Below are 71,320 nucleotides of genomic sequence, written 5' to 3'. Positions count from 1 at the left end.
GCACAGTCTCTAATGACTGCTGGCTCAGTGGGCACTGCTCCTGTGTGTATGCAGAGTCTCTAATGACTGCTGGCTCAGTGGGCACTGCTCTTCTGTGTATGCATAGTCTCTAATGACTGCATGCTCAGTGGGCACTGCTCCCATGTATGAGCAGTCTCTAATGATTGATGGCTCAGTGGACACTGATCCCTTGTGTATGCAGAGTCTCTAATGACTGCTGGCTCAGTGGGCACTGCTCCCCTGTGTATGCACAGTCTCTAATGACTGCTGGCTCAGTGGGCACTGCTCCTCTGTGTATGAACAGTCTCTAATGACTGCTCGCTCAGTGGGCACTGCTCCCCTGGTTATGCAGAGTCTCTCATGACTGCTGGCTCAGTGGGCACTGCTCCCCTGTGTATGCAGAGTCTCTAATGACTGCTGGCTCAGTGGGCACTGCTCCCCTGTGTATGCAGAGTCACCAATGACTGCTGGCTCAGTGGGCACTGCTCCCCTGTGTATGCAGTCTCTAATGACTGCTGGCTCAGTGGGTACTGCTCCCCTGTGTATGCACAGTCTCTAATGACTGCTGGCTCAGTGGGCACTGCTCCCCTGTGTATGCACAGTCTCTAATGACTGCGAGCTCAGTGGGCACTGCTCCCCTGTGTATGCAGAGTCGCTAATGACTGCTGAATCAGTGGACACTGCTCCCATGAGTATACACGGTCTCTAATGACTGCTGGCTCAGTGGACACTGCTCTTGTGTGTATGCAGAGTCTCTAATGACTGCTCGCTCAGTGGGCACTGCTCCTCTGTGTATGCACAGTCTCTAATGACTGCTGGCTCAGTGGGCACTGCTCCCATGTGTATGCAGAGAGTCTCTAATGACTGCTGGCTCAGTGGGCACTGCTCCTGTGTCTATGCACAGTCTCTAATGACTGCTGGCTCAGTGGGCACTGCTCCTGTGTGTATTCAGAGTCTCTAATGACTGTTGGCTCAGTGGGCACTGCTCCCATGTGCATGCACAGTCTCTAATGACTGCTGGCTCAGTGGGCACTGCTCCTCTGTGTATGCACAGTCTCTAATGACTGCTGGCTCAGTGGGCACTGCTCCCCTGTGTATGCAGAGTCGCTAATGACTGCTGGCTCAGTGGGCACTGCTCCCATGTGCATGCACAGTCTCTAATGACTGCTGGCTCAGTGGGCACTGCTCTTCTGTGTATGCACAGTCTCTAATGACTGCTGGCTCAGTGGGCACTGCTCCCATGTGTATGCAGAGAGTATCTAATGACTGCTGGCTCAGTGGGCACTGCTCCTGTGTGTATGCACAGTCTCTAATGACTGCTCGATAAGTGGGCACTGCTCCCCTGCACATTATCGAATGACTGCTGGCTCAGTGGGCACTGCTCCTGTGTGTATGCACAGAGTCTCTTATGACTGCTGGATCAGTTGACACTGCTCCCATATGTATGCAGAGAGTCTCTAATGACTACTGGCTCAGTGGGCACTGCTCCCCTGTGTATGCACAGTTTCTACTTACTGCTGGCTCAGTGGGCACTGCTCCTCTGTGTATGCACAGTCTCTAATTACTGCTGGCTCAGTGGGCACTTTCCCCCTGGGCATGCACAGTCTCTAATGACTGCTGGCTCAATGGGCACTGCTCTTCTGTGTATGCACAGTCTCTAATGACTGCTGGCTCAGTGGGCACTGCTCCCATGTGTATGCAGAGAATCTCTAATGACTGCTGGCTCAGTGGGCACTGCTCCTGTGTGTATTCACAGAGTCTCTTATGACTGCTGGATCAGTGGACACTGCTCCCATATGTATGCAGAGAGTCTCTAATGACTACTGGCTCAGTGGGCACTTCTCCCCTGTGTATGCACAGTCTCTAATTACTGCTGGCTCAGTGGGCACTGCTCCTCTGTGTATGCACAGTCTCTAATTACTGCTGGCTCAGTGGGCACTTTCCCCCTGTGTATGCACAGTCTGTGATGACTGCTGGTTCAGTGGACACTGCTCCCCTGTGTATGCAGAGTCTCTAATGACTGCTGGCTCAGTGGGCACTGCTCCCCAGTGTATGCAGAGTTTTTAATGACTGCTGGCTCAGTGGGCACTGCTCCCCTGTGTATGCAGAGTCACCAATGACTGCTGGCTCAGTGGGCACTGCTCCCCTGTGTATGCAGTCTCTAATGACTGCTGGCTCAGTGGGCACTGCTCCCCTGTGTATGCAGAGTCGCTAATGACTGCTGGATCAGTGGACACTGCTCCCATGAGTATACATGGTCTCTAATGACTGCTGGCTCAGTGGGCACTGCTCCTCTGTGTATGCACAGTCTCTAATGACTGCTGGCTCAGTGGGCACTGCTCCCATGTGTATGCAGAGATTCTCTAATGACTGCTGGCTCAGTGGGCACTGCTCCTGTGTCTATGCACAGTCTCTAATGACTGCTGGCTCAGTGGGCACTGCTCCTGTGTGTATTCAGAGTCTCTAATGACTGTTGGCTCAGTGGGCACTGCTCCCATGTGCATGCACAGTCTCTAATGACTGCTGGCTCAGTGGGCACTGCTCCTCTGTGTATGCACAGTCTCTAATGACTGCTGGCTCAGTGGGCACTGCTCCCATGTGCATGCACAGTCTCTAATGACTGCTGGCTCAGTGGGCACTGCTCCCATGTGTATGCAGAGAGTCTCTAATGACTGCTGGCTCAGTGGGCACTGCTCCTGTGTGTATGCACAGTCTCTAATGACTGCTGGATAAGTGGGCACTGCTCCCCTGCACATTATCTAATGACTGCTGGCTCAGTGGGCACTGCTCCTGTGTGTATGCACAGAGTCTCTTATGACTGCTGGATCAGTTGACACTGCTCTCATATGTATGCAGAGAGTCTCTAATGACTACTGGCTCAGTGGGCACTGCTCCCCTGTGTATGCACAGTCTCTAATTACTGCTGGCTCAGTGGGCACTTTCCCCCTGTGCATGCACAGTCTCTAATGACTGCTGGCTCAGTGGGCACTGCTCTTCTGTGTATGCACAGTCTCTAATGACTGCTGGCTCAGTGGGCACTGCTCCCATGTGTATGCAGAGAATCTCTAATGACTGCTGGCTCAGTGGGCACTGCTCCTGTGTGTATGCACAGAGTCTCTTATGACTGCTGGATCAGTGGACACTGCTCCCATATGTATGCAGAGAGTCTCTAATGACTACTGGCTCAGTGGGCACTGCTCCCCTGTGTATGCACAGTCTCTAATTACTGCTGGCTCAGTGGGCACTGCTCCTCTGTGTATGCACAGTCTCTAATTACTGCTGGCTCAGTGGGCACTTTCCCCCTGTGTATGCACAGTCTGTGATGACTGCTGGCTCAGTGGGCACTGCTCCCGTGTGTTTGCAGAGTCTCTAATGACTGCTGGCTAAATGGGCACTGCTGTGTATGCAGAGTCTCTAATGATTGCTGGCTCAGTGAGGCACTGCTCCCCTGTGTATGCAGAGCCTCTAATGACTGCTGGCTCAGTGGGCACTGCTCCCCTGTGTATGCAGAGCCTCTAATGACTGCTGGCTCAGTGGGCACTGCTCCCATGTGTATGCACAGTCTCTAATGACTGCTGGCTCAGTGGGCACTGCTCCCCTGTGTATGCACAGTCTCTAATGACTGCTGGCTCAGTGGGCACTGCTCCCCTGTTTATGCAGAGTCTCTAATGACTGCTGGCTCAGTGGGCACTGCTCCCTTGTGTATGCACAGTCTCTAATGACTGCTGGCTCAGTGGGCACTGCTCCCTTGTGTATGCACAGTCTCTAATGACTGCTGGTTCAGTGGGCACTGCTCCCTTGTGTATGCACAGTCTCTAATGACTGCTGGTTCAGTGGGCACTGCTCCCTTGTGTATGCACAGTCTCTAATGACTGCTGGCTCAGTGGGCACTGCTCCCTTGTGTATGCACAGTCTCTAATGACTGCTGGCTCAGTGGGCACTGCTCCCCTGTTTATGCAGAGTCTCTAATGACTGCTGGCTCAGTGGGTACTGCTCCCCTGTTTATGCAGCGTCTCTAATAACTGCTGGCTCGGTGAGGCAGTGTTCTCTTTATTACATGTATAGAACACTTCTTCCCATGGACATCTGGCCCTGTTAATGATTATCTGGGTCTTTTCTCCCCGCTATTAGTGGGGGGGGGGATATTTCAGGCAGTGACCTCAGACTAGGCTGGTGGACTGGTTATACTGGTCTGGCACCTGGAGTTTTCCCTGGGTGATAATAATAGGAGAATCCGACTAGTGACCAGTTTGGGATAATGAATAGGTCTCATCACTCCCGTACACTATGCAGGTTTCCCCGTCCCCCGGAGTCCTCCATGTGCTGGGGATCTATCGGCCCGTTTCCTCAGCTGGGCCCAGTGTATTAGCCCACTAGGCCTCTCTCCCTGTGTCGTGATCATTAAACCAATGTAATCCCAGGGCTACCGTCATCTACCTCCACAGTCTGCCCATGTGCCCCCGATAACATGTATGCGTAACTCATAGCAACGCAGAGGATGTGCAGCTGTGTGTATGACGGGTGGCTATCTCAGTCCCCTGTGCCGCAGTGCCGTTTGGGAGCAGGGAATCCAGGAGCCATGTGAATGAGGCCCATGATGTGACACGTGGCAGATCCTCAAGTGGTTCTGGTTTTCTTTACAAATGCTATGGCGACTGTAGATTATGCCAAACGCCCATCGGAGCCATCGCACCGCGCAGCAGCTGCGTCACATTCCCAGCATGCACACATGATCGTCAGACTGGACGGAGATACCGGAGTCACCATGTAGGAGTATGGCATTGCCACAACACACCCCAAACAGGACCGCGACACACCTGCGCTTCTGCAGCCACTCCTCCATCATATGGCACCACAGAGAGGGTACAGACAGGTGCTGCGTGCGACATCGCTATTAGACTTCGGTCCTCACACCGTGGGAACCATATTATTGCTTAAATTACCAATAATCATTCAAGATATCGGCATAGCACCCGGTCTCCCTACTGTTATAGGGAACATAATGTTAGGTTAGGCAAGAATGTGTTCTAGAGATGAAGACACCAGGCCCGTACACCCTGGGTGACTTTGAGCTGAAAGCAGCCCAGTGTGCATACCTCCCAACAGTCCCGATTTTATCGGGACAGTCCCGATTGTCAGGGCCTGTCCCGATGTCCCACCCACGGGCGGCAGTGTCCCGCGGTGTGGGGGGGCTGTTGGGAGTCCCCCCTGTCTGCTGCTAAGCAGCGGGGAATAAACGCTGTGCGCATGCGCACAGCGTCTATTCCCGCAGCCAGGGGGCTGGGGGCATGGCTAGAGGCTCACAGAGCCTCTGGGTCATGCCCCCATAGCGGCAAAATGGGGGCGTGGAAGAGTCGCGAGTATAGGCCACGCCCCAAATTAGGCCACGCCCCGGCGCGCAGGAGCATCGTCCCGACTTCAGATCTTGAAAAGTTGGGAGGTATGCGTGTGTACGCCCCGCATCATCTCCAGGAAAGCCGCTATACAAAGCCATCCTCCCCCCTCCATAGTCGCCCAGTGTGTATGGACCTTTAGTGTAATGTAGGCGGTCTCTCGGTTGATTGACAGACTGACTTGCACTGAGCCTTAAAGATAGCATCAATGGCTTTCAGATGTTCGAAGTTGTTCATTCGAAACTTGTCCAAATATCAGAATAAAACTACAAAATTGATCTGTAAAAAATGGATCTGTGATCCTAGATACACATGGATGCCGGGGAGGGGGGAGGGGGGAAGGGGGGGGGGGGAGGTATATAATCAACAGAGCTGGCACCACAACATGTAGTGTAAGGGACAGAGCAAACATCGCAATGGACCAGAGAGCAGCTGTCAGGAGGAAGAGACAAGAGCATTACCATGAAGTGGGAGATTGTGTGCTTAGAAAGGGCAGCACTGGTTCTACTATGTTTGTGTATTTATTTATTATATGTTTAAACTTTTCCTGACCATTTATCTTATTTAAGTGTTTGAAACAGCCATTACTAGAGACCAGCTCTAGTGTTACATATTAATATCCAGGGGGAAATTTACTATGGCAAATACGCCTCAAAAATTCGTATTTTCATAGTAAAGAACGAATTTTTTAGGCGTATCCGTATGTTTGGCATTTACTATGCCAAAAATACGCATATCCGTATTTGTATTTATGGCACATTCGTATTTGTATTTACAAATACGAATGTATACGCCATCGGAAAATACGAATAGGAATCGCAATTCAAAGGAATGGTGATTCCTAAGTTACGAAGCGGCAGTATCGAAAATACGGCCACTAATTAGCGTAAATCGGCCGTAATGGCGCGCCAAATATGCCAGGAAAAGACACTTCATATTCCTTGCTTATTTGGCTTTAGCCTGCACGGATCAGGCAGATCCATGCAGGCTTTAGCGTAAAAAATATAGAAAAATAAATAAGTACATTTGAAAAAAAATGCGTCCCCCCACACACACACACACGGCCGTAACCATCACCAGGCTCAAAGAACCAGGGCTGATTTTAAAAAAATCAGGAAACCATCGACATAGGGCTTCACTGAATTTTTAAAACCAGCCCCAGGCTCCAGGGCCGGTTCACAAAATACGTGGAACCAAATGACTAGGGGTTCCCCCGTATTTTAAGAACCAGCTCCAGGCCCAACCAGCCAGCAGGGTAATGCCACAGCTGGGGGGAGACTTTTTATACAAGTCCCTCCGGCCAAAGCATTCACCCTACTGACCAATCAGCCTGGCCAGGGGTCCTGGGAGAGTGGGGACTGATTAAGGGGCCCATTTATCAAACCATATTTGTGGCTAAATCCCCGAAAACACCTGTTTTCGGGGTTTAGCCGCAAAAATTAAGTATCCCCTAAATGTATGATAGGGGGACCGCAGCAGGAATCTCTGATTCCTGCTGCGATTCTCCCTGCAGCGCCGCCGGCCGCATCCCCCATAGGTTTATATGGGGGATGCGAAGCTGCTCGATGTATCAACATCGGGCAGCCCGGCATCGCACCCCTGGGTTATCGCCATTCTGATATGACGATAGCCCATTGTAGCCTATGGCTACACATCGCACGGTAAGAGGGGTCGGCGGGGGTCAGCGCATAACCGCGCATGCGCTGACTCCCCGGCTTCCGGGTTAGGGCTTCGCAGGGACGGGCTCCTACCGGAGCCCTGTCCCTGCGCCCTTAAAATTGATACATTCGCCCGATATGATCGCATTTTACAATGCGATCCTGGGCGGTAATATTCCGCCCAGATCGCATTGTAAATGCGATCATAATAAATGTGCCCCAAATAGGTGTAAAAAAATAGAATGATAAACCATTGTCTAATACTGTGGAACTATGAGTCCCAGCAAGCCTCCCCGCATACTGGGACTTGGAGAACCACAAGTCCCAGTATGTGGGGCATTAAAGGGTCCGCTGGCACTTGTAGTTCCACAGTAGTAGAAATAGTAAAAAAAAAAACACACTGACACACATTAAAAATAAAACGTTATTACATCTAAAGCCCACACATACTGATACTTACCTATCTTGAGCCCGTAGGTAGGTCCCTGGGTCCGGTATTCTGGGGCTCCGGATCCGGTGTCTGACAAAATCCATAGGGGATCTGTGGAAGCAAATGATACTTACAAGTCTCCTCCGGCGAAGATCACGTCCTCTTCAATCCATGCAGGCTCCCCGGGGGTCTTGGCAAAAAATAAAACGAGTACGCGAACCAAGCCGGACTGAGCAGGAGCCGCACAATGTCTTTGTTTACACCGGAGCCCCAGGACACCGACCCGGACCCAGGATCAGCAGACCCCCGGACCCAGGGACTTACCTACGGGCTCAAGATAGTCAAGTATCAGTATGTATGGGCTATGTATGTAATAAGGTTTTATTTTTAATGTGTCAGTGCGTTTTTTTTTTTTACTATTTCTATTACTGTAGAACTACAAGTGCCAGCGGGCCCTTTAATGCCCCGCATGCTGGGATTTGTGGTTCTCCAAGTCCCTGCATGTGCTGCCCCACGCCATTTTTTAAATTTATTTATTTTTTCTATTTATTTTATTTACACACTGCAGTCTGCACGGATCTGACTGATCCGAGCAGACGCCTGTACGAATTCGTATTCGCGGCTGTATATACGGCCGCTAATACGAATTCATAGGACTAAATACGACATCGGGGAATACAGAGCAGTCGTATTTTACTGCTTTGTAAATTCCTTTCTGGAACATGAATTTGCATATGGCTAAAAGAGCCATATGCAGTCGTATTTATTCGTATTAAGAATACAAAAAATGGTATTCGTATTCTTAGTAAATTTCCCCCCAGTGTATAAAAAGACCAATTTTCAGGGCTGTTCCCGCTCCCCCAGACTCCCGTACTTACTCCAGTGCAATGCAGAGCGGGAGATTTTGGATTACAAATGGAAACCCCCCCCTATAAAATTCCTGCGTTTACCTCTACTGCCAGCGACATCCCAGATGGGCAATGTGACCAGGCAGACACCTGGGAATGGCCACCTTACCATCCATGGGCAGGTAACTCGCCTTCTCCCTTCCACTTATGGCTCTCGCACGTTACCTTCTGTGTGTCTTCCAGTTGGAGTTAGCTCCGCAGGTAGTGCTGCAGGCGATGCTGTGTGCATGACCCAAACTCTGCGCTGACTCATCCCGGTAATGTACAGACACGTAACCACTTCTACCCTGCCGGCGTCTTTCTCCCCCGCATCTGTCCTGCCCATGTCTGTACTCCCCACATCTGTCCTGCCCATGTCTGTACTCCCCACATCTGTCCTGCCCATCTCTGTCCCCACATCTGTCTTGCCCATGTCTGTCCCCAGCATCTGTCCTGCCCATGTCTGTACTCCCCACATCTGTCCTGCCCATGTCTGTCCTGCCCATGTCTGTACTCCCCCGCATCTGTCCTGCCCATGTCTGTACTCCCCCGCATCTGTCCTGCCCATGTCTGTACTCCCCACATCTGTCCTGCCCATGTCTGTACTCCCCACATCTGTCCTGCCCATGTCTGTACTCCCCACATCTGTCCTGCCCATGTCTGTCCCCAGCATCTGTCCTTCCGGTGTCTGTCTCCCACGCATCTGTTCTACCTGTGTGTCTCCCCCATTTGTCCTGCCCATGTCTGTCCCCAGCATCTGTCCTTCCGGTGTCGGTCTCCCACGCATCTGTTCTACCTGTGTCTCCCCCATTTGTCCTGCCCATGTCTGTCCCACACACATCTGTCCTGCCCGCAACTTTCCCCCACATCTGTCATGCCGGGTCGGTCTTCTGCATCTGTCCTGCCTGTGTCTCTCTTCCCCAAATCTGTCCTGCCCGCATCGGTCCCCTGCATCCGTCCTGCCTGTGTGCCTCTCTCCCACCATCTGTCTTCCCTGCATCTGTCCTGCCCATGTCTGTACTCCCCACATCTGTCCTGCCCATGTCTGTCCCCAGCATCTGTCCTTCCGGCGTCTGTCTCCCACGCATCTGTTCTACCTGTGTCTCCCCCATTTGTCCTGCCCGCATCTCTCCCCCACATCTGTCATGCCGGGTCGGTCTTCTGCATCTGTCCTTCCAGCATCTGTCCTGCCTGTGTCTCTCTTCCCCAAATCTGTCCTGCCCGCATCGGTCCCCTGCATCCGTCCTGCCTGTGTGCCTCTCTCCCACCATCTGTCTCCCCTGCATCTGTCCTGCCCATGTCTGTCTACCCTGCCTGTGGCCCATAGAGATGCCTGGGGAAGGGGTGTAACTACAGCAGGGACAGGACAGAAGACACCTGGGGAACTATAGTGAGGAGGGTGGTGATTTATTGTAGCTGTAAATGCATGTGGGTTTGTAACGCTTATTGTGTACTTCTGTTCACCGGAGTTACAGAATTCTCTATGGAGCTGTGCAGGTATGTTTGTTATCAGAGGGAAGCTAGGGGGAGATGTACCAAGCAGATGGGGATATATATATATATATATATATATATATATATATCACTACTGTTACTGGCTACCTAGCTGGCTGTGCAATCACCATGTGGTGCTGCTGAATGGCTACCTGGGTGCTGCACAGCTCAGTAATTATATGTTCCCCATGTCCGTGTCCCTCACATTAATTTATTGGTAGGTACACATACCCCCTTATTTGATTGGGTTGATATTATTTTGGGAAGAGGGAAGAAGGAAAAAAACCATACTTTGAATATTACACCATTTGAGATGTTCTATATTGTTATCTCATTAAGGTTATCCCTCTCTAGCTGGGAGTTTCAAAGTCCAAGTGATCACCCACTTGAGCGATTCGTCCTATTTTCCTTACCTGGTATGTTCAAACCCCTCTGTGACAAATCTTTGTACTATATCATATCATATATCATTATTCTCCAGAAAAGAATGGATCTCATAATTGTTATACATCTAGGAACCTACAGGTGATACCATTTATTCAATTAAAGTAACGTACCAAATTGAGCGGTTCAACAACCGCAATGTAACAGCATAAATCTCTGTGTCTCACACACAGGTTCAGTTGGAGCGGTTACACTCACATTCGGCAAACAGACAACGACCGCCACCCCAGGCCACGCCCCAACGCGTTTCGTATCCACGTACTTCGTCAGAGGGCCCTCGCGTGGCGGTCGTTGTCTGTTTGCCGAATGTGAGTGTAACCGCTCCAACTGAACCTGTGTGTGAGACACAGAGATTTATGCTGTTACCTTGCGGTTGTTGAACCGCTCAATTTGGTACGTTACCCTGCATCTGTCTGCAACTGAAAGCTTTTTTAAATAAAATTATTTTTACCTGTTTGATATTGCCCTTTGGAGCGCTCTTATTTATTCTTCTAGAAAATAAATATATATATATACATATATATATACACATACATACACACTGACCGGTAAAGGAATGGTGGCACTCGCAGGCTGAATAAAACAGTGTTCTTTATATAAACATTTTAAAAGTGCATACAAGCTCCGACGTTTCGGGGATAAAACCCAGTATTCAAGGTGCAGAATAGTGACTACAGTGAATACAGATATATATATCTATATATATATATATATATATATATATATCTGTACTGTTACTGGCTACCTATCTGGCTGTGCAATCACCACGTGGCGCCACTGAATGGCTGCCTGGGTGCTGCACAGCTCAGTAATTATATGTTCCCCATGTCCATGTCCCTTATTACAATGCATCTAGTGCATACTTGCCTACCGTCCCGCAATGGCCGGGAGGGTCCCGCAAATCAGGCCCCCCCCCCCCCCCCCCCGGGAAGGTGAGCAAGTCTCCTGCATTGTAGCAACAGCCCCTGCTCCCCCCTTCCCAGCGGTAAAAATTTTGCGAGTCCGTGGGGAGGGGGCAGGGCTAAAATGACGCAAATCGCGTAATTTCGCATCATTTTAACCCCTCTCCCATCCACGGACCCGATATTTCATGCGGCAGCCGGTCATGGGGGCGGGGCTTGGTAATGTCAGTCTCGCCCCGCCCCCAAAAGAAAAGCCTCGTCCAGCCCTACTTTCACTCCTCTCCGGGCTTCTCCTGGAGAGGAGTTTAAAAAAGTCGGCCTGTATGATCTAATGATGTATACACGCATGTGATGTATATCTGTACATGTGATGTATATATGTGATGTATATCTGTACTGCCATTGTTATTTGTTCCTTGTACTGATAACCCTTTGTATTACAGTATGTGCATTGTTATTTTAAAACGCCTTGAGACCTGTTGGAGAAAGTGCACTATATAAATAAAACTTACTATCAGGAAACGCCCAGGCACTGGAAGGGAGTGAGAGTTGGGCAGGTCTGGACAAAGGCCACCTGACCACAGGTCAGTCCATAGAGAGGAGCAGGTAAACCCCAAACATGTTCATTCACGTCAATGATATGGCAGCGTGCAGAGAGAAACGTCAGAGAATGCAGGTCAGCCATATTTCTTTATCTGCCATCAAGCATCATGAAGAATGAATTTCCAAGCACAAAGTTCTCTGTGACAGTCTGACACATGCTGACACCTGCTGGACACTCATAGGAACTGCTGAGAACGCCACTCTCATCCCCAGGCTGCTGGGGGGCAGGAGTCTTTGCCCCTCCATTCTGCACACGGTGCTATTGTTATATCCCCCAGAGAGACCCCCCTCTCTTACTGCACTTTAGTAAGTAACCCCTCCCTCACACGACCATAAAACACACATATGCATGAACCAGCTATATACAGTATAAAAAAGACCAAAACAAGAGGGGCCCCACAAGTCCAGCTGGGGGTGCAGGGAACAGTCCCCACATACTATCCAATCCCCACGGAGTCGGAGGTCACTATACACATCTCTTCTCTTCCTGCATCACAGGGCCAGTGTCTGGGTACCAGCCCTCAATTGAAGTTGCCTCTGTACAGTCTCCATGCTTCTTCTACAGCCGGGGGGTCCTTCCTTTGTAGGGCGGAGGGGGGGCATGCCTGGAGGCCATGACAGAAGACCGTTACAAAACAATATAAGCAAGATTACTATTTCATGCTAAAGTTATTCTCTTCAATGTCATGTATAAATGTATCCGTCACTCACACATATAAAGAGAGTGCGGCCTATCAAGTCACTAGTAGCAGTGACATCAGTGAGAGCGCAGCCCATCCAGTCACTAGAAGCCAGTGACATCACTGAGCGTGCAGCCTATCCAGTCACTAGGAGCTAGTGACATCACTGAGAGTGCAGCCTATCCAGTCACTAGGAGCCAGTGACATCACTGAGAGTGCAGCCCATCCAGTCACTAGGAGCCAGTGACATTACTAAGAGCGCAGCCCATCCAGTCACTAGGAGCCAGTGACATCACTGAGTGCGCAGCCCATCCAGTCACTAGCAGTCAGTGACATCACAGAGTGCGACCTATCCAGTCACTAGGAGCCAGTGACATTACTGAGGGTGCAGCCTATCCAGTCACTAGGAGCAGTGACATCACTGAGATTGCAGCCCATCCAGTCACTAGGAGCCAGTGACATCACTGAGGGTGCAGCCTATCCAGTCACTAGCAGCCAGTAACATAAGTGAAAGTGCAGCCTACCCAATTATTAGGACCCAGTGACATCACTGAGAGTGCAGCTCATCCAGTCACTAGGAGCCAGTGACATCACTGAGAGTGCAGCTCATCGAGTCACTAGAAACCAGTGATATCACTGAGAGTGCAGGTCATCGAGTCACTAGGAGTCAGTGACATCACAGAGTGCGACCTATCCAGTCACTAGGAGCCAGTGACATCACTGAGGGTGCAGCCTATCCAGACACTAGGAGCAGTGACATCACTGAGATTTCAGCCTATCCAGTCACTAAGAGCCAGTGACATCACTGAGGGTGCAGCCTATCCAGTAACTAGCAGCCAGTGACATCACTGAGACGGCAGCCTACCCGGTTATTATGAGCCAGTGACATCACTGAGAGTGCAGCCCAACCAGTCACTAGGAGCCAGTGACATCACTGAGGGTGCAGCTTATCCAGTCAATAGCAGCCAGTGACATCACTGAGAGTGCAGCCTACCCAATTATTAGGAGCCAGTGACATCACTGAGAGTGCAGCCCATCCAGTCACTAGGAGCCAGTGACATCACTGAGGGTGCAGCCCATCCAGTCACTAGCAGCCAGTGACATCACTGAGAGGGCAGCCTACCCAATTATTAGGAGCCAGTGACATCACTGAGAGTGCAGCCCATCCAGTCACTAGGAGCCAGTGACATCACTGAGAGTGCAGCCCATCCAGTCACTAGGAGCCAGTGTCATCACTGAGGGTGCAGCCTATCCAGTCACTAGCAGCCAGTAACATCAGTGAGAGGGCAGCCTACCCAATTATTAGGAGCCAGTGACATCAGCGAGAGTGCAGCCCCTCCAGTCACTAGCAGCCAGTGACATTACTGAGAGAGCAGCCTATCCAGTCACTAGGAGCCAGTGACATAACTGAGTACAGCCTATCCGGTCACTAGGAGCCAGTGACCACACTGAGTGTGCAGCCTATCCGGTCACTAGGAGCAAGTGACAACACTAAGGGCCAGATGTATCCAGCTTCAAAAGTGATAAAATGGAGAGTGATAAACAGCCAGCAAATCAGCTCCTACCTGCCATGTCACAGGCTGGGTTTGAAAAATAACAGGTAGGAGCTGATTGGCTGGCTGTTTATCACTATCCATTTTATCACTTTTGAAGCTTGATACATCTGGAGTGCAGCCTATCCGGTCATTAGGAGCCAGTGACATCACTGAGTAAGCAGCCTATGTAGTCACTAGTAGCCAATGACAACACTGAGGGGGAAATTTACTAAGAATACCAATACAATTTATTGTATTGGTATTCTTAATAGGAATGCATACGGCTGTTATATTCCGGAGGGGAATTTACAAAGCACTCAAATACGACGGCTTTGTAATCCCCAATGGCATATTAATTCGTATTTAGCGGCCGCTAATACGAATTCGCGTAGACAGCCAGTCAGATCCGTGCAGGCTGCAGTGTGTAAAAAATAAAAAGAATTTTAATAACCGGCGTGGGGTCCCCCTCCATGGCCGTAACCAGCCCCAGGCTCAAACAGCCGGACCTGGTTGTAAAAATATCAGGGAACAATTGACATAGGGGTCCCCTTATTTTTTTTAAACCAGCACCAGGCCCAAGGGCCGGTCCTGGTTCCCAAAATACGGGGGACAAAATGACTAGGGGTCCCCCGTATGTTAAGAACTAGCACCAGGCCCAACCAGCTAGCAGGGTAATGCCATAGCCGGGGGGAGACTTTTTATACAAGTCCCCCGGCCAAAGCATTCCCCCCGGCTGTGGCATTACCCTGCTGGCTGGTTGGGCCCGGTGCTGGTTCTTAAAAGATGGGGGACCCCTAGTCATTTTGTCCACCGTATTTTGGGAACCAGGACCGCCCCTTTGGCCTGGTTGTAAAAAATAAGGTGACCCCTATGCAATTGTTCGGGCTGGGGGGGGTACCCCAAGCTGTTTTTTAAAATGTATTTATTCTTTTTTTACACCCTGAAGCCTGCACGGATCTGACTGATCTGAAACTTTCAAATATATTAAGGGCTTTAACAAGATACAGGAGGGAGACATTCTTTACAGGAAGAGGAGCAGCAGAACACGAGGACATGCACTGACACTAGATTGAGGAAGATTCAGGGGAAAACTGAGGAAGAATTACTTCACAGAAAGAGTAGTAGATAAGTGGAATAGCCTCCCATCAGAGGTGGTAGACGCAAATACAGTAGTACAATGTAAACATGCTGGGGATAGGCATATTACAAAGAAATAAGGATCAAATATGGTTTGAGGTAACACGCTTAAAAAAGGGGCAGACTAGATGGGCCAAGTGGTTCTCATCTGCGGTCACGTTCTATGTTTCTAGGTTAAATAGCTGCAGATACAGAGTGTGTCCAGTAATGCTGCTTTCAGACCGCATAACTGGCTTTGACCCTGTATTTGAAAACGTTTCCAAAAACGGGGCTGCCACATAAAACCCCTTTCACACCGCAGCTCTTAAACGGTATATTACCGTTTAAGTGCCGATTTTTTGACACTGGCAGACCCGTTTTTGGAAACTTTCCAAATACAGGGTCAAAGCCAGTGCAGCCTTCAGCCCTCCCCTCCGTGCAGCTCCCCCCTCCCCCCCCGCGCGCGTGTCGACGACCCCCCCCGCGCGCGTCGACACCCCCCCAGCGCGTGTCGACCTACCCCCGTGCAGCCGGTACCTCCGTTGTGGATCCCGGCACTGCAGTTCTGTATGGTCGGAAGCACTTATGAAAAAAAGTGTCTTTCAGAAAATTGCTGCCCCATAGGAAAACCTGTTTAAAAAAACTGTCTTTCGTATGGGGGCAGCCATTTTCCAAAAGTCACTTTTCTTATAAGAAAAGTGACTTTTGGAAAATGGCTGCCCCCATACGAAAGACAGTTTTTTTAAACAGGTTTTCCTATGGTGCAGCCATTTTCTGAAAGACACTTTTTTTTTTTCATAGGTGCTTCCGACCATACAGAACTGCAGTGCCGGGATCCACAACGGAGGTACCGGCTGCACGGGGGTAGGTCGACACGGGGGGGGGGGGGGGGGGGGGGGGCGCGGCTCCAGTGATTTGAATATTTAATGAGCGTCATTAAATATTCACTGTGCTGAATTTAGGACCCAGCTCATTGGCTGGGTCCTAAATGCCGTTTCAGAACCCAATTTTGAGCCTAAAATACCGGTTCTGAAACGGGTAGGACCCTGCATTTTAACCGGTTAGAAAAAACTGTATTTTCTAACCGGTTAAGTGGTCCCGCACCTTTCAGACCGCACAGATTACCGTTTTAAAACGGTAAAAAAACGGCAATATACCGTTTACAAAGTGCGGTCTGAAAGGGGCATAAGAAGCCATCTTCATCTTTCCGTCTGCCCTGCCCACCATCTCGAGGCTGAATCGCTGCAGAGCCTAGTAGCTGGTTCTTGTGAGCATACGCACGTCATGAGCAAAGGACATGGCAGGTGGCCCAGCACTGGCAATCCCAGACATGGAATGCCAGCATCTTACTACAGTGGGCAGCGCCCTCCACAGGAGGGGTAGTATCTGCCCCTGGGTAAAACCCATTATAGTACATTATGTCAGGATTAAGGTTCCTCCTACAATAAAGCTTGTGTGTTACATACATGTTTCATACGTTTATCTTACCGTGTTGGCAATGCAATAATGTGGTCAGGATATGCTGGCACACCAAGCAGGGGGTCCTGGCAGGGCAATACAGGACTGGGGGGTGTAGGTTTCCTAGGGAGAGGTGGTTTCATGGAGGTAGAGACCTGCGAAGGCAGAGAATCACATGGCAGGAGTTAGCTTCCCTCTCATGGGGCACTGCGTATCTACTCCTTGGCCAGGATGGCACTCATCAGTGGTGTCAGGTGAAGTGGTGTCACCCGCAGCAAGGGGTAGATTACCATTGCAACTATAACTCACTGTATGCAGATTAGATGAGGTCAGTGCACAGTGAGCTCATGTTCTCCAGCTCCCACTGTGCCTACAAGCAGAGACTTTATGTTGATTATGTGGGCATCATGTGTAATGGGCACTACAATGGTGTGGGCATCATATGTAAGGGGCACTACAACGGCGTGGGTATCATATGTAAAGGGCACTTCAACTGTGTGGGCATCATGTGTAAGGGGCACTACAATGGTGTGGGCATCATGTGTAAGGGGCACTACAACTGTGTGGGCATCATGTGTAAGGGGCACTACAACGGTGTGGGCATCATATGTAAGGGCACTACAAAGGTGTGGGCATCATATGTAATGGGCACTACAACGGCGGGGGTATCATGTGTAAAGGGCACTTCAACTGTGTGGGCATCATGTGTAAGGGGCACTACAATGGTGTGGGCATCATGTGTAAGGGGCACTACAACGGTGTGGGCATCATATGTAAGGGGCACTACAACGGTGTGGGCATCATATGTAAGGGGCACTACAAAGGCGTGGGCATCATGTGTATGGGGCACTACTACTGTGTGGAAATCATGTGTAAGGGGCACTACAACTGTGTGTGCATCATTTGTGAGGGGCAATACTACTGTGGGGAGCATAATGTGTGAGGGGCACTACAACTGTGGTATAATTTGTAAGGGCACTACAACTGTGTGGGCATAATGTGTAAAGGGCATTACAACTGTGTGGGCACCATGTGTAAGGGGCACTACAACTGTGTGGGCATAATGTGTAAGGGGCACTACTACTGTGCAGGCATAATGTGCAAGGGGCACTACTACTGTGCAATTGGCACTACTATTACTACTATGTGGATATGGGTAGGGCCCCAGTCCTTTACTTTACCTGGGTGTCTGGACTGCTACATAAATCATTGGAGGGAGCAGTGTTGTTATAAGTCTGCCAGGCTGACGCTGGGCTCACTCTTGTGTACACATAAGAAATAAAGGTCACTTTTACTCCCATGGTGTCTTATCCCCTCCCCCTCACCCCACATCAACATCACCTCTGGTCTCTCCTCAGTGGTAGCCTGCAGTCTCCATTACTGGGGAAAAGGCGCCACCTAGTGTCCAACATCAATCTCTGCACACAATAATCCTTATGCCTTCACTACTGTTCTACCATCATGGTATGAGCTGTCATTTGAGGCACCGATCCCCCAGCTTGCACCTGGTACGGGCTGTCATATGATCCACTAGCCCCAGCAGGTACCTGGTATGGGCAGTCGTATGAGGCACTAGCCCCCGCATGCACCTGGTATGGGCAGTCATATGAGGCACCTGGTATGGGCAGACATATGAGGCACTAGCCCCCGCAGGCACCTGGTATGGGCAGTCATATGAGGCACCTGGTATGGGCAGACATATGAGGCACTAGCCCCCGCAGGCACCTGGTATGGGCAGACATATGAGGCAATAGCCCCCGCAGGCACCTGGTATGGGCAGACATATGAGGCACTAGCCCCCGCATGCACCTGGTATGGGCAGTCATATGAGGCACCTGGTATGGGCAGACATATAAGGCACTAGCCCCCGCAGGCACATGAGGCACTAGCCCCCGCAGGCACCTGGTATGGGCAGACATATGAGGCAATAGCCCCCGCAGGCACCTGGTATGGGCAGACATATGAGGCACTAGCCCCCGCAGGCACCTGGTATGGGCAGACATATGAGGCACTAGCCCCCGCAGGCACATGAGGCACTAGCCCCCGCAGGCACCTGGTATGGGCAGACATATGAGGCACTATCCCCCGCAGGCACCTGGTATGGGCAGCGTACCCCCCATCTCTCCCATGGATGCTCTCCTGGTCACATACACAGATTTTCCATGAGCGGCAGTAACACAGGAGAGCCAGGGGGTATCCGGACTCTAGGCCGACAGGCGGCATGGTCATCCCCTACCATCCACTGCGGTGTGGAGGGAGAATATAACAGTGTGCCAAGGGCAGCGAACCATGCTGGGGGACACGGTGTCACGAAAACCTTTGGACCCTGTTGATCTAGTCATTATAGATCTAAAATACCATGACTGAGAGCCAGGCCGCTGAGTACGGGCCCTCGGGAGCCAATCATGACAGCTATGCACACATATGCAGCGTAATAGACATGTTTGTCCTCTTTACCAATCACAGCTGATATACGTGCCATGGGGTAAGCCCCTCCTGTGTCGCACACACTAAACCAGGGCACCTGGCACAATCCTGTGACCCCCAAATGTACATATCCTCCAATCCAGATGTTACACCCCCTGGACCCCCGTATCAGCGAGCTCCCCCATACAATGAGCGCTGCCGGTTACCTGGCCCTGGCGCGGGAGGGGGTCTGCAGGTAGAGGCCGTGTTGGGGCAGGTGGCCTGTCCTGGTCAGCAGCCTGGATGAAGAGAGCTGTGAGAATGAATGGCAGCCATGCCGGAGGGTGTGTGCCAGGCAGCAGAGGGCACAGACCCAGAACAGATGCAGAGATGGGGTGAGGGAACTAATGTAAGATGGTGATTAGACGCACAAAGCAGAGCGACATGCAAATCACACAGGGGCCACACCTCTGCAACCATGGAAACTACCACACATGGGCCACACCTCAGCACCTACTGTAATTACACCACACAGGGGCCACACCTCTGCACCTACTGTAATTACACCACACAGGGGCCACAGCTCAGAACCTACTGTAATTACACCACACATGGGCCGCACCTCAGCACCTACTGTAAATAAACTAAACAGGGGCTACACCTCTGTGCCTATTGTAACGGTACCACACAACAGGGACCACACCTCTGCACCTACTGTAACTAACCACACAGGGGCCACACCTCTGCACCTACTATAATTACACCATACTGGGGCCACACCTCTGCAACCACTAACTACCACACAGTGGCCACACCTCTGCACCTACTGTAATTACACACACCTCTGCAACCTGGGTAACAACTACACATATGCCACATCTCAACACCTACTGTAATTACACCACACATGGGCCGCACCTCAGCACCTACTGTAAATAAACTAAACAGGGGCTACACCTCTGTGCCTATTGTAACGGCACCACACAACAGGGACCACACCTCTGCACCTACTGTAACTAACCACACAGGGGCCACACCTCTGCACCTACTATAATTACACCATACTGGGGCCACACCTCTGCAACCACTAACTACCACACAGTGGCCACACCTCTGCACCTACTGTAATTACACACACCTCTGCAACCTGGGTAACAACTACACATATGCCACATCTCAACACCTACTGTAATTACACCACACATGGGCCGCACCTCAGCACCTACTGTAAATAAACTAAACAGGGGCTACACCTCTGTGCCTATTGTAACGGCACCACACAACAGGGACCACACCTCTGCACCTACTGTAACTAACCACACAGGGGCCACACCTCTGCACCTACTATAATTACACCATACTGGGGCCACACCTCTGCAACCACTAACTACCACACAGTGGCCACACCTCTGCACCTACTGTAATTACACACACCTCTGCAACCTGGGTAACAACTACACATATGCCACATCTCAACACCTACTGTAATTACACCACACAGGGGCCACACCTCTGCAACCAGGGTAACTACCACACATGGGCCAAACCTCAGCACCCACTATAACTACACTACACAGGGGCCACACCTCTGCACCTACACCACAAAGGAGCCTCACCTCTGCACCTACTGTAATTACAACACACAGGGGCCACACCAGTGCGCCTACTATAACTACACCACACAGGGCTCACACCTCTGCACCTACTGTAATTGCACCACACATCTGCACCTACTGTAATTGCCCCACACCTCTGCACCTACTGTAATTGCACCACACAAGGGCCACACCTCAGAACCTACTGTAGTTACACCATACAGAGGTCACACCTCTGCACCTACTGTAATTGCAGCACATAGGGGCCACACCACTGCACCTATTGTAATTGCAAGACCCAAGGGCCACACCTCTGCACCTACTGACATGCACCACACCTCTGCACCTACTGTAACGACACCACACAAGGGCCACATCTCTGCACCTACAGGGGATGTAATACACCACACAGGGGCCACACATACACTACAACCGGTTACCTGGCAGCGCCTCAGCACTGGGTCAGGTGGAAGAGGCTTGGACGGTGGATCTGGACGGTCATTGCCCTGATAATCGGGCTGGGCAGGAAAAGCAAATAAACATGGCAAAAGGCACACAGGTTAGGTGTCAGGGAGAAAGTAGCAGAGGTCACAGATTGGGCATCCGGAAGTGAGCATGAGGGGTCACAGATCCAGGGGTCAGGGAGAGCAGAGAGGTCACAGATCGGGGGTCAGGGAGAGCAGAGATGTCAGATTGGGGGTCAGGGAGAGCAGCGGGAGAACGGTGGGGTCACAGATCAGGGGTCAGGGAGAGCAGCGGGAGAACGTTGGGGTCACAGATCGGGGGTCAGCCAGAGCAGCGGGAGAATGGTGGGGTCACAAATCGGGGGTCAGGGAGAGCAGCGGGAGAACGGTGGGGTCACAGATCGGGGGTCAGGGAGAGCAGCGGGAGAACGGAGGGGTCACAGATCGGGGGTCAGGGAGAGCATCGGGAGAACAGAGGGGTCACAGATCGGGGGTCAGGGAGAGCAGTGGGAGAACGTTGGGATCACAGATCGGGGGTCAGGGAGAGCAGTGGGAGAACGTTGGGGTCACAGATCGGGGGTCAGCCAGAGCAGCGGGAGAACGTTGGGGTCACAGATCAGGGGTCAGGGAGAGCAGTGGGAGAACGTTGGGGTCACAGATCGGGGGTCAGCCAGAGCAGCGGGAGAACGTTGGGGTCACAGATTGGGGGTCAGGGAGAGCAGCAGGAGAACGGAGGGGTCACAGATCGGGGGTCAGGGAGAGCAGTGGGAGAACGTTGGGGTCACAGATCGGGGGTCAGGGAGAGCATCAGGAGAACGGTGGGGTCACAGATCGGGGGTCAGGGAGAGCATCGGGAGAACGGAGGGGTCACAGATCGGGGGTCAGGAAGAGCGGAGGGGTCACAGATCAGGGGTCAGGGAGAGCAGCGGGAGAGCGGAGGGGTCACAGATCAGGGGTCAGGGAGAGCAGTGGGAGAACGGTGGGGTCACAGATCGGGGGTCAGGGAGAGCATCGGGAGAACGGTGGGGTCATACATCGGGGGTCAGGGAGCGCATCGGGAGAACGGTGGGGTCACAGATCGGGGGTCAGGGAGAGCATCGGGAGAACGGTGGGGTCACAGATCGGGAGTCAGGGAGAGCATCGGGAGAACGGTGGGGTCACAGATCGGGGGTCAGGGAGAGCAGCGGGAGAACGGAGGGGTCACATATCGGGGGTCAGGGAGAGCAGTGGGAGAACGTTGGGGTCACAGATTGGGGGTCAGCCAGAGCAGCGGGAGAACGGTGGGGTCACAGATCGGGGGTCAACCAGAGCAGTGGGAGAATGGTGGGGTCACAGATCGGGGGTCAGGGAGAGCAGCGGGAGAACGGAGGGGTCACAGATTGGGGGTCAGGGAGAGCAGCGGGAGAATAGAGGGGTCACAGACAGAACAAGGATATGGAGAAAAGAGAAAAAAAATGAGATTTGTTAATATAAGAGGTTAGTCTGGAAGCCAGAGATTACACACATGAAACATGCCAAAGTACATGCAGGGGGCAGCCAAGCTCTTAATATGAGTGACCAGCGGCTGACCCTCCACCTGGAGAGGATACCCATTAATGTACCGATAACAATGACACCATACCTCATCCCTCTCCTTCCATCCTCTGCCTCCATACCTCATCCCTCTCCTTCCATCCCCTGCCTCCATACCTCATCCCTCTCCTTCCATCCCCTGCCTCCATACCTCATCCCTCTCCTTCCATCCTCTGCCTCCATACCTCATCCCTCTCCTTCCATCCCCTGCCTCCATACCTCATCCCTCTCCTTCCATCCCCAGCCTCCATACCTCATCCCTCTCCTTCCATCCCCTGCCTCCATACCTCATCCCTCTCCTTCCATCCCCTGCCTCCACACCTCATCCCTCTCCTTCCATCCCCTGCCTCCATACCTCATCCCTCTCCTCACATCCTCTGCCTCCACACCTCATCCCTCTCCTTCCATCCCCTACCTCCACACCTCATCCCTCTCCTTCCATCCTGTGCCTCCACACCTCATTCCTCTCCTCCCATCCTCTGCCTCCACACCTCATCCCTCTCCTTCCATCCCCTACCTCCACACCTCATCCCTCTCCTTCCATCCTCTGCCTCCACACCTCATACCTCTCCTTCCATCCTCTGCCTCCACACCTCATTCCTCTCCTCACATCCTCTGCCTCAACACCTCATTCCTCTCCTCACATCCTCTGCCTCCACACCTCATTCCTCTCCTCCCATCCTCTGCCTCCACACCTCATTCCTCTCCTCCCATCCTCTGCCTCCACACCTCATCCCTCTCCTTCCATCCCCTGCCTCCATACCTCATCCCTCTCCTTCCAACCCCTGCCTCCACACCTCATCCCTCTCCTTCCATCCCCTGCCTCCATACCTCATCCCTCTCCTTCCATCCCCTGCCTCCAGACCTCATCCCTCTCCTGCCATCCTCTGCCTCCATACATCATCCCTCTCCTGCCATACCCTGCCTCCACACCTCATCCCTCTCTTCTCCCATCCTCTACCTCCATACCTTATGCCTATATCCTCCCAACCAAGAGGTTAGTCTGAAAGTCAGAGATTACACACATGAAACATGCAGGGGGCAGCCAAGCACTTAATATGAGTGACCAGCGGCTGACCCTCCACCTGGAGAGGATACCCATCCATGTACCGATAACAATGACACCATACCTCATCCCTCTCCTCCCATCCTCTGCCTCCACACCTCATCCCTCTCCTTCCATCCCCTACCTCCACACCTCATCCCTCTCCTTCCATCCTGTGCCTCCACACCTCATTCCTCTCCTCCCATCCTCTGCCTCCACACCTCATCCCTCTCCTTCCATCCCCTACCTCCACACCTCATCCCTCTCCTTCCATCCTCTGCCTCCACACCTCATTCCTCTCCTCCCATCCTCTGCCTCCACACCTCATCCCTCTCCTTCCATCCCCTGCCTCCATACCTCATCCCTCTCCTTCCATCCCCTGCCTCCACACCTCATCCCTCTCCTCCGATCCTCTGCCTCCATACCTCATCCCTCTCCTTCCATCCTCTGCCTCCACATCTCATCCCTCTCCTTCCATACTCTGCCTCCATACCTCATTCCTCTCCTTCCATCCTCTGCCTCCACACCTCATCCCTCTCCTTCCATACTCTGCCTCCATACCTCATCCCTCTCTCCTTCCATCCTCTGCCTCCACACCTCATCCCTCTCTCCTCCCATCCTCTGCCTCCACACCTCATACCTCTCCTCCCATCCTCTGCCTCCATACCACCCCCCCTCTCCTCCCATCCTCTGCCTCCATACCTCATTCCTCCAATCCCCTATTTCCGTACCTCATCCCCCTCTCCTCCTGCCCTCCATTTCTGTTACTCGGGTATGTGCCTCACCCTTCTCTTCCCTGTACTTTGTAGAATCCCCCCCCCCCCCCCCCCCCGTGCCTCACATTCCTCTTTCCCTCCATCCCCTCCTCAATTCTTCTGGGAAGCAGATGTAGGTCATATGCTCCATTACACAGGCCTCACTAGGCCTGCCTGTTATCTCACCTGATGAGTGGTCGACATCACCTGCAGCTCCGTACTCTGTGCCCAGTGAGGTGGCGGTGGGCGCTGTGGGCGGGGCTGGCTGCTGTTCTGGGTCACTCTGTAGGAGGGCAGGTCAGAGAACTGGATGAGTACAGAATACAGAGCTGTGGCACGCGTATAGACACTCAGCGGCCCAGACGGACACTCACCGGCCCCCACAGACACTCACTGACCTGTACTGACATTTACTGCTTTTGTTGAAGATGCTGCCGAGGTTGCGCTGGATACAGGCCCGTTTCCGGTAACAGATGATGAGCAGACAGAGGAGGAGGAGAACCAGGAGGACTGGGAGCACCGTGCTGCTGACTTTGCTGCGGTCTGCATGAGACAGGAGGGTATAGTTCATGCCTATACTGTATATGTATGGTGAGAGTATAGTCTGATGTTATGCTTACCATGCTCCAGGGCCGCCGGCCCACTGTCAGTACTGCCACCATGACCGGACCTGTCACATCCCGGGGGCGCCCAGCCTGGGTCACAGTGACAGTTGTTGTTACTGTTACAGATCTGAGAATCAGAATTACACAAAGAGACTGTGTGAGAACTGGGACTCTGTATCCTGTATGAGAGGAGGCATACAGAAGGAGGGAGAAGGACAGGGAGGGAGGTGGGGATTACATAGGGAGGGGAGGGAGGGAGGTGGGGATTACATAGGGAGAAGGACAGGGAGAGAAGTGGGGAGTACATAGGGAGAAAGACAGGGAGGGAGTGTAGGGAGAACATAGGGAGAAGGATAGGGAGGGAGGTGGGGAGAAGGATAGGGAGGGAGTGTAGGGAGAACATAGGGAGAAGGATAGGGAGGGAGGTGGGGAGTACATAGGGAGAAGGATAGGGAGGGAGGTGGGGAGTACATAGGGAGAAGGACAGGGAGGGAGGTGGGAAGCAGATAGAGAGGACAGACAGGAAGGGTACAGTGCACAGATCATGGGAAGCATATGGATAAGAAGGGGAGGGGGGGGGGGAAGACCCCTCTCACCCCATGTCCTCCACACTTGTTCCTGCAGGATTGCACTTTCAGCGTTGCTACGTCCTGGCATTGCTGAGCGACACACACCTAGAATAATGACAGGGTCAATGCTTGTGAGATAGTCAGATAGAGTATACTAGCAGACGTAACGTATACAGGACGGGCTAGGACTGGGTGTATATAGCAGTACAGGGTACAGGATTGGGGATGTCTGTATACACATGACAGTAGTTCGGGGTATATGGGGTGCAGTGGGCATAGCCTGGCAGCTGTGTGACCTGTGTAACGCACCTTTCCCGCTCCACAGACCGTCCCAGTCTTCACCATAACCAGGTCCAAAACGTCATCTCCCAAGTGGAAGGATGTGCCCCGGCAGGAGGTCTGGGATCCATTGACAATGACATCAATGGCGATGATTTCTGCGCTGGAGCCAAGGAGAGGGCGATCACTGCCCCCCTGGCACTGGATGGTACCGCAGAGGACGTTCCTGCAAGAGAAGGGGCAGTATAGGGTAGGGTGGCTTCATGACGTAGGAAGACTAAGATTGGCGATTACGGGCGATCAGCGGAATGAACGTGTACGTCAGGGATCAACCGTCACCGGCCAAATGTACGACCAGAGAATACAGCAGATTTACTAAGCTGCCGTATTCTGCGGAGTATTATTTTCCATTGGTGAAGCCATTCATATGTGGTCCCCAAATTGACGGCAGCCAAATATGTCCGACCCGCCAGCATTGTACCGATCAGTCAGATCCGTGTGATGCTTCTCAGTGGAGCCGCAGCACAGCCAATCAGCCGTGGAGCTCCCACGGAGCCCGCTTCTGATTGGCTGAGGGAGGAACCGGCGAATCCCTCTGTCTCGGGGAGGTGCTGCAAGTGTAAACACACGTGGGGCTCCTGAGGTCCGTTTGGTGTTGGGTCAGTGGTTTGTTAGTGTTACATCCGTGGATGCTACATGGAATGAAGAGGACGCGATCTTCAAGTAGGGCATGGTGAGTATAATTATATTTCACAGGTACCCTATGGATTCTACTGGAGAAGAGGACAGGCCTACGTTGTATTGATCTGTGTCATGTGTATTAAAGAATTTTTTTCTAGGTGTCAGTGTGATTTCTTGGGCTATTGGTTCTGCTGTAGAACTACAAGACCCAGCGGGCTCATCAATGTTTGGAATTCCACAACAGAACCCAATAGTTTAGTCCAGGGGCAGCCAACTCCAGTCCTCGAGAGCTACCAACAGTTAACGTTTTCCAGTCTCCTCACAGAATCACCAGTGAAGTAATGAGCTCCACCTGTGGATCTTTTATAATGTGTCAGTGAGTGATGAATACACCTGTGCTTCAGCTAGGTGATCTAGAAAACGTGACCTGCTGGTAGCTCTCGAGGACTGGAGTTGGCTACCACTGGTTTAGTCCATCTCTTACACTTCAGCCATCAGCCCAGTGCCCACAGCCCAAAGGCACCAGGGACAGCCCCAGGCTTCCCCTGGAGGGTGGACCCGTTTATTGTTGGGGTCCCAACTCCCCTAGCCCATGACCCCAGGCTGGCCAGCCAGGATGGTCATGCATGCCGCGGGAGATTATGTAAGTGTTCCCCGACTGTGACATGACACCGCTGGCTGTTTGAGAAGCATCGCACGGATCCAGCCGTGTTTTCAGCTGAATTACCGTCCAAACGAATGATAGTCAATGAGCCGAGCACCATAGAAATCATGGTCATATACAGACAAATTCTATCGATGGTATATCCTTCTGTAAAGCCGGATGATTTACCTGCCATATGTCTCATGGAATGGGTACGCATTGGCAGCCATTCGGTCTCAGTAAGGTGATACCCTATGACTGTACATACCCTGCAGGAAAACATTGCCCAGGCAGTGCGGTCATTGCCTTCCCTATGCTACAAGACCAGAAATTTGTTGTATATAGGACACAGGGGGGGGGGGATGGGTAGGTACCTTTGTGCGCAGGGCAGGTAAGTGCCGTTCGCTCTCCACCCACAGTTTCCGTATTTATCTCCTCTCATGTTCACTTTCACAAAGCAGGAATGTGGGGCTGGTGATGAGCCTGCAGATACAGCGCAATTACATGGTGTGACAGCAGGGGGTGCCCTAACAGCAACATGGAGCCAGCAATGACCCACCAGCCCACTGCTGCACTGTATGTAGCCGTGTATAGTCTGTATACCCATCCCAGCACCTGTGTGCTGCCTCCCCCCCCCCCCCCGTATACCCATCCCAGCACCTGTTTCTGCTCACCTCCCCCCCCCCGTATACCCATCCCAGCACCTGTGTGCTGCCTTCCCCCCCCCCCCGTATACCCATCCCAGCACCTGTGTGCTGCCTCCCCCCACCCCGTATACCCATCCCAGCACCTGTGTGCTGCCTCCCCCCCTGTATACCCATCCCAGCACCTGTGTTCTCGCTTCCCTCCCATATACCCATCCCAGCACCTGTGTGTGCTCGCTTCCCCCCCGTATACCCATCCCAGCACCTGTGTCTGCTCGCTTCCCCCCCCAGTATACCCATCCCAGCACCTGAGTGCTCGCTTCCCCCTCCCCATATACCCATCCCAGCACCTGTGTGTGCTCGCTCCCCCCCCCCGTATACCCATCCCAGCACCTGTGTCTGCTCGCTTCCCCCCCCCCCCCAGTATACCCATCCCAGCACCTGAGTGCTCGCTTCCCCCTCCCCATATACCCATCCCAGCCCATGTGTGCTCGCTCCCCCCCCCCGTATACCCATTCCAGCACCTGTGTCTGCTCGCTCCCCCCCCAGTATACCCATCCCAGCACCTGTGTGTACCCGCTCCCCCCCCCCATATACCCATCCCAGCCCATGTGTGCTCGTCCCCCCTTCCTAGTATACCCATCCCAGCACCTGTGTGTGCTCGTCCCCCCTCCCAGTATACCCATCCCAGCACCTGTGTGTGCTCGCTCGCCCCCCCCATATCCCCATCCAGACACCTGTGTGTGCTCGTTCCCCCCCCCCCATATACCCATCCCAGCATCTGTGTGTGCTTGCTTCCCCTCCCATATACCCATCCCGGCACCTGTGTACACTCGCTTCCCCCCTATATACCCATCCCAGCACCTTTGTGCTCGCCCCCCCCCTATACCCATCCCAGCACCTGTGTGCTCGCTTCCCCTGTATAGCACATCCCCGCTCCTGTGTCCCACCTTCCACCAGTCAGTAGCCTATACCACAGTCAATGACTCCAGACTACCATACCTGGACCCCAGAGGTATTGGCACTGGCTCTGAAGAGTTCTACATTCTCCTTGGTAGCAATGAGCTTGTCCATTCCTGCAGGACTCCCCATTCTGTAAGTAGACATTTGGGGGGCAGTGTGGTGATGTCCCCGTGCAGTATTCTGGTAGATCACAGTCCCCCAATGGCTCCCGGCACACAGCGCCTGAATGTTTTATCTGTAGAGCACAGGCATCTGGCAGTCACCACCAAGGTAGGATTACTTATGGTTACACAGCAGGAACAGAAACTGTACCTACCTTACACTGCTCACAGCACAGACCACTCATGGCACACTCTGCCCCCTCCACCAGCTGGCACGTGCTGGCATTACAGCAAGGATCTGTGCAATCCTATCAGAGGCAGGAAAAGACAGTGAGAGGGGTGTACCATGCAGAGGGGTGTACCGCGCAGGGGGAAGGGGTGTACCGCGCAGGAGGAAGGGGAGAGGTGTGTACCACGCAGGAGGAAGGGGAGAGGGGTGTACCGCGCAGGAGTAAGGGGAGAGGGGTGTACCGCGCAGGAGGAAGGGGAGAGGGGTGTACCGCGCAGGAGTAAAGGGAGAGGGGTGTACCGCGCAGGAGTAAGGGGAGAGGGGTGTACCGCGCAGGAGTAAGGGGAGAGGGGTGTACCGCGCAGGAGGAAGGGGAGAGGGGTGTACCGCGCAGGAGGAAAGGGAGAGGGGTGTACCGCGCAGGAGTAAGGGGAGAGGGGTGTACCGCGCAGGAGTAAGGGGAGAGGGGTGTACCGTGCAGGAGGAAGGGGAGAGGGGTGTACCGCGCAGGAGGAAAGGGAGAGGGGTGTACCGCGCAGGAGGAAGGGGAGAGGGGTGTACCGCGCAGGAGGAAGGGGAGAGGGGTGTACCGCGCAGGAGGAAGGGGAGAGGGGTGTACCCGCGCAGGAGGAAGGGGAGAGGGGTGTACCGCGCAGGAGGAAAGGGAGAGGGGTGTACCGCGCAGGAGGAAAGGGAGAGGGGTGTACCGCGCAGGAGGAAAGGGAGAGGGGTGTACCGCGCAGGAGGAAAGGGAGAGGGGTGTACCGCGCAGGAGGAAGGGGAGAGGGGTGTACCGCGCAGGAGGAAGGGGAGGGGGTGTACCGCGCAGGAGGAAGGGGAGAGGTGTGTACCGCGCAGGAGGAAGGGGAGGGGGTGTACCGCGCAGGAGGAAGGGGAGAGGTGTGTACCGCGCAGGAGGAAGGGAGAGGGGTGTACCGCGCAGGAGGAAGGGGAGAGGGGTGTACCGCGCAGGAGGAAGGGGAGAGGGGTGTACCGCGCAGGAGTAAGGGGAGAGGGGTGTACCGCGCAGGAGGAAGGGGAGAGGGGTGTACCGCGCAGGAGGAAGGGGAGAGGTGTGTACCACGCAGGAGGAAGGGGAGAGGGGTGTACCGCGCAGGAGTAAGGGAGAGGGGTGTACCGCGCAGGAGGAAGGGGAGAGGGGTGTACCGCGCAGGAGGAAGGGGAGAGGGGTGTACCGCGCAGGAGTAAGGGGAGAGGGGTGTACTGCGCAGGAGTAAGGGGAGAGGGGTGTACCGCGCAGGAGGAAGGGGAGAGGGGTGTACCGCGCAGGAGTAAAGGGAGAGGGGTGTACCGCGCAGGAGTAAGGGGAGAGGGGTGTACCGCGCAGGAGTAAGGGGAGAGGGTGTACCGCGCAGGAGGAAGGGGAGAGGGGTGTACCGCGCAGGAGGAAAGGGAGAGGGGTGTACCGCGCAGGAGGAAGGGGAGAGGGGTGTACCGCGCAGGAGGAAGGGGAGAGGGGTGTACCACGCAGGAGGAAGGGGAGAGGGGGTGTACCGCGCAGGAGGAAGGGGAGAGGGGTGTACCGCGCAGGAGGAAAGGGAGAGGGGTGTACCGCGCAGGAGGAAAGGGAGAGGGGTGTACCGCGCAGGAGGAAAGGGAGAGGGGTGTACCGCGCAGGAGGAAAGGGAGAGGGGTGTACCGCGCAGGAGGAAGGGGATAGGGGTGTACCGCGCAGGAGGAAGGGGAGGGGGTGTACCGCGCAGGAGGAAGGGGAGAGGTGTGTACCGCGCAGGAGGAAGGGGAGGGGGTGTACCGCGCAGGAGGAAGGGGAGAGGTGTGTACCGCGCAGGAGGAAGGGGAGAGGGGTGTACCGCGCAGGAGTAAGGGGAGAGGGGTGTACCGCGCAGGAGGAAGGGGAGAGGGGTGTACCGCGCAGGAGGAAAGGGAGAGGGGTGTACCGCGCAGGAGGAAAGGGAGAGGGGTGTACCGCGCAGGGGGAGGGGAGAGGGGTGTACCGCGCAGGAGTAAAGGGAGAGGGGTGTACCGCGCAGGAGGAAGGGGAGAGGGGTGTACCACGCAGGAGGAAGGGGAGAGGGGTGTACCGCGCAGGAGGAAGGGGAGAGGGGTGTACCGCGCAGGAGGAAGGGGAGAGGGGTGTACCGCGCAGGAGGAAGGGGAGAGGGGTGTACCGCGCAGGAGGAAGGGGAGAGGGGTGTACCGCGCAGGAGGAAGGGGAGAGGGGTGTACCGGGCAGGAGGAAGGGGAGAGGGGTGTACCGCGCAGGAGGAAGGGGAGAGGGGTGTACCGCGCAGGAGGAAAGGGAGAGGGGTGTACCGTGCAGGGGGAGAGAGACCGATGGGGGGGCAGTGAGAGGGTTGTACCATGCAGGAGGAGAGAGACCATTAGGGGGACAGTGAGAGGGGTGGAGTGGCACAGGGATAACAGAGGCAGACAGGAGCTGCACAGGGATAAAAGAGGCAAACAGGAGCGGCACATGGATAAAAGAGGCAAACGGGAGCGGCACAGGGAGAACAGAGGCAAACGGGAGCGGTACAGGGATAACAGAGGCAGGGGAGAGAGGCACAGGGATAACAGAGGCAAGGGAGAGCGGCACAGGGATAACAGAGGCAGGCAGGAGCAGCACATGGATAACAGAGGCAGGGGAGGGAGGCACAGGGATAACAGAGGCAGGCGGGAGCGGCACAGGGATAACAGAGGCAGACGGGAGCGGCACAGGGATAACAGAGGCAGGGGAGAGCGGCACAGGGATAACAGAGGCAGGGGAGAGAGGCACAGGGATAACAGAGGCAGGCGGGAGCGGCACAGGGATAACAGAGGCAGGGGAGAGAGGCACAGGGATAACAGAGGCAGGCGGGAGCGGCACAGGGATAACAGAGGCAGGGGGAGTGGTACAGGGATAACAGAGGCAGGGGAGAGAGGCACAGGGATAACAGAGGCAAGGGAGAGCGGCACAGGGATAACAGAGGCAAGGGAGAGCGGCACAGGGATAACAGAGGCAGGGGAGTGGGTACAGGGATAACAGAGGCAGGCGGGAGCGGCACAGGGATAACAGAGGCAGGCGGGAGCGGTACAGGGATAACAGAGGCAGACGGGAGCGGCACAGGGATAACAGAGGCAGGGGGAGCGGTACAGGGATAACAGAGGCAGGGGAGAGCGGCACAGGGATAACAGAGGCAGGTGGGAGCGGTACAGGGATAACAGAGGCAGGGAGAGGTACAGGGATAACAGAGGCAGGGGAGAGAGGCACAGGGATAACAGAGGCAGGGAGAGAGGCACAGGGATAACAGAGGCAGGGAGAGCGGCACAGGGATAACAGAGGCAGGGGAGAGCGGCACAGGGATAACAGAGGCAGGGGGGAGCTGCACAGGGATAACAGAAGCAGGGGAGAGCCGCACAGGGGATAACAGAGGCAGGGGAGAGCGGCACAGGGATAACAGAGGCAGGCAGGAGCGGTACAGGGATAACAGAGGCAGACGGGAGCGGCACAGGGATAACAGAGGCAGGCGGGAGCGGCACAGGGATAACAGAGGCAGGGGGGAGCGGCACAGGGATAACAGAGGCAGACGGGAGCGGCACAGGGATAACAGAGGCAGGCGGGAGCGGCACAGGGATAACAGAGGCAGGGGGGAGCGGCACAGGTATAACAGAGGCAGGGGAGAGCGGCACAGGGATAACAGAGGCAGGGGGGAGCGGCACAGGGATAACAGAGGCAGGGGGGAGCGGCACAGGGATAACAGAGGCAGGCAGGAGCGGCACAGGGATAACAGAGGCAGACGGGAGCGGCACAGGGATAACAGAGGCAGGCAGGAGCCAGCATACACTGGCCAGTTCTCACCTGTACCAGGCCGCAGTCACACTGCTCTCCCTTCTCCACCACCAGGTTTCCACATGTGGGGGTTCCGAATATGCTGTCTGGTTTGGGGAAATCATACAGGCACATCCCTCCCCCCTGCTGGAGGCTGGAAGTCAGGTCTGACAGACTGCACGCACTGAACTCCAATCCCGGCATGAACCTGACACAGATACACACAGGGCAATTACAAGAGCCGCTCCCACAGCCTATAACCAAACACAGCGACCATCCGGACGGATCATACAATCACTCACTATAGACAGTCATATGGTCAAGGGGGGTCTAAAGGTCGCCATGGAAACGGTCGCCATGGAAAAGGTCGCCATGAATTTTTTGACAAAATGTTCAGCCGACATGTGCCGACAGGCGGTATTTCATACCCTACCATCCACTATGGCGTGGAGGGAGAATATAATAGTGTGCCGAGCGCAGCGATCCGTGTGAGGGGACGCGGTGCACTTAGTGTCCATGACCTACTGTATGTCAACATAAACACCCTAAAACATTGACAACTCATGTCGACCATTTTCCAAGTCGACCTTTTAGCTGTTGACCTTTAGACCGTCGACCATTGGTAGTTGACCATATGACTGTAGAGGTTGTATGCCATAACCGGGAAAGAAGGAAGCGGCACATACGTGTATACCACCTGCGGCACGTGTATACCACCTGCGGCACTCACCCAGAGGACTGCTCCATTATCCACTGCCTGCCGACCTGCGGCTGCCCACACCTCCGCTCTCCGCTATCATGGCTCAGACCCAGGTTGTGCCCCAATTCATGTGCCACGGTGGATGCCACGACCAGGACACTGACTGAGTGGTCCTGCAGGGGGACAGGGGGTGCTTAGCCATCTATGGGGAACACCAGGACTGCGGCCAATCATACATCAGCATTACTACAGACTGCGGCCAATTATACATCAGCATTACTACAGACTGCGGCCAATTATACATCAGCATCACTACAGACTGCGGCCAATTATACATCAGCATCACTACAGACTGCGGCCAATTATACATCAGCATCACTACAGACTGCGGCCAATTATACATCAGCATTACTACAGACTGCGGCCAATTATACATCAGCATCACTACAGACTGCGGCCAATTATACATCAGCATCACTACAGACTGCGGCCAATTATACATCAGCATCACTACAGACTGCGGCCAATTATACATCAGCATTACTACAGACTGCGGCCAATTATACATCAGCATCACTACAGACTGCGGCCAATTATACATCAGCATCACTACAGACTGCGGGCAATTATACATCAGCATCACTACAGACTGCGGCCAATTATACATCAGCATTACTACAGACTGCGGCCAATTACACATCAGCATTACCACAGACTGCGGCCAATTACACATCAGCATTACCACAGACTGCGGCCAATTATACATCAGCATCACTACAGACTGCGGCCAATTATACATCAGCATCACTACAGACTGCGGCCAATTATACATCAGCATTACTACAGACTGCGGCCAATTATACATCAGCATCACTACAGACTGCGGCCAATTATACATCAGCATCACTACAGACTGCGGCCAATTATACATCAGCATTACTACAGACTGCGGCCAATTATACATCAGCATCACTACAGACTGCGGCCAATTATACATCAGCATCACTACAGACTGCGGCCAATTATACATCAGCATCACTACAGACTGCGGCCAATTATACATCAGCATCACTACAGACTGCGGCCAATTATACATCAGCATCACTACAGACTGCGGCCAATTATACATCAGCATCACTACAGACTGCGGCCAATTATACATCAGCATCACTACAGACTGCGGCCAATTATACATCAGCATCACTACAGACTGCGGCCAATTATACATCAGCATCACTACAGACTGCGGCCAATTATACATCAGCATCACTACAGACTGCGGCCAATTATACATCAGCATTACCACAGACTGCGGCCAATTATACATCAGCATTACCACAGACTGCGGCCAATTACACATCAGCATTACCACAGACTGCGGCCAATTATACATCAGCATCACTACAGACTGCGGCCAATTATACATCAGCATCACTACAGACTGCGGCCAATTATACATCAGCATCACTACAGACTGCGGCCAATCATACATCAGCATTACTACATACAGCGGCCAATTATACATCAGCATTACTACAGACTGCGGCCAATCATACATCAGCATTACTACAGACTGCGGCCAATTATACATCAGCATTACTACAGACTGCGGCCAATCATACATCAGCATCACTACAGACTGCGGCCAATTATACATCAGCATCACTACAGACTGCGGCCAATTATACATCAGCATCACTACAGACTGCGGCCAATCATACATCAGCATTACTACAGACTGCGGCCAATTATACATCAGCATTACTACAGACTGCGGCCAATTATACATCAGCATTACTACAGACTGCGGCCAATTATACATCAGCATTACTACAGACTGCGGCCAATTATACATCAGCATTACTACAGACTGCGGCCAATTATACATCAGCATTACTACAGACTGCGGCCAATTATACATCAGCATTACTACAGACTGCGGCCAATTATACATCAGCATTACTACAGGCTGTGCGGCCAATTATACATCAGCATTACTACAGCTGTGCGGCCAATTATACATCAGCATTACTACAGACTGCGGCCAATTATACATCAGCATTACTACAGACTGCGGCCAATTATACATCAGCATTACTACAGACTGCGGCCAATTATACATCAGCATTACTACAGACTGCGGCCAATTATACATCAGCATTACTACAGACTGCGGCCAATTATACATCAGCATCACTACAGACTGCGGCCAATTATACATCAGCATCACTACAGACTGCGGCCAATCATACATCAGCATTACTACAGACTGCGGCCAATTATACATCAGCATTACTACAGACTGCGGCCAATTATACATCAGCATTACTACAGACTGCGGCCAATTATACATCAGCATTACTACAGACTGCGGCCAATTATACATCAGCATTACTACAGACTGCGGCCAATTATACATCAGCATTACTACAGACTGCGGCCAATTATACATCAGCATTACTACAGACTGCGGCCAATTATACATCAGCATTACTACAGACTGCGGCCAATTATACATCAGCATCACTACAGACTGCGGCCAATTATACATCAGCATTACTACAGACTGCGGCCAATTATACATCAGCATTACTACAGACTGCGGCCAATTATACATCAGCATTACTACAGACTGCGGCCAATTATACATCAGCATTACTACAGACTGCGGCCAATTATACATCAGCATTACTACAGACTGCGGCCAATTATACATCAGCATTACTACAGACTGCGGCCAATTATACATCAGCATTACTACAGACTGCGGCCAATTATACATCAGCATTACTACAGACTGCGGCCAATTATACATCAGCATACAGACTGCGGCCAATTATACATCAGCATTACTACAGACTGCGGCCAATTATACATCAGCATTACTACAGACTGCGGCCAATTATACATCAGCATACAGACTGCAGCCAATTATACATCAGCATTACTACAGACTGCGGCCAATTATACATCAGCATTACTACAGACTGCGGCCAATTATACATCAGCATTACTACAGACTGCGGCCAATCATACATCAGCATTACTACAGGCTGCGGCCAATTATACATCAGCATTACTACAGACTGCGGCCAATTATACATCAGCATTACTACAGACTGCGGCCAATTATATACATCAGCATTACTACAGACTGCGGCCAATTATACATCAGCATTACTACAGACTGCGGCCAACTGCGGCTGTGCGGCCAAACGGGCAACGTCATACCTCCCACCATGACCCTCTCCAGGAGGACACAATGCTCAGCTCCTGGGCCTCCCTCTGGGTGTATGATTACCAGCACCTGTACTGCACAGGGTAATTGGTAAGACAGATGTCAGCACAGGTGCTGGTAATCATACAGTCAGAGGGAAGTCCTGCCATAGAGCATTGTGTCCTATATACAGTCACACACCTCATACCTCCCAACATGACCCTCTCCAGGAGGACACAATGCTCAGCTCCTGGGCCTCCCTCTGGGTGTATGATTACCAGCACCTGTGCTGCACATGGTAATTGGTAAGACAGATGTCAGCACAGGTGCTGGTAATCATACAGTCAGAGGGAAGTCCTGCCATAGAGCATTGTGTCCTATATACAGTCACACACCTCATACCTCCCAACATGACCCTCTCCAGGAGGACACAATGCTCAGCTCCTGGGCCTCCCTCTGGGTGTATGATTACCAGCACCTGTGCTGCACAGGGTAATTGGTAAGACAGGTGTCAGCACAGGTGCTGGTAATCATACAGTCAGAGGGAAGTCCTGCCATAGAGCATTGTGTCCTGTATACAGTCACACACACCCATACCTCCCAACATGACCCTCTCCAGGAGGACACAATGCTCAGCTCCTGGGCCTCCCTCTGGGTGTATGATTACCAGCACCTGTGCTGCACAGGGTAATTGGTAAGACAGGTGTCAGCACAGGTGCTGGTAATCATACAGTCAGAGGGAAGTCCTGCCATAGAGCATTGTGTCCTGTATACAGTCACACACACCCATACCTCCCAACATGACCCTCTCCAGGAGGACACAATGCTCAGCTCCTGGGCCTCCCTCTGGGTGTATGATTACCAGCACCTGTGCTGCACAGGGTAATTGGTAAGACAGGTGTCAGCACAGGTGCTGGTAATCATACAGTCAGAGGGAAGTCCTGCCATAGAGCATTGTGTCCTGTATACAGTCACACACACCCATACCTCCCAACATGACCCTCTCCAGGAGGACACAATGCTCAGCTCCTGGGCCTCCCTCTGGGTGTATGATTGCCAGCACCTGTACTGCACAGGGTAATTGGTAAGACAGGTATCAGCACAGGTGCTGGTAATCATACAGTCAGAGGGAAGTCCTGCCATAGAGCATTGTGTCCTGTATACAGTCACACACACCCTATAACTCCCAACATGACCCTCTCCAGGAGGACACAATGCTCAGCTCCTGGGCCTCCCTCTGGGTGTATGATTACCAGCACCTGTGCTGCACAGGATAATTGGTAACACAGGTGTCAGCACAGGTGCTGGTAATCATACAGTCAGAGGGAAGTCCACAATCAGTGCAAACCGTCCCTCCTGGAGAGGGTCATGTTGGGAGGTATGGGAAAGCTGTAACTAAACCGATATCAGAAGCAATGGGGGTTATTCATATCTAATCACTCGGCTAGAAATTCACAGGTGATTGACAGGAAGCTGGCGTTTGTAGGTGGTAACTGGCTGTTATCTGGGAGTGAAGGAAGAGGAAAGACTCTCTCTTTGTTGGGGCACTCTTTGAAAATGATTACAATTCAGTAATCGAAGATTTGTAGAAATATGTCATACGATATTATCGGTGAGTCATAAGTATCAACACAAGTTTGAGTGGGATGAGTAGAGATATCGTGGAGCCAATGTGACTAGGATGTGATAGGCTAGTTGTAAACGCTAGTAACACTTGACAGAGTGGGTTAGATTAACCCAACTCCGGGTATGGTATGAGTTAAAATTTAGCTTTTATTTCATATTATTAAAATAAACACTAGACAAGAACGTTTTTTAGGCGCTCACACACATACATATAACATATATAATATATTTAAAATCAGAAATTCACACTGAATTGTGTGTGCCCTATGGGCATAACATCCCCTAGTTCTGTAACACCATGTATCTTAGGCTCAAAAGAGTACGTATCAGTCCCGAATATAAGGACTGTAGAAGATGTCTCAAAAATGAGTCTGTGAGGTAGGACTGAATTAGTACAGCCCCGTCCCCAATCCAGGTGGTGAAATTCCCCAGCACAGGTAGTGCGTTAGAGGGGGTCACCTGCGTGTCGCTAGAACGGGGTGTTTAACTGTAAACACTTACTAGGATTCACTTAGTAAGAGCCACAAGCTATCCATTGAAGAGTGGAGGTGTAATGGATAGATCAATGCATAAGATTTCACCACAATAAATACATTGAATCAAGTATTGTTGGAACAGTTAGTGTTTAAACATTGTATCGAAGGGGTAGCAATCCCTCTGCTGAGTTAAACTGTTCTAAAAGGGGGTGGAATATGGGCTGACTAGTGATCCTCCTAGTTTGTTAGCCAAAAAGACAAAATATACATTTAATTTATAGTAAGATTCCGACACACATATTATTGTTGATGACGGACATTTGTGTTGACAGTTATAAGCAGATAGGACTGCCGGTTTGGAAGGCAAGCCTATCACCGTTGAAAGGAGATTCCTAAGCTTGCGGAATCTTACTATAAATTAAATGTATATTTTGTCTTTTTGGCTAACAAACTAGGAGGATCACTAGTCAGCCCCATATTCCACCCCCTTTTAGAACAGTTTAACTCAGCAGAGGGATTGCTACCCCTTCGATACAATGTTTAAACACTAACTGTTCCAACAATACTTGATTCAATGTATTTATTGTGGTGAAATCTTATGCATTGATCTATCCATTACACCTCCACTCTTCAATGGATAGCTTGTGGCTCTTACTAAGTGAATCCTAGTAAGTGTTTACAGTTAAACACCCCGTTCTAGCGACACGCAGGTGACCCCCTCTAACGCACTACCTGTGCTGGGGAATTTCACCACCTGGATTGGGGACGGGGCTGTACTAATTCAGTCCTACCTCACAGACTCATTTTTGAGACATCTTCTACAGTCCTTATATTCGGGACTGATACGTACTCTTTTGAGCCTAAGATACATGGTGTTACAGAACTAGGGGATGTTATGCCCATAGGGCACACACAATTCAGTGTGAATTTCTGATTTTAAATATATTATATATGTTATATGTATGTGTGTGAGCGCCTAAAAAACGTTCTTGTCTAGTGTTTATTTTAATAATATGAAATAAAAGCTAAATTTTAACTCATACCATACCCGGAGTTGGGTTAATCTAACCCACTCTGTCAAGTGTTACTAGCGTTTACAACTAGCCTATCACATCCTAGTCACATTGGCTCCACGATATCTCTACTCATCCCACTCAAACTTGTGTTGATACTTATGACTCACCGATAATATCGTATGACATATTTCTACAAATCTTCGATTACTGAATTGTAATCATTTTCAAAGAGTGCCCCAACAAAGAGAGAGTCTTTCCTCTTCCTTCTCTTGCATATATAATTACTCTCTAGGGTGCACCTCCACGCTACCTATCTGGTGAGATCCCTCTAAACAGGCCTCCTATACCACCTTGAATTGTGGATTCGTTGTTACACACCCATATCTATTATATTTACCTACTAAAATTACCTGTGCTCTGATCCATCTTCCACTTCCCCTCCCCTTACCCTGTAATGTTATCTGGGAGTGTCAGGGAATACGTAGGCGTGTGGGGGGGGAAGTCATGTGATGTCAGCTCCGCCCCCGATCAGCCTGGTTCTATCGCAGCTGCTGAGTAAGTCCTGGGGCTACGCACAGACTGGGGATATTTCTCCGATGGTGGTTGGCTGTGCATGGATTTGCAGCAAATGTCAGGGCTGCGATATTTCCACAAGCTTATCACGGGGATCTGAATAACCCCCAATATCACAGATTGGGGCAGATGTATTAAGCCTGGTGAAGAGATAAACTGGAGATAAAGTGGAAGGAGATAACGCACCAGCCAATCAGATCCCAACTGTCATATTTCAAATACAGCTGATTGGCTGGTGCGTTAACTCTTCCAAGTTATCTCCACTTTATCTCCAGTTTATCTCTTCTCCAGGCTTAATACATCTGCCCCATTATCTGTAATGACGCCCACAGTATCTCAGTACATTCTCCTAGTTTATAGGTTTGCAGTTCCCTGTCCAGGCCACAAGATGGCAGTAAGGGCTCACACATAGGAAACCTGATGCTTTTCATTACCTGCGTTTAACACAGTCCAATCCACTTACCATATTCACGCCTCCAGAACGATCTGCCGTACATATGGAGTCCATGGTCGCCATGCCAACTGAGGAGCCCGTAAATGTGATACCCCTAAAATCAGAGCGGGTTTGTCAGCAGGGGCAGCCTTGTGGCACAGTGGGTAGTATTTCTGCATCTCAGCACTGGGGTGTTCCTTCCAGGGTGTGTTTGTGTTTTAACAGGCTCCCAAGCACATAACGTTCAATTCGTAGGGAATTTAGATTGTCAGCTCTGCTGTACAGTTGTATTGGTAAATACATGCTATATAATAATGGTGCAGGGACATACCCGGCCCCAGTACTATATAACTACATGCTAATAGCAGCGACACGCGTGTTTATGTACAAAGCAATGCCGGCAGGAAACTGATCCACCTATAACAGCTGCCGCGATATGATGTGTCACTCACGTGAGGAGCTGCGCGTTGTCATGGTGAATCCGGGGCAGAAGATCCCTCTCCCGCCATGACAGGAACCTGCTCAGCGTCTCGGCAGGATCGCTGCTGACCACAATCTGGTCTTTCTGGCTCCAGACCTCCACCATAACCAGCATCACCCTGATGTTCAGCACCCGGTAATACTGCGAGAGAAAAGAACGCAGTGAGCAGGCTGGCGCAGGTCACATGTGGACTGATGTAGGCACAGACACTTACCGCGTCCACCTTGTTAGCGATCTCCAGAATCCGCAGGTAAAGCCGCTTCAGGTCTCGGTGCAGCATCTGGTACTGGTGATAGGGAGATAAGGATGAATTCCCAGTAACACCATGGTGAGGCAACGGCATAACCACACTCGCCTCACCATTATCCCCCAACAGCACACTCGCCTCACCGTTATCCACCACACTCACCTCACCGTTACCCCCCAACAGCACACTCGCCTCACCGTTATCCACCACACTCGCCTCACCATTATCCCCCAACAGCACACTCGCCTCACCGTTATCCACCACACTCGCCTCACCATTATCCCCCAACAGCACACTCGCCTCACCGTTATCCACCACACTCGCCTCACCATTATCCCCCAACAGCACACTCGCCTCACTGTTATCCACCACACTCACCTCACCGTTCTCCCCCAACAGCACACTCGCCTCACCGTTATCCACCACACTCGCCTCACCATTATCCCCCAACAGCACACTCGCCTCACTGTTATCCACCACACTCACCTCACCATTATCCCCCAACAGCACACTCGCCTCACCGTTATCCACCACACTCGCCTCACCATTATCCCCCAACAGCACACCCGCTTCACCGTTATCCACCACACTCACCTCACCATTATCCCCCAACAGCACACTCGCCTCACCGTTATCCACCACACTCACCTCACCATTATCCCCCAACAGCACACTCGCCTCACCGTTATCCACCACACTCACCTCACCGTTATCCCCCAACAGCACACTCGCCTCACCGTTATCCACCACACTCACCTCACCGTTATCCCACAACAGCACACTCGCCTCACCGTTATCCACCACACTCACCTCACCATTATCCCCCAACAGCACACTCGACTCACCGTTATCCACCACACTCACCTCACCATTATCCCCACCAGCACACTCGCCTCACCGTTATCCACCACACTCACCTCACCGTTATCCCCACCAGCACACTCGCCTCACCGTTATCCACCACACTCACCTCACCGTTATCCCCCAACAGCACACCCGCTTCACCGTTATCCACCACACTCACCTCACCATTATCCCCACCAGCAAACTCGCCTCACCGTTATCCACCACACTCGCCTCACCATTATCCCCCAACAGCACACTTGCCTCACCATTATCCCCCAACAGCACACTCGCCTCACCGTTATCCACCACACTCGCCTCACCGTTATCCCCCAACAGCACACTCGCCTCACCGTTATCCACCACACTCACCTCACCGTTACCCCCCAACAGCACACTCGCCTCACCGTTATCCACCACACTCACCTCACCGTTATCCCCCAACAGCACACTCGCCTCACCGTTATCCACCACACTCACCTCACCATTATCCCCCAACAGCACACCCGCTTCACCGTTATCCACCACACTCACCTCACCATTATCCCCCAACAGCACACTCGCCTCACCGTTATCCACCACACTCGCCTCACCATTATCCCCCAACAGCACACTCGCCTCACCGTTATCCACCACACTCGCCTCACCATTATCCCCCAACAGCACACTCGCCTCACCGTTATCCACCACACTCACCTCACCGTTCTCCCCCAACAGCACACTCGCCTCACCGTTATCCACCACACTCGCCTCACCATTATCCCCCAACAGCACACTCGCCTCACTGTTATCCACCACACTCACCTCACCATTATCCCCCAACAGCACACTCGCCTCACCGTTATCCACCACACTCGCCTCACCATTATCCCCCAACAGCACACCCGCTTCACCGTTATCCACCACACTCACCTCACCATTATCCCCCAACAGCACACTCGCCTCACCGTTATCCACCACACTCACCTCACCATTATCCCCCAACAGCACACTCGCCTCACCGTTATCCACCACACTCACCTCACCGTTATCCCCCAACAGCACACTCGCCTCACCGTTATCCACCACACTCACCTCACCGTTATCCCACAACAGCACACTCGCCTCACCGTTATCCACCACACTCACCTCACCATTATCCCCCAACAGCACACTCGACTCACCGTTATCCACCACACTCACCTCACCATTATCCCCACCAGCACACTCGCCTCACCGTTATCCACCACACTCACCTCACCGTTATCCCCACCAGCACACTCGCCTCACCGTTATCCACCACACTCACCTCACCGTTATCCCCCAACAGCACACCCGCTTCACCGTTATCCACCACACTCACCTCACCATTATCCCCACCAGCAAACTCGCCTCACCGTTATCCACCACACTCGCCTCACCATTATCCCCCAACAGCACACTTGCCTCACCATTATCCCCCAACAGCACACTCGCCTCACCGTTATCCACCACACTCGCCTCACCGTTATCCCCCAACAGCACACTCGCCTCACCGTTATCCACCACACTCACCTCACCGTTACCCCCCAACAGCACACTCGCCTCACCGTTATCCACCACACTCACCTCACCGTTATCCCCCAACAGCACACTCGCCTCACCGTTATCCACCACACTCACCTCACCATTATCCCCCAACAGCACACCCGCTTCACCGTTATCCACCACACTCACCTCACCATTATCCCCCAACAGCACACTCGCCTCACCGTTATCCACCACACTCACCTCACCATTATCCCCCAACAGCACACTCGCCTCACCGTTATCCACCACACTCACCTCACCGTTATCCCCCAACAGCACACTCGCCTCACCGTTATCCACCACACTCACCTCACCGTTATCCCACAACAGCACACTCGCCTCACCGTTATCCACTACACTCACCTCACCATTATCCCCCAACAGCACACTCGCCTCACCGTTATCCACCACACTCACCTCACCATTATCCCCACCAGCACACTAGCCTCACCGTTATCCACCACACTCACCTCACCGTTATCCACCACACTCACCTCACCGTTATCCCCCAACAGCACACCCGCTTCACCGTTATCGACCACCACACTTACCTCACCGTTATCCACCACTACACTCACCTCACTGTTATCCACTACCACCACACTCACCTCACCATTATTCACCACGCTCACCTCACCATTATCACCACCATCACACTCGCTTCACCGTTATCCACCATGCTCGCCTCACCATTATCCACCACCACGCTCACTTCACCGTTATCCACCACCACACTTGCCTCACCGCCATCTGCTACCACCACACTCGCCTCATCGTTATTCACCATGCTTACTTCACCATTATCCACCACCACGCTCACCTCACCATTATCCACTACCACCGCACCATTATACGCTACCACCACACTCACCTCACCTTTATCCACTACCACCGCACCATTATACGCTACCACCACACTCACCTCACCTTTATCCACTACCACCGCACCATTATACGCTACCACCACACTCACCTCACCTTTATCCACTACCACCGCACCATTATACGCTACCACCACACTCACCTCACTGTTATCTGCTACCATTACAAGCTCCACATACTTCATCTCGCTGATTACATCCCTTCTCACCTGGAAGATACAACACAAAAATATACATCTCTGGGTAGCCGGAGACTCTCCTCGTGTAGGCACCCCATACATCTTCCCCACAACAATGTTGGCACCGGAGCCTGCCCTCAGTATGGGCACCCTAGAGTCCGCCCCGTCTAAAGACGTCCTGGAGACTACCCCTGTCTAGGCCCGCCAGACACGCCATCGCCCAACACACCCCATGTAGGCCCCTCCCGAAGACCACCCTCCATTTCGTAGACACCCCGGAGACCACCCTCCATCTCATAGGCACCCAGGGGACCACCCTCCATCTCATAGGCACCCAGGGGACCACCCTCCGTCTCATAGGCACCCCAGAGACCACCCTCCGTCTCATAGGCACCCCAGAGACCACCCTCCGTCTCATAGGCACCCCAGAGACCACCCTCCGTCTCATAGGCACCCCAGAGACCACCCTCCGTCTTGTAAGCACCCCAGAGCCCACCCTCCATCTCGTGGGCACCCCGGTCAAAACTCTCCATCACGTAGGCACCACGGTCAACACCCTCCATCACGTAGGCACCACGGTCACCAACCTTATTCACGTAGGCACCCCGGTCACCACTCTCCATCACATAGGCACCCCGGTCATCGCCCTCCGTCTCGTAGGCACCCCAGTCACAAACCTCCATCTTATAGGCACCCCGGTCACCACCCTCCGTGTTGTAGGCACCCCGGTCACCACCCTCCGTGTTGTAGGCACCCCGGTCACCACCCTCCGTGTTGTAGGCACCCCGGTCACCACCCTCCGTGTTGTAGGCACCCCGGTCACCACCCTCCATGTTGTAGGCACCCCGGTCACCACCCTCCATGTTGTAGGCACCCCGGTCACCACCCTCCGTGTTGTAGGCACCCCGGTCACCACCCTCCGTGTTGTAGGCACCCCGGTCACCACCCTCCGTGTTGTAGGCACCCCGGTCACCACCCTCCGTGTTGTAGGCACCCCAGTCACCCCCTCCATGTTGTAGGCACCCCAGTCACCCCCTCCATGTTGTAGGCACCCCGGTCACCACCCTCCATGTTGTAGGCACCCCGGTCACCACCCTCCATGTTGTAGGCACCCCGGTCACCACCCTCCGTGTTGTAGGCACCCCGGTCACCACCCTCCGTGTTGTAGGCACCCCGGTCACCATCCTCTGTCTTGTAGGCACCCCGGTCACCATCCTCCGTGTTGTAGGCACCCCGGTCACCACCCTCCGTGTTGTAGGCACCCCGGTCACCACCCTCCGTGTTGTAGGCACCCCGGTCACCACCCTCCGTGTTGTAGGCACCCCGGTCACCATCCTCTGTCTTGTAGGCACCCCGGTCACCATCCTCCGTGTTGTAGGCACCCCGGTCACCACCCTCCGTGTTGTAGGCACCCCGGTCACCACCCTCCGTGTTGTAGGCACCCCAGTCACCACCCTCCATGTTGTAGGCACCCCAGTCACCACCCTGCACCTGTGTAGTTACTGCATGATTGTCTCACCCGATGTGAGTCTGCCTGCTGTGGAAGTGAGCGCTCCTCATCTTTAAGGCCAGGGTTGTCTGAGCTGAGCAGTGTCCTTCCTGTCCTGTGATTGGCAGATATATTAGGGAGGATGTCCCTGGTCTCACATGTCACGTTCCTCCTGTCCTGGATCTGCCGCAGTATGTGTCTGTAGTAGGGATCTCCAGAAACTGGCTCAATACTGTACCGGCGCTCCGGAGACAGAATGATCGTCCCCCTGTTACAGAGAGGACAACACTCACATCAGTAACACAGGTCCTGGTGACATACCATCTCTGTACACTGCTGCATTATAGGACTGGAATCTCAGGTAACCTAGAACGGTTCTCAGAGTCTCATGTAATATAGAATCGGTCTTAGGTGGGCTGGACTCTTAGGTAATACGGAAGGGATCTGAGACAGACGGAGCTCTCAGGTAACCATGGAGTGGTCTTAGGTGGGCATGGCACTCAGGAAACCGGGGAGTGGTCTCAGGTGGGCAGGGCTCTAAGTTAACCAGGGATTGGTCTCAGGTGGGCAGGGCTCTCAGGTAACCGGTGACTGGTCTCAAGTGGGCACGGCTCTCAGGTAACCGGTGACTGGTCTCAGGTGGGCAGGGCTCTCAGGTAACCGGTGACTGGTCTCAGGTGGGCAGGGCTCTCAGGTAACCAGTGTTGGTCTCAGGTGGGCAGGGCTCTCAGGTAACCGGTGACTGGTCTCAGGTGGGCAGGGCTCTCAGGTAACCGGTGACTGGTCTCAGGTGGGCAGGGCTCTCAGGTAACCAGTGTTGGTCTCAGGTGGGCAGGGCTCTCAGGTAACCGGTGACTGGTCTCAGGTGGGCACGGCTCTCAGGTAACCGGTGACTGGTCTTAGGTGGGTAGGGCACTCATATAACTGGGATTGATCTTAGTTAGGAGGGGCTCTCAGGTAACCAGGGAGTGGTCTTAGGTAAGCAGGGCTCTCAGGTAACCAGGGAGTGGTCTCAGGTGGGCAGGGCTCTCAGGTAACCAGGGATTGGTCTCAGGTGTGCAGGACTCTCAGGTAATCAGGGATTGGTCTAAGGTGGGCAGGGCTCTCAGGTAACCAAGCAGTGCTCTTAGGTGGTAGGGGCTCTCAGGTAACCAGGGAGTGGTCTTAGGTGGGCAGGGCTCTCAGGTAACTGGGTAGAGGTCTTAGGTGGGCAGGGCTCTCAGATATCCAGGGAGTGGTGTTAAGTGGGCAGGACTCTCAGGTGGGCAGGGCTCTCAGGTATCCAGGGAGTGGTCTTAGGTGGGCAGGGCTCACAGGTAACCAGGGATTGATCTCAGGTGGGGAGAGGGCTCTCTGGTAACCAGGGATTGATCTCAGGTGGGGGGAGGGCTCTCAGGTAATCAGGGATTGGTCTCAGGTGGGGGGAGGGCTCTCAGGTAATCAGGGATTTGTCTCAGGTGGGGAGAGGGCTCTCAGGTAATCAGGGATTGGTCTCAGGTGGGGGGAGGGCTCTCAGGTAATCAGGGATTGGTCTCAGGTGGGGGGAGGGCTCTCAGGTAACCAGGGATTGTTCTCAGGTGGGGGGAGGGCTCTCAGGTAACCAGGGATTGGTCTCAGGTAGGGGGAGGGCTCACTGGTAACCTGGACCATATCTGGCAAGCAGGACCCTCTGGCCTTGTGTTACTGTGAGGAATACCTGAGTCCAGAGCACAGGCTGATGCTGCTCCAGGTGCTCTGCCTTGTCAGCACCTTCCCCTGATAGTAACAGTTCACCTGTAATCAGAGTAGAGGGGGCATTATTACTAGTCAGCCAGCAGGGGGCAATGTATCATCATGGCCATGTACATACCGGCTCTGAGAAGGGATTCGTCCGCCGCCTCCCATCAGGAAGGTAATAGGTTAATGTGTGCGAGAGTGGCAGGAGGTGCCTGGAAGACAGGTGAACAGGGTAAGGAGGAGGTAACTATCCCAAATACTGACACAATCACAGGTACAGCCATGGTGGGCACTGAGCATGCCAGCTGTCACCACCTGTATGATGGCTGCTGTAATTAGACAGCTTTCCTAAGGGCAGTCTCTCCAGTTACATCCCACTAACAGCAGCGCAGCCCCTCCACCCGACATACGGGGCAGAGGAAACTCCGGATACACCTCCCATCCTGTGCCGCCCTCATACTGCCAGGCTCACCACCTTCCCTGCCATCAATGGCACCTCTGGCTGTCTGCTGCCCACTATGCTCTGTATGCCAGTCAGGGGCAGATACAAAATCCAATGCCCACACTGTGCCCATACACCAGCCAGAGGCAGATACATCACACACTGCCCACATTGTGCCCGTACACCAGCCAGGGGCAGATACATCACACACTGCCCACACTGTGCCTGAACACCAACCAAGGGCAGTGCCCACACTGTGCCCATACACCAGCCGGCGGCAGATACATCACACACTGCCCACACTGTGCCCGTACACCAGCCAGGGGCAGATACATCACACACTGCCCACACTGTGCCTGAACACCAACCAGGGGCAGTGCCCACACTGTGCCCATACACCAGCCGGCGGCAGATACATCACACACTGCCCACACTGCGCCCGTACACCAACCAGGGGCAAATACACAACACACTGCCCCCACTGCGCCCGTACACCAACCAGGGGCAATTACATGACACACTGCCCCCACTGCGCCCGTACACCAACCAGGGGCAGTGCCCACACTGTGCCCGTACACCAGCCAGGGGCAGATACATCACACACTGCCCACACTGTGCCCGTACACCAGCCAGGGGCAGATACATCACACACTGCCCACACTGCGCCCGTACACCAACCAGGGGCAGATACATCACACACTGCCCCCACTACACCCATACACCAACCAGGGGCAGTGCCCACACTGTGCCCGTACACCAACCAGGGGCAGATACATCACACACTGCCCACACTGTGCCTGTACACCAACCAGGGGCAGATACATCACACACTGCCCACACTGTGCCTGTACACCAACCAGGGGCAGATACATCACACACTGCCCACACTGTGCCCGTACACCAGCCAGGGGCAGATACATCACACACTGCCCACACTGCACCCGTACACCAACCAGGGGCAGATACACTGCCCCCACTGCACACTGTGCCCGTACACCAGCCAGGGGCAGATACACTGCCCCCACTGCACACTGTGCCTCATAGGGTAGATACTGCCCACCCTACAGAAGTAACACTAGCACGGGGTAGATGCCCCCAGCGGTGCCCTCTGAGCACTTACCGGTTGTGCTGCAGTTCCATCTCCACCAGGTTCTCTTCTATCTGCAGAGAGAGCAGCAGGCGGTCCGGGAGTTCCTACATGACAAGAGGAGAGAGATGTAGTCACCCAGGGGTGAATCACAGCACCCTGAAGCATCAGGAATGCCAGGCACCCTACACTAAAGGTTTCTTATTCAGAATGTCCGGGACAAATATTAAGTGAAATAAATTGTGTTTGTATCTCATCCTAAGGATCAGTTATGTGGTAACGGGCCGGGTTCCCTTCTGTTTGTCCACAGTGTGACTATTATATGGGACATAAAGAACTTGAATTGGTCCCAGACCTTCAACCCAAGGCACCCCCCCGCAAGTCCCCCAACGCACCCCAGGGTGCCACAGAACACAAGCTTATTACACCAGACAGGTGCAGATACCCCACCCGAGCTTATTACACCAGACATGTGCAGATACCCCACCCGAGCTTATTACACCAGACATGTGCAGATACCCCACCCCGAGCTTATTACACCAGACAGGGGCAAATACCCCCCCCGAGCTTATTACACCAGACAGGAGCAAATACCCCCCCCCCCCGAGCTTATTTCACCAGACAGGGGCAAATACCCCACCCCGAGCTTATTACACCAGACAGGGGCAAATACCCCACCCCGAGCTTATTACACCAGACAGGAGCAAATACCCCACCCCGAGCTTATTACACCAGACAGGTGCAAATACCCCACCCCGAGCTTATTACACCAGACAGGTGCAAATACCCCACCCCGAGCTTATTACACCAGACTGGGGCAAATACCCCACCCGAGCTTATTACACCAGACAGGGGCAAATACCCCACCCCGAGCTTATTACACCAGACAGGTGCAAATACCCCCACCCGAGCTTATTACACCAGACAGGGGCAAATACCCCACCCCGAGCTCATTACACCAGACATGTGCAAATACCCCACCCCGAGCTAATTACACCAGACAGGGGCAAATACCCCACCCCGAGCTTATTACACCAGACAGGTGCAAATACCCCACCCCGAGCTTATTACACCAGGCAGGTGCAAATACCCCACCCCGAGCTTATTACACCAGACAGGTGCAAATACCCCACCCCGAGCTTATTACACCAGACAGGGGCAAATACCCCACCCGAGCTTATTACACCAGACAGGTGCAAATACCCCACCCCGAGTTTATTACACCAGACAGGTGCAAATACCCCACCCCGAGTTTATTACACCAGACAGGGGCAAATACCCCACCCCGAGCTTATTACACCAGACAGGGGCAAATACCCCACCCCGAGCTTATTACACCAGACAGGAGCAAATACCCCACCCCGAGCTTATTACACCAGACAGGTGCAAATACCCCACCCCGAGCTTATTACACCAGACAGGTGCAAATACCCCACCCCGAGCTTATTACACCAGACTGGGGCAAATACCCCACCCGAGCTTATTACACCAGACAGGGGCAAATACCCCACCCCGAGCTTATTACACCAGACAGGTGCAAATACCCCCACCCGAGCTTATTACACCAGACAGGGGCAAATACCCCACCCCGAGCTCATTACACCAGACATGTGCAAATACCCCACCCCGAGCTAATTACACCAGACAGGGGCAAATACCCCACCCCGAGCTTATTACACCAGACAGGTGCAAATACCCCACCCCGAGCTTATTACACCAGGCAGGTGCAAATACCCCACCCCGAGCTTATTACACCAGACAGGTGCAAATACCCCACCCCGAGCTTATTACACCAGACAGGGGCAAATACCCCACCCCGAGCTTATTACACCAGACAGGTGCAAATACCCCACCCCGAGTTTATTACACCAGACAGGTGCAAATACCCCACCCCGAGTTTATTACACCAGACAGGGGCAAATACCCCACCCCGAGCTTATTACACCAGACAGGTGCAAATACCCCACCCCGAGCTTATTACACCAGACTGGGGCAAATACCCCACCCCGAGCTTATTACACCAGACAGGTGCAGATATCCCACCCCGAGCTTATTACACCAGACAGGGGCAAATACCCCACCCCAAGCTTATTACACCAGACAGGGGCAAATACCCCACCCCAAGCTTATTACACCAGACAGGGGCAAATACAGCCCACTGTGCCTATTAAAAAATATCAGAATAAATACACAGACTGAAACTAATGACCCCCCGGAGGGGTACAGGAGACCAGAGGCCAGGCGCCCTGCGGAGCTAGTACTGGATGTGAGCTGACAGGCGCCCCGCGGAGGTAGTACTGGATGTGAGCTGACAGGCGCTCCACGGAGGTAGTACTGGATGTGAGCTGACAGGCGCCCCGCGGAGGTAGTACTGGATGTGAGCTGACAGGCGCCCCCGCGGAGCTAGTACCGGATGTGAGCTGACAGGCGCCCCCGCGGAGCTAGTACCGGATGTGAGCTGACAGGCGCCCCCGCGGAGCTAGTACCGGATGTGAGCTGACAGGCGCCCCCGCGGAGCTAGTACTGGATTTGAGCTGACAGGCGCCCCCGCGGAGCTAGTACTGGATGTGAGCTGACAGGCGCCCCCGCGGAGCTAGTACTGGATGTGAGCTGACAGGCGCCCCCGCGGAGCTAGTACTGGATGTGAGCTGACAGGCGCCCCCGCGGAGCTAGTACTGGATGTGAGCTGACAGGCGCCCCCGCGGAGCTAGTACTGGATGTGAGCTGACAGGCGCCCCCGCGGAGCTAGTACTGGATGTGAGCTGACAGGAGCCCCCGCGGAGCTAGTACTGGATGTGAGCTGACAGGAGCCCCCGCGGAGCTAGTACTGGATGTGAGCTGACAGGCGCCCCCGCGGAGCTAGTACTGGATGTGAGCTGACAGGCGCCCCCGCGGAGCTAGTACTGGATGTGAGCTGACAGGCGCCCCCGCGGAGCTAGTACTGGATGTGAGCTGACAGGCGCCCCCGCGGAGCTAGTACTGGATGTGAGCTGACAGGCGCCCCCGCGGAGCTAGTACTGGATGTGAGCTGACAGGCGCCCCCGCGGAGCTAGTACTGGATGTGAGCTGACAGGAGCCCCCGCGGAGCTAGTACTGGATGTGAGCTGACAGGCGCCCCCGCGGAGCTAGTACTGGATGTGAGCTGACAGGCGCCCCCGCGGAGCTAGTACTGGATGTGAGCTGACAGGCGCCCCCGCGGAGCTAGTACTGGATGTGAGCTGACAGGCGCCCCCGCGGAGCTAGTACTGGATGTGAGCTGACAGGCGCCCCGAGGAGGTAGTACTGGATGTGAGCTGACAGGCGCCCCGCGGAGGTAGTACTGGATGTGAGCTGACAGGCGCCCCGCGGAGCTAGTACTGGATGAGAGCTGACAGGCGCCCAGCGAAGGTAGTACTGGATGTGAGCTGACAGGCACACAGCGAAGGTAGTACCGGATGCGAGCTGACAGGCGCCCCGCGGAGGTAGTACCGGATGTGAGCTGACAGGCGCCCCGCGGAGGTAGTACCGGATGTGAGCTGACAGGCGCCCCGCGGAGGTAGTACCGGATGTGAGCTGACAGGCGCCCCGCGAAGGTAGTACCGGATTTTGAGTTACTGTATATATTAGTCATATACAGAAACAATTATTACAAACATTGATATTACCGGCCCAATATATACATTAGATACGGGTTGACAATAATGGACCACACAGAATGAAGCAGCAAACTACTTGCTGCAGTAAGGGTCCGGGCAGGGGGACAGGAAGGAAACGGATGCAGCAGGAGCGATGTACTGTATACATTCCGCACTCCCTCCCCTTCCCCTTACAACCTTTACATCTTTTATATAGAACCTTTAATCACAGCAAAATGCCTTAACATCCCAAAGTCACTTCCCCATAGGAGTGAGGAGGAAACAAGCAGATCCTGAGGTATATGTACATATAATTAACCCCATGTGTACAACTCAGGAATATTACAGAGTGCTGGACACAGGAAGGAGAGACCGGTGAGGGGTATATAGCGCTGGACACAGGAAGGAGAGACCTGTGAGGGGTATATAGCGCTGGACACAGGAAGGAGAGACCTGTGAGGGGTATATAGCACTGGACACAGGAAGGAGACCTGTGAGGGGTATATAGCGCTGGACACAGGAAGAAGTGACCTGTGAGGGGTATATAGTGCTGGACACAGGAAGGAGAGATGTGTGAGGGGTATATAGTGCTGGACACAGGAAGGAGAGACGTGTGAGGGGTATATAGTGCTGGACACAGGAAGGAGAGACCTGTGAGGGGTATATAGTGCTGGACACAGGAAGAAGAGACCTGTCAGGGGTATATAGTGCTGGACACAGGAAGAAGAGACCTGTCAGGGGGTATATAGTGCTGGACAGAGGAAGGAGAGACCTGTGAGGGGTATATAGCGCTGGACACAGTGAGGGGAGACCTGTGAGGGGTATATAGTGCTGGACACAGGAAGGAGAGACCTGTGAGGGGTATATAGTGCTGGACACAGGAAGAAGAGACCTGTCAGGGGGTATATAGTGCTGGACAGAGGAAGGAGAGACATGTGAGGGGTATATAGTGCTGGACACAGGAAGAAGAGACCTGTCAGAGGGTATATAGTGCTGGGCACATGAAGGAGAGACCTGTGAGGGGTATATAGTGCTGGACAGAGGAAGGAGAGACCTGTGAGGGGTATATAGCGCTGGACAGAGGAAAGAGAGACCTGTGAGGGGTATATAGCGCTGGGCACAGGAAGAAGAGACCTGTCAGGGGGTATATAGTGCTGGACAGAGGAAGGAGAGACATGTGAGGGGTATATAGTGCTGGACACAGGAAGAAGAGACCTGTCAGGGGGTATATAGTACTGGACACAGGAAGGAGAGACCTGTGAGGGGTATATAGTGCTGGACAGAGGAAAGAGAGACCTGTGAGGGGTATATAGCGCTGGACACAGGAAGGAGAGACCTGTGAGGGGTATATAGTGCTGGACAGAGGAAGGAGAGACCTGTCAGGGGGTATATAGTGCTGGACACATGCATGGCTGTGGGGTGTAAGCTGCAGATAACACAGCGGGAGGGGAATCAGTTATGCAGGACCTGGGTGTGTAAGTTACAGTCAGACGCTATGTTAGGCAGCCAAGTGCACATGTAGAACACAGTGAGGGTGGGGTAGAGTCATTGTTCATAAGCACGGGAGGAAGGAACTCCTCCCTGTGAGGTCAGCTAATGCCGACATGTCTGATCCCTGCCAGAGGAAGTGTCTCACTGCTTCCAGGTCCGGCCATGATGTAATGCAGCCACTGTGCACACCTGTCCCAATGCACCGGTGCTGTGTATTCCCTGGGCACAGCCCACCCTGTAATTATACCTGTGCCCTCAGCTGGCTGACAGGTGAGTGATAGGCAGAAGCCGGGCCTGCCCTGTGTACAGTGCTGAGGTCCTAGTACAGAGATGCCAGGATGGGCAGGAGCTGGGCCTGTCCTGTGTACAGCGCTGGGGTCCTAGTACAGAGATGCCAGGACGGGCAGGAGCAGGGCCTGTCCTGTGTACAGCACTGGGGTCCTAGTACAGAGATGCCAGGACGGGCAGGAGCAGGGCCTGTCCTGTGTACAGCACTGGGGTCCTAGTACAGAGATGCCAGAACGGGTAGGAGCAGGGCCTGCCCTGTGTACAGCGCTAGGGTCCTAGTACAGAGATGCCAGGACGGGCAGGAGCAGAGCCTGCCCGGTGTACAGCGCTGGGGTCCTAGTACAGAGACGCCAGGACTGGCAGGAGCAGAGCCTGCCCGGTGTACAGCGCTGGGGTCCTAGTACACAGATGCCAGGACGGGCAGGAGCAGGTCCTGCCCTGTGTACAGCGCTGGGGTCCTAGTACAGAGATGCCAGGACGGGTAGGAGCAGGGCCTGCCCTGTGTACAGCGCTGGGGTCCTAGTACAGAGATGCCAGGACGGGTAGGAGCAGGGCCTGCCCTGTGTACAGCGCTAGGGTCCTAGTACAGAGATGCCAGGACTGGCAGGAGCAGAGCCTGCCCCTTGTACAGCGCTGGGGTCCTAGTACAGAGACTCCAGGACTGGCAGGAGCAGGACCTGCCCTGTGTACAGCGCTGGGGTCCTAGTACAGAGACGCCAGGACTGGCAGGAGCCGGGTCTGCCCTGTGTACAGCGCTGGTGTCCTAGTACAGAGATGCCAGGACGGGTAGGAGCAGAGCCTGCCCGGTGTACAGCGCTGGGGTCCTAGTACAGAGATGCAAGGATGGGTAGGACCAGGGCCTGCCCTGTGTACAGCGCTGGGGTCCTAGTACAGAGATGCCAGGACTGGCAGGAGCAGGGCCTGCCCGGTGTACAGCGCTGGGGTCCTAGTACAGAGATGCCAGGACGGGTAGGAGCAGGGCCTGCCCTGTGTACAGCGCTGGGGTCCTAGTACAGAGATGCCAGGACTGGCAGGAGCAGGGCCTGCCCGGTGTACAGTGCTGGTGTCCTAGTACACAGATGCCAGGACGGGTAGGAGCAGGGCCTGCCCTGTGTACATTGCTGGGGTCCTAGTACAGAGATGCCAGGACTGGCAGGAGCAGAGCCTGCCCTGTGTACAGCGCTGGGGTCCTAGTACAGAGATGCCAGGACTGGCAGGAGCAGGGCCTGCCCGGTGTACAGTGCTGGGGTCCTAGTACACAGATGCCAGGACGGGTAGGAGCAGGGCCTGCCCTGTGTACATTGCTGGGGTCCTAGTACAGAGATGCCAGGACTGGCAGGAGCAGAGCCTGCCCTGTGTACAGCGCTGGGGTCCTAGTACAGAGATGCCAGGACTGGTAGGAGCAGGGCCTGTCCTGTGTACAGCCCTGGGGTCCTAGTACAGAGACGCCAGGACTGGTAGGAGCAGGGCCTGCCCTGTGTACAGTGCTGGGGTCCTAGTACAGAGACGCCAGGACTGGTAAGAGCCGGGCCTGCCCTGTGTACAGCGCTGGGGTCCTAGTACAGAGACGCCAGGTCTGGCAGGAGCCGGGCCTGCCCTGTGTACAGCCCTGGGGTCCTAGTACAGAGACGCCAGGACTGGCAGGAGCAGGGCCTGCCCTGTGTACAGCACTGGGGTCCTAGTACAGAGATGCCAGGACAGGTAGGAGCAGGGCCTGCCCTGTGTACAGCGCTGGGGTCCTAGTACAGAGATGCCAGGACTGGTAGGAGCAGGGCCTGCCCTGTGTACAGCGCTGGGGTCCTAGTACAGAGATGCCAGGACTGGTAGGAGCAGGGCCTGCCCTGTGTACAGCGCTGGGGTCCTAGTACAGAGCTGCCAGGACTGGCAGGAGCAGAGCCTGCCCTGTGTACAGCGCTGGGGTCCTAGTACAGAGACGCCAGGTCTGGCAGGAGCCGGGCCTGCCCTGTGTACAGCCCTGGGGTCCTAGTACAGAGACGCCAGGACTGGCAGGAGCAGGTCCTGCCCTGTGTACAGCACTGGGGTCCTAGTACAGAGACACCAGGACTGGCAGGAGCAGGGCCTGTCCTGTATACAGCGCTGGGGTCCTAGTACAGAGATGCCAGGACAGGTAGGAGCAGGGCCTGCCCTGTGTACAGCGCTGGGGTCCTAGTACAGAGATGCCAGGACTGGTAGGAGCAGGGCCTGCCCTGTGTACAGCGCTGGGGTCCTAGTACAGAGATGCCAGGACTGGTAGGAGCAGGGCCTGCCCTGTGTACAGCGCTGGGGTCCTAGTACAGAGCTGCCAGGACTGGCAGGAGCAGGGCCTGCCCGGTGTACAGCGCTGGGGTCCTAGTACACAGATGCCAGGACTGGCAGGAGCAGAGCCTGCCCTGTGTACAGCGCTGGGGTCCTAGTACAGAGATGCAAGGACGGGTAGGAGCAGGGCCTGCCCTGTGTACAGCGCTGGGGTCCTAGTACAGAGATGCCAGGACTGGCAGGAGCAGGGCCTGCCCGGTGTAAAGTGCTGGGGTCCTAGTACACAGACGCCAGGACTGGCAGGAGCAGGGCCTGCCCTGTGTACAGCACTGGGGTCCTAGTACAGAAACACCAGGACTGGCAGGAGCAGGGCCTGCCCCGTGTACAGCACTGGGGTCCTAGTACAGAGACACCAAGACTGGCAGGAGCAGGGCCTGCCCTGTGTACAGCGCTGGGGTCCTAGTACAGAGATGCCAGGACTGGTAGGAGCAGGGCCTGCCCTGTGAACAGCGCTGGGGTCCTAGTACAGAGATGCCAGGACTGGCAGGAGTGGCGCCTGCCCTGTGTACAGCACTGGGGTCCTAGTACAGAGACTCTAGGACTGGCAGGAGCAGGGCCTGCCCAGTGTACAGCGCTGGGGTCCTAGTACAGAGACACCAGGACTGGCTGGAGCGGAGCCTGCCCTGTGTACAGCACTGGGGTCCTAGTACAGAGACTCTAGGACTGGCAGGAGCAGGGCCTGCCCAGTGTACAGCGCTGGGGTCCTAGTACAGAGACACCAAGACTGGCAGGAGCAGGGCCTGCCCTGTGTACAGCACTGGGGTCCTAGTAAAGAGACACCAGGGCTGGTAGGAGCAGGGCCTGCACTGTGTACAGCGCTGGGGTCCTAGTACAGAGATGCCAGGACTGGCAGGAGTGGCGCCTGCCTTGTGTACAGCGCTGGGGTCCTAGTACAGAGATGCCAGGACTGGCTGGAGCAGGGCCTGCCCAGTGTACAGCGCTGGGGTCCTAGTACAGAGACACCAGGACTGGCTGGAGCGGAGCCTGCCCTGTGTACAGCACTGGGGTCCTAGTACAGAGACACCAAGACTGGCAGGAGCAGGGCCTGCCCTGTGTACAGCGCTGGGGTCCTAGTACAGAGATGCCAGGACTGGCTGGAGCAGGGCCTGCCCAGTGTACAGCGCTGGGGTCCTAGTACAGAGACACCAGGACTGGCTGGAGCGGAGCCTGCCCTGCGACATCCATACCACAGGAGGAGCTTATTGCGTGCGACTGCTCAGAGACGGCAGAGCCCGGGTCAGTACTATTAGGACCCACCTACTGGATACATTCCACTTGACCTTGCTGCACGTAACATAGACCCCACACCCGACACTGATTGGAATAGGCACAATCCCAGCAATACTGTGATGAATACCATAAATATAATCCTGCGCCCATAGCGATGGGTGTACCCTGACCTGGCCGGGCCTACGTCTACGCACACTGGGGCTAGTAGGACAGGTGAGAACATACCTGAGCGGCTTCCTCCAGGGTGAGTCTGTGACCGTCACGCCTCAGCTGCGGGTACACTGCCCAGAGCGGTGTCTGAGTGGCCACTGGTGGAGCAGTACCTGAAAACAAGATACCACATTAATCCTCTCTCAGGTATAGATGTACTAAAGGCCAGGCCATAGAAGTGAGGATGTTGGCCATAGCAACCATTTATCCATCACCCTCTAGAAGGTAATAGCCGGAATCCTATTGGTTGGTATTGGCAACATCTAGAACCCCATACAGCCCCAGGTCTCTGTTGGAGGTCACACACCGACCCCTGACTCCACTCTCCCTGTCCTCCCGACGTCTCCATATTTATACAGGGACTTCCGCGCTGATCTCAGTGAAGAATGCTGAAACTGCGGCCAACATTTCCTGCCCAGTTACTTCCTGACGCCTGCCTTACTCTGGCCAGCGAGGGGTTAATATTCCCGAACGAGCATAATTAGGCAGGGCGTTGCGTCTCTTATTCTTACTAACATCTGGAGGGCTAAGTGAGGACGAGGTGTCCCACCCTATGTCCAGCACATTCCCAGATGCTGAGAGGCATTCTTCCTCCTTAACCCTTGGAACAGCGTACAGGGGCCATTTCTTCCCTCCCCTCCCTGTGGACATGGTCTTGGTCTCCTGGTCCAACAACCCTGGGGACCAAACGTTCCTCAGCTCTCAAGGCAGCCACATTCAGCTTTCATGTTCCCCGGTTGTACTCGGTCCTCATTACCCCACACAGTGCATGTTTTGCTGGTAACCCAGCAGGTGCACAGGTGTACTAATTACTCACAGACACATATTATAAGGTCCGCAGGTGGAGGTAATTATTTCACTTGGGATTCTGTGAGGGGACCTGCAAAACATGCACTGCGTGGGGTAATGAGGACCGAGTTCCCTGACCACTGCTCTAGGTTATTACCCCCAGTGGGTCACGGTGCAGCACCAGGTGTAATTGTCAGGTGACTTCTATCAGAAGGATGGAGCGCTTGCTTCCACCTGTAGTCCACCAGGACATCAGCCCCCATACACATTACAATCAGCTGGCCCAGGACTATATGTCTCAGAGAGAGTACTGCCATCTTCTGGTCATAATCTGTAACTGAAGGGGGGCAAATTAGATGACCTTTTTGTATGCACCCCTAGTAATGTACTACACATATACTTTAATGTTTCCAGGATTACACCTGACCTCTAACCTGTCACCTATAGTGCTACACACATACATCTACTATTACACCTGCACTCCCCATTTCATACACTCAGCCAGTCAACTGCAGTCCCTGTGTCACACACACAGCCCGTCACCTGCACTCCCAGTGTCACACACACAGCCCGTCACCTGCACTCCCCGTGTCACACTCAGCCCGTCACCTGCACTCCCCGTGTCACACACTCAGCGCGTCACCTGCACTCCCCGTGTCACACACTCAGCTCGTCACCTGCACTCCCCGTGTCACACACTCAGCTCGTCACCTGCACTCCCCGTGTCACACACTCAGCGCGTCACCTGCACTCCCCGTGTCACACACTCAGCGCGTCACCTGCACTCCCCGTGTCACACACTCAGCTCGTCACCTGCACTCCCCGTGTCACACACTCAGCGCGTCACCTGCACTCCCCGTGTCACACACTCAGCCCGTCACCTGCACTCCCCGTGTCACACACTCAGCGCGTCACCTGCATTCCCCGTGTCACACACTCAGCCCGTCACCTGCACTCCCCGTGTCACACACTCAGCGCGTCACCTGCATTTCCAGTGTCACACACTCAGCTCGTCACCTGCACTCCCAGTGTCACACACTCAGCTCGTCACCTGCACTCCCCACGTTACACACTCAGCTCGTCACCTGCACTCCCAGTGTCACACACACAGCTCGTCACCTGCATTCCCAGTGTCACACACTCAGCTCGTCACCTGCACTCCCAGTGTCACACACTCAGCTCGTCACCTGCACTCCCAGTGTCACACACTCAGCTCGTCACCTGCACTCCCAGTGTCACACACTCAGCTCGTCACCTGCACTCCCCACGTTACACACTCAGCTCGTCACCTGCACTCCCAGTGTCACACACACAGCTCGTCACCTGCATTCCCAGTGTCACACACTCAGCTCGTCACCTGCACTCCCAGTGTCACACACTCAGCCTGTCACCGCACTTCCAGTGTCACACACAGCCTGTCACCGCACTTCCAGTGTCACACACTAAGCCCATCACTTGCACTCCCCATGTCGCACACTCAGCTCGTCACCTGCACTCCCCATATCACACACTCAGCTCATTACCTGCACTCCCCGTGTCACACACTCAGCTCGTCACCTGCACTCCCCGTGTCACACACTCAGCTCGTCACCTGCACTCCCCGTGTCACACACTCAGCTCGTTACCTGCACTCCCCGTGTCACACACTCAGCTCGTTACCTGCACTTCCCGTGTCACACACTCAGCTCGTTACCTGCACTCCCCGTGTCACACACTCAGCTCGTCACCTGCACTCCCAGTGTCACACACTCAGCTCGTCACCTGCACTCCCAGTGTCACACACTCAGCTCGTCACCTGCACTCCCAGTGTCACACACTCAGCTCGTCACCTGCACTCCCAGTGTCACACACTCAGCTCGTCACCTGCACTCCCAGTGTCACACACTCAGCTCGTCACCTGCACTCCCCGTGTCACACACTCATCTCGTTACCTGCACTCCCAGTGTCACACACTCAGCTCGTTACCTGCACTCCCAGTGTCACACACTCAGCTCGTCACCTGCACTCCCAGTGTCACACACATTTAGCTCGTCACCTGCACTCCCAGTGTCACACACATTTAGCTTGTCACCTGCACTCCCAGTGTCACACACTCAGCTCGTCACCTGCACTCCCAGTGTCACACACTCAGCTCGTTACCTGCACTCCCCCTGTCACACACTCAGAATGTCACCTGCTCACCCAGTGTCACACCTGTAGCACACACACACTCAGTCACATACCCGCTCTGTGGGAGGGGCGGCTCGGGTGTCCCGCAGTCAGCCCGCAAAGGAGCAGCAGCAGCCGGCACGGACACTCACACATGCTCCGCTCCCCGGTGCCCAGCGACATGTAAAGCTGACAGACAGCCGGAGCTGCCGGGGAGGAGGCCGGGAGGGGAGGTACCGGGGGAGGAGGCCGGGAGGGGAGGTACCGGGGGAGGAGGCCGGGAGGGGAGGAGGCTGTTAGGGGAGGTACCGGGTAGGAGGCCGGGAGGGGAGGTGCTAGGGAGGAGGACTGGAAGGGTGGTGCCGGGTAGGAGGCCGGGAGGGGAGGTGCCGGGGGAGGTGGCCGGGAGGGGAGGTGCCGGGGAGGAGGCCGGGAGGGGAGGTGCCGGGGGAGGAGGCCGGGAGGGGAGGTACAGGGGAGAAGGCTGTTAGGGGAGGTACCGGGGAGAAGGCTGTTAGGGGAGGTACCGGGGAGGAGGCTGTTAGGGGAGGTACCGGGTAGGAGGCCGGGAGGGGAGGTGCTAGGGAGGAGGACTGGAAGGGTGGTGCCGGGTAGGAGGCCGGGAGGGGCGGGAAGAGTGAGGAGGCTGGGAGGGGAAGTTCCCGGGAGGAGGACTGTAGGGGAGAATGACGTTTTTGGGCGTAGAACTCCGGGACTAGAGATGGGTAAAGTGACTCACTAGAGTGCGGTGTTCAATTCCTCGCTCAGTGCAAAGATCCGGTTCTGCTGGACGGGTCACTAACTCACTTGCATACAAAGTATGGTTATTTACCATGTACTAAAGGCAGGGGCAGACGTAGGATTTGTAAAGGGGGGTTTCCAGATGGAATTTGCTTAATTTTACGCGGCCCCTCGCCACGCTTCGGGTCGGTGGCTTGCATACCCTCCAACATCTGCAGAATTCGATACACTACACATCCAGAAAGGAGGCGTGACCATGGGTAAAGTGGGCGTGGCTACTGGTAAAGTGGGCGTGACCACCCCTTTCTGAATGTGTACTCAGCATTTAAAATACAATAAAAAGTGAGAGCTAATATATGTGGTATATATATATATATATATATATATATATATATATATATATATATATATATACACACACATGTATATATACCACAATCTCACTGTGGTAGTGACAGCCGTACTTAACAAGTGTCGGCTGCTGTGGGGTAGTGATCCTACTGTCAATGGACAGTCAGTGATCCTCTAGCCCCGATGTATACTTGGTAGGAAACACTGTTGGTGGGCTAGTCTGCATCTGTGAAGTGGGGACTACTGCACGGGATGAGAGGACTGGACGTGTCCGGTGTTGGGGAAAGAGGGGGGGGGGGTTCAGTCAGGCGGGAGGTGGTGCTGGGTGCACCGCAGGATGCCATCCCTTACCTCGGGTGGTACATCTGCACGGTTGGGCTACACCGCTGCTGTCATTCCCCCCACGTCACTCCTGCTGCCGCTGCACCCCATGCTGTGCGCCAGGTCTGCGTGATGTTATGACGCATCGCGCTGGCCCGGGACCCGCAATGCACCCTTGGGAACGGGTGCTTGGCAGCCAAGAAAAAACTGTACATTCGGTACACTTGAATTTTGCCGGTACAGACCGTTTAAAAACGGTACTGTACCGGCTAAATCGGTACTATTGGAGGGTATGGGCTCGCTGCGCTCGGCACACTATATAAAGTCAACTCCATGCCGACATGGATAGTGGGGGTATGAGCTTACTTACTATAGTGGGCACCCAACTAACATATAAGTACCAAAAATTATATATAAGGGTTGAGGCATGGAGGCATGTATGCTCCCCTATATCCCCCACATCTCTCCTCCCCTGTATCCCCCACATCTCTCCTCCCCCGTATCCCCAACATCTCTCCTCCCCCGTATCCCCCACATCTCTCCTCCCCCGTATCCCCCACATCTCTCCTCCCTCGTATCCCCCACATCTCTCCTCCCCCGTATCCCCCACATCTCTCCTCCCCCGTATCCCCCCCATCTCTCCTCCCCAATATCCCACCGTCTCTCCTCCCATCTTTCCTCCCCTGTTTACCTCGTGTATCTCTCCTCTATATCTACACTGCTGTTATTTGTGTGTATCTATAATACTTTAACTGACCCGGCATATACTGGGTCACCTAAGTGTCCATCTCTGTGCTTTGCTCCACCCCTCTCTGGGAACTCCCTTCTGAAAATCCTGCGTTTTCCCCCGTATCCCTCCTCTCTCTCCCCCTGTATCCCCCCATCTCTCCTCAACTGTATCCCCCCATCTCTCCTCCCCTGTATCCTCACATTTTTATCCCCTATATCCCCCCTGACTCTCCTCCCCTGTACCCAGCGCTATTTTTGAGGCGGAACGCTCCGGTACGCTGTTTCTGAAGTTCTGATGAAAAATTACCTCATCAGGAACGGCGTTCCGGAAGTTGTAATCTGCGGCGTTATAACTCCTTTCACCCAGCCGCCGTGGAGAATGCGAAAGGGAGCTTCCGCATTCACCACGGCGGCTGGGTGAAAGGAGTTGCGGCGACTTGCCTGGGTATCCCCCGCCCCTCTGCCTCCGACACCATCACATCGCTGTGCATTGCATGGTGAATCCCTGCCCGCAGCCCGCTTGAGACGCGCACTCTCCTGGCCTGCCTGAAAAACAATGACTTAGAAATTACAGGGGGGCTGCTGGAGAAAGCCTAAATCAAGTCAGATGCATCTAATAGGTTGGTATTTACTAGAGATAAGTGCGTCATCTTATGTATTTAATATTAAGCCAAAATAGACCTCGGGTTATAGTGTTACTTTTCTAAAAATTACGTTTCTTTTGACCCTAATACTGTATTAATTTGAAAAAAATATTTAATAAAAACTCCCATAAAATCATGTTATTTGTATTTAGTTATATATGCAACACAGACAAAGCAGCACCTGGTCCGTCACTTATACTCCCATAGGAATTAAGAACTCAGACTAGCACAGCATATTTCTTTTATGGAATATAAAGAGTTACTGGAGTACTAAACCCGAAGTGATGCTTAGGTGTCACTTCCAAGTTGACCAATTAACATAAAACTTCCTACTGGTCACCTTCGTACCTATGGTAAACAAGCGCTGTAGAGTCTAGCACCCTGTGTCCCAGGAGTGTCTTCTGCTTCCCCTGTGTCCTCCTCAGCTCCCCTCCTTCAACCTGTACCCTCTCAACATCCCCCCGCTTACTGTGTGTCCCCAGGAGTTCCCCATTCTCATCATGTGCCCCTTGAGCATCCATCCAACCCTGTGCCACCTTACCTTCCTCCTGCACCATGAGCTCTAAACCCCCCCCCCCCCCCCCCCCCCACAATTTTGGTCCCCTCAGAGCATCTCCTTCACTCATGCTCAATGACCATGCCCACACCCTCTGCCATGTTATGCTTAGCCTTAAACTATCAACATTGATCGGAAATTAATGTTATTCATTCTGTAGGACCAAAATGGGCCCAAATAACCTGATTTTAGCAGATTTTAGAAAACCAAAACCCACTGATGAGTCAAAATCCAGAAGATTCAAGCTTGTTTTTGAAATTAGCCTAAATGTAATAGCCTGCAACAAGCCGGAGGTGTGGAACTTTACATGGGTACACATTAGCCGATTATTGTTACAATATGTACAATATCATTAAAGCCCCATACACACTTCACAATGGGGGTCATCTACATTGCTTGTCTATCGCTTGGTCCTGTCTACCATGAAACCTGCAGGTGAGGTGGTCAGGGCTACTACTTATGGAAGGGACACCTGCTATGTTAGGGCCTTATTCTAGTTCACTCTTTCTGACAAAATTCTTCTTAGATGGACAAAACCATGTGCATTGCAGGTGGGGCAGATGTTACTTGTGCAGAGAATTAGATTTGGGTGGGGTTTTACTTCAAAACGAGATCTATAGTGCAGTGTAAAAATAAAGCAGCCAGTATTTACCCTGCACAGAAACAAAATAACTTGCCCAAATCTAATTCTCTCTGCACATTTTACATCTGCCCCCTGCAGTGCACATGGTTTTGTCCATCTAAGAAGGATTTTGTCAGAAAGAGTGAACTAGAATAAGGGCCTTAGAAGAGTGAACTAGAATAAGGGCCTTAGAATGTGTCCTGCACCCCAAACCACCCTGAATCATATAGGGCAGGGGTGGCCAAACCAGACCTCGAGATCTACCAATGGTCCACGTTTTCCAAATTAACTAGCTGGTGCACTGGTGTAGTCATTACTAACTGTCACATTTTCAAACATACTACATTCATTCCAACTGTAGATCAACAGGTTGCCTGGAAAACATGACCTGGTAGATCTTGAGGACAGGTTTGGCCACCCCTGGTAAAGGGGTGGAGAAACTCCTTTTTTCCTGCACTGAAAGCTTCCATCAAGCGTCCTTCCTCTTACCCCTTTATTTCCTGGAGTCCGAGGTAGGTTTCATGCTGCATCCTCTTGGTAGTGGCTCCTTGCCCTTACCTTACTGGACTTTGACTACCTTGCCCAAAGCCTGGCATAGTAGTGTGTAAGTGCACTACCAGCACTATTTTTGAGGCGGAATGCTCCGGAACGCCGTTCCTGAAGTTCTGATGAAAAATTACCTTATCAGGAACTGCGTTCCGGAAGTTGTAATTAGCGGTGTTATAACTCCTCCCTTCCGCATTCTCCACGGCGGCTGGGTGAATGGAGTTGCGGCGACTTGCCTGGGTATCCCCCGCGCCTCCGACACCATCACATCGCTGTGCAGTGCGCACGGCGCATCCATGATGAATCCCTGCCCGCAGCCCGCTTGAGACGCGCGCTTTCCTGGCCACTTGCCCGCCTGCCTGACCTATAAGAATAATTATGCTGGACTGACCTCTGCACTCCACAGGCACATTAGTGCTGTTAATGGAAGTTGAAAGTCTAGAGACCTTCATAAGCAGTGGCTGAGCTGGAGAGGAGGTGCTGTTGGAAGTTCCTCAGAGGTACTGGCACTGCTGATAATTCTGCACACTTCCCATTTTATTTTTGCAATCTAAAATCACGGTGTGTGGCATATGAATAATGGGCATTAAGGGCATCATACTGTATGTATAATGAGCATATGACAGTGTGTGGCATATGTATAATGGGCATCATGGACTGCACTATTAGGGTCATATGTGTATCACGCCCACATTATTATTAACCAAGTCCCATGTGGCATGTTGCCACACCCACTTTTTGGCGTGCCTCTGGCATGCGCACACAGTACCTCTAGGTATTTGTTTAGACTTGCACCACTGGCTGGGGGGCACTGTTTATCTGGCATTATTGGGGGCATTGTGTAATTGGCACTGCTGGTGGCATATGTATATATGGCATTACTGGTGGCATTTTGTGTATATATGGCACTGCTAAGGGGATTTATGTGTTAAAGAAAAAGTTTATGAACGAATCGATACCCCGCCCCTTTGGTAGCTTCACCCACATGACTGCCCACTTCTGCCCCGCCCACAGTTCCTGAACCTGTTTTCCTACAAAAATAGCACTGCCTGTACCGCAATCTCTACTCCCATGTATCCCCCCCCATCTCTCCTCCCCAATATCCCACCGTCTCTCCTCCCATCTTTCCTCCCCTGTTTACCTCGTGTATCTCTCCTCCTCTATATCCCCCCCCCCCCCCCGTATCCATTGACATGGGCTGAGGGGCCTGGCGGTATCAGTGGCTCCATGGGCCTTAAGTGGAGGTTCCTGAGGGAATGGGCCCGGGGTATCAGTTATAAGCTGCTATAAACTAGCCTTTTTTCCAAGCTGAGGGTGTGACGCTCGCATATGGAAACCCACATATTCCACGTATGAGCTGTGAGAATTACTTCCGACTGCACACCGGAGGGGAAACTGTGGGGTTTTATTCCCCCTCTAACCCAAGGGGTCTATTTATAGAGGTAGATTTTGCTCAATCTGAAGTCACTTCATATTGATGTTGGGAGTCAGAGGATGAAACATACCGTATTACTAACAGATGACGTGTGGATTTATCCGGCAGAAGTGCGACATCGCCTTGATTGAGGGATTTTGTTCACCTTTAACTAGATTCAAATTGGTAATTAGGAAACTATATATATATATATATATATATATATATATATATAGCCAGATCTGTCACTCATCCCCTGTGTATATAACGTTCCCGCCCAGCGGGATACACAAACACGCCCCCCCCCCCCCCCAGGGAAAAGACCAGTGTTCTTTGTGTATAACGTTCCCGCCCAGCGTTTTACACAAACCCACCCCCCCTAAGGAAAAGACCAGTGTTCTTCACACCCCACCCCCTTGACATCGCCTCGCCCCGCCAGGGCTACAGTACACGCTCACCATCCACCATCCACCATTACTCCACAGCCACCATTACTCCCGCACCCCCCCTCTCTGCCAGCACCCCCCCCAGACACCCGCGACCCCCCCTCCCGCGATTCACGGCACCCCCCGCGCCCTTCTCCTGTGATTCACGGACCCCCACGGCACCTCCCACTCTCCCCTCCCACGATTCGTGACCTCCCCCGCGATTCACAGCATCCCCCACGCCCCCCTCCCACGATTTGCGGACCCCCATGGCACCTCCCGCTCCCCCCTCCCATGATTCGCAACCCACCGCGATTCAAACCCCCCCTCCCGCGCCCCCTCCCATGATTCACCCCCCCTCCCTTGATTCACAGCACCTCCCGTGATTCAAAGACCGCCACAACCCCCGCTCCCGCAATTCACTGACCCCCACAACCCCCCCCCCTCTTGCAATTTGCGGACCCCCTTCCCACGATTCAAGCCCCCCGCGCGCCCCCTACCGCAGTTTGATGACCCCCGCCCCCTCCCGCTAATCGCAGACCCCACTAACTCCCTTCCGGCAATTCCCCCCCATCGGACCCCCGCGACCCCGATCAAGTTTGAAATTTTTTTAAGGTGCCGGGACACGGAGCATAGCTCCGCCCCCCCCACCCGAAAGTCCCGCCTACAGTACACGCCCACCATCCACCATTACTCCACACCCACCATTACTCCCGCACCCCCCCTCTCTGCCAGCACCCCCCCCCAGACACCCACGACCCCCCCCCTCCCGCGATTCACGGACCCCCACGGCACCTCCCACTCTCCCCTCCCATGATTTGTGACCTCCCCCACGATTCAAACCCCCCTCCCGCTATTCACAGCACGCCCCCCTCCCGTGATTCGCGGACCCCCACGGCACCTCCCGCTCCCCCCTCCCATGATTTGCGACCCCCCGCGATTCAAACCCCCCCTCCCGCGCCCCGTCTCGCGATTCACACCCCCCTCCCTTGATTCACAGCACCCCCGTGATTCAAAGACCCCCACAACCCCCCCTCCCGCAATTCACTGACCCCCACAACCCCCCCTCCTGCAATTTGCGGACCCCCCCTTCCCACGATTCAAGCCCCCCCAGCGCGCCCCCCTACCGCAGTTTGATGACCCCCTCCCGCTAATCGCAGACCCCCTAACTCCCTTCCGGCAATTCCCCCCCATCGGACCCCCACGACCCCGATCAAGTTTCAAAATTTTTTAAGGTGCCGGGACACGGAGCATAGCTCTGCCCCCCCCCCAAACGAAAGTCCCGCCACCGAGTTCTGATTGACCCACGGCCTATTCAGTCAGATATAATGGATGACCATCGATAGGTACAACAATCAATGGTTATCCAAGTAATATGTTACTACTATCGATGGCAGGGTGCAAAATCGCCAGCAATGCCAACCATCAATGGCGTCTGCACCAATGCCTATCCCTACTCTGCAACAGCCAAAAACCTTTACTACCCCTCATGCCCACACACCTCTATCACTGCCCTGCCTCCTGTTCTCCTGCCCCGTGACCTCCGCCAGAGGGGACCCGTTTACCCTGTGTTGCCCACATTCCCCTATCATGCTTTACCACCCAGCCTCCTGCTCTCATGCACCCTAACTCCCACCCAGTAGGAGGAGACACTGACTCAGGGGCACCGTCCTGTACTCCTGTGCTGCCACGCTGGACCCTCACCCACTGGCAGAAGCTGCACAGTATCTCCCACCCTCCCATACCTCCCAACTGTCACAATTACAGCGGGACAGTCCCGATTTTCAGGTCCTGTTCCGCTGTCCCACCCGCGGCAGGCATTGTCCCGCTGCGGGGGGTAGAAGTTGGGAGACCCCCCAATCTAATAGAATAGACGCTGTGCGCATGCGCACAGTGTCTATTCTAGTATGAAAATGAGGTTGCGGCTAATTAGCATAAGCTGCGCCCTCATTTGCATACACCCACCCCCTTTTTGGCCACGCGAGTGTCCCTATTTCTTAAGCACAGAAGTTGGGACACACACCCCTATCACTACCCAGCTTCCTGCTCTCCTGAACCGTAACTTCCACCACTGGGGAGTCGCTGATGCTGTGTTGCCCACATACCCCTATCATGCCTCATAGCCCAGCCTCCTGTTCTCATGCACCCTAACTCCCACCCAGTAGGAGGAGACACTGACTCAGTGCCACCTGAGCTGCCACGCTGGACCCTCACCCACTGGCAGAAGCTGCACAGTGTCCCCCACCCTCCTCTTTAGTCCCCCGTATGCCCACACACCCCTATCACTACCCAGCCTCCTGTTTTCCTGTGTCGTGACCTCCGCCAGTGTGGAGCCGCTGAATCAAAAACACCCTACTATACTATTGCACACACACACACACAACTCAACAACACACACACACACCCCCCCCCCCCCCCCCACACCATACCTCCCAACTTCCGTCCGGAGGAAATAGGGACACTCGCACAGCGTCTATTCTACTAGATTGGGGGGTCTCCCAACTGCCACCCCCCGCAGCGGGACAATGCCTGCCGCGGGTGGGACATCGGGACAGGACCCGAAAATCGGGACTGTCCCGACGGAATCGTGACAGTTGAGAGGTATGCCCACACCCACAAATGTCACTGTACGTACCCTCCACATTATCAATGTACATCTTACTCTGTAACCGCTTTTTAATTAAACAAAACAATACACACCCCCTTCCACATCATATGCTCTCTATTTAACACATTTCACCTATAACTCAAGTTGCAGTACAGGGCATCTTTCATACAATTCTAACCATATTTCTCACAATACAAACGTTCACAAATTTATATTTAAATTTTATATTTTATATATATATATATATATTATATATATATATATATATATATATATATATATTACCAATAATCCTCTCCGCGCTATATATGCAAAACTAATTCAGATACTATAATAAATGGCTGCCTAACCACAAAAATCCCTCTACTTTCATACCACAATTGTG

The 71,320-nt window shown here is 53.7% G+C and overlaps 1 protein-coding gene across 5 annotated transcripts; it reads right to left on the bottom strand.

Moving 5' to 3' along the window:
- Positions 1–10,880: 10,880 nt before the first annotated feature.
- Positions 10,881–62,372, bottom strand: ADAM15 (ADAM metallopeptidase domain 15). Of its 5 annotated transcripts, XM_083166919.1 has the most exons (24): positions 62,053–62,243; positions 59,057–59,154; positions 49,926–49,999; positions 48,497–48,575; positions 48,344–48,420; positions 46,678–46,915; positions 45,123–45,188; positions 41,675–41,746; positions 41,432–41,601; positions 41,010–41,094; positions 33,669–33,811; positions 32,969–33,146; positions 29,138–29,230; positions 28,861–29,056; positions 27,589–27,697; positions 25,921–26,116; positions 25,639–25,716; positions 25,058–25,169; positions 24,836–24,980; positions 24,624–24,720; positions 21,042–21,119; positions 19,234–19,305; positions 16,631–16,755; positions 10,881–12,416 (listed from the first exon to the last, which is right to left on the bottom strand). In XM_083166919.1, the coding sequence occupies exons 1-24, from the start codon at positions 62,159–62,161 to the stop codon at positions 12,371–12,373; spliced, it is 2,736 nt and encodes a 911-aa protein (XP_083023045.1). In that variant the 5' UTR covers positions 62,162–62,243; the 3' UTR covers positions 10,881–12,370. The 5 variants fall into 5 exon arrangements, 4 of the variants coding, with proteins under 4 accessions (XP_083023045.1, XP_083023047.1, XP_083023046.1 ...); XM_083166921.1 differs by lacking the exon at positions 21,042–21,119 and having other exon boundaries at positions 62,053–62,244; XM_083166920.1 differs by lacking the exon at positions 19,234–19,305.
- Positions 62,373–71,320: the final 8,948 nt, after the last annotated feature.

This window comes from Crinia signifera, chromosome 12 (assembly GCF_055691185.1).
Source record: "Crinia signifera chromosome 12, ASM5569118v1, whole genome shotgun sequence".
Lineage (NCBI taxonomy): Eukaryota > Metazoa > Chordata > Amphibia > Anura > Myobatrachidae > Crinia > Crinia signifera.
The sequence above is the reverse complement of the archived record's forward strand: the minus strand, read 5'-3'. Positions and strand labels throughout refer to the sequence as shown.

What these genes read in the sequence shown, in the direction of transcription:
- ADAM15 (XM_083166919.1), bottom strand. Translation starts at nt 62,161, where the DNA reads ATGTCGCTGGGCACCGGGGAGCGGAGCATGTGTGAGTGTCCGTGCCGG. An exon ending in AGCCTGTGCTCTGGACTCAG is followed by an intron (nt 46,916 to 48,343) that starts GTATTCCTCACA and finishes TCTCTGTAACAG; the next exon opens with GGGGACGATCATTCTGTCTC. An exon ending in ATAATGGAGCAGTCCTCTGG is followed by an intron (nt 33,147 to 33,668) that starts GTGAGTGCCGCA and finishes TATCTGTGTCAG; the next exon opens with GTTCATGCCGGGATTGGAGT.